The 55888-nt window shown below is 37.0% G+C and overlaps 4 protein-coding genes and 1 long non-coding RNA gene across 9 annotated transcripts; 1 reads left to right on the plus strand and 4 right to left on the minus strand.

Moving 5' to 3' along the window:
• Window positions 1-6353: 6353 nt before the first annotated feature.
• On the minus strand, window positions 6354-15741 carry LOC126715216 (F-box/LRR-repeat protein At4g14103-like). Of its 5 annotated transcripts, none has more exons than XM_050415725.1 (4): window positions 15315-15741; window positions 7822-7884; window positions 7053-7593; window positions 6354-6935 (listed from the first exon to the last, which is right to left on the minus strand). In XM_050415725.1, exons 1-4 carry the CDS (start codon window positions 15629-15631, stop codon window positions 6444-6446), a joined length of 1413 nt encoding a protein of 470 aa, XP_050271682.1. In that variant the 5' UTR covers window positions 15632-15741; the 3' UTR covers window positions 6354-6443. The 5 variants fall into 5 exon arrangements, with proteins under 5 accessions (XP_050271682.1, XP_050271680.1, XP_050271678.1 ...); XM_050415723.1 differs by lacking the exon at window positions 15315-15741 and adding an exon at window positions 8703-8909 and having other exon boundaries at window positions 7822-8268; XM_050415721.1 differs by having other exon boundaries at window positions 7053-7884.
• Window positions 10278-14648, minus strand: LOC126715220 (uncharacterized). Its single transcript, XR_007651826.1, has 2 exons — window positions 14469-14648; window positions 10278-14338 (listed from the first exon to the last, which is right to left on the minus strand). It is a non-coding gene; the product is annotated as an uncharacterized LOC126715220 (long non-coding RNA).
• A 623-nt stretch (window positions 15742-16364) lies between the features above and the next one.
• On the plus strand, window positions 16365-17206 carry LOC126703943 (uncharacterized). The gene is made up of 2 exons (XM_050402997.1): window positions 16365-16497; window positions 16575-17206. Exons 1-2 carry the CDS (start codon window positions 16365-16367, stop codon window positions 17204-17206), a joined length of 765 nt encoding a protein of 254 aa, XP_050258954.1.
• Window positions 17207-33979: 16773 nt separating this feature from the next.
• Window positions 33980-40902, minus strand: LOC126715221 (protein IMPAIRED IN BABA-INDUCED STERILITY 1-like). The gene is made up of 9 exons (XM_050415729.1): window positions 39940-40902; window positions 38003-38287; window positions 37541-37855; window positions 36815-37042; window positions 36458-36555; window positions 35859-35967; window positions 35292-35765; window positions 34944-35067; window positions 33980-34450 (listed from the first exon to the last, which is right to left on the minus strand). Exons 1-9 carry the CDS (start codon window positions 40318-40320, stop codon window positions 34446-34448), a joined length of 2019 nt encoding a protein of 672 aa, XP_050271686.1. The 5' UTR covers window positions 40321-40902; the 3' UTR covers window positions 33980-34445.
• Window positions 40903-47047: 6145 nt separating this feature from the next.
• Window positions 47048-53204, minus strand: LOC126715222 (probable WRKY transcription factor 3). The gene is made up of 4 exons (XM_050415730.1): window positions 52652-53204; window positions 50180-50898; window positions 49928-50086; window positions 47048-47799 (listed from the first exon to the last, which is right to left on the minus strand). Exons 1-4 carry the CDS (start codon window positions 53033-53035, stop codon window positions 47529-47531), a joined length of 1533 nt encoding a protein of 510 aa, XP_050271687.1. The 5' UTR covers window positions 53036-53204; the 3' UTR covers window positions 47048-47528.
• Between the last annotated feature and the right edge of the window lie 2684 nt (window positions 53205-55888).

The following is a 55888-nucleotide window of genomic DNA, read 5'->3' on the forward strand; positions in this document are numbered from 1 at the left end:
TTCCGAAACTTAAGATGGCTCGGTCAGGGCATGGTTGGCAAAGACTCAAGATACCTCTCACCCCCCTTAAGCCAAAATCCGAAGCAGGTGCTCGTCGCATCAAGCTTTTGGTGTGACTGAGCTGGGGTTACCCATTATCAGTACCAGCCGCTCTCTTATGAGCATAGCTAATATGGCACCAGCGTGTTAGGAGTCAGGGCTGGGGCAGGGACTAAGTATCCCTGCTTCCTCCTCTCTTCCTTCACTGGTGCCTTCTTTTGCTTCCCCTTCTTCTTCTTTCCCATCACCAGATCCATCCTGGTGCTTTTACTTCTTCCTCTTCTTCTCCTCTTCCATCAAAGGGGGTCCTCCTCTCAATATGGTTGCTACTGGAGCAGAGTTTAGAAAGACTTCTTGTTGTTGTTTTTTTTTTTTTAATTCTTGCTTTTGTAATTTATTTCCTGTATAGGCTTGTTTAAGCCCTTCATTGTATGCTGTACTACTTCTTTATATTAATAAAAGTCAACATTGCTTTATTTTGTGTATTCTATCTTTTCTGTAATTGTTATGTTGTGAATGGACGTACTACCATATGACTTCTTTTTATATTTTTATATTCTGAACAATGCTTAGGGCCGAAATCCCTGTTAATAAGAAGACCTTACTCTGCGCTTATTGAAAATATCCGGCACAATAATGTCGACTTGAACAAATGATATTTAGAGTAGAAACCCTTATCGAGAGAAAGATGTTATTCTGTATTTATCGAACTATTCGGCTCATTAATGCCTACCTGAAAAAACAATACTTAGGGCCGAAACCCTTGCTAACAAAAAGATATTATTATGAACTTATTAGAGCTATCTGGCACAATAATGCCAACCTGAAAAAACGATACTTGGGGTCGAAACCCTTGCTCAGAAAAAGATATTATTATGAACTTATTAGAGCTGTCCGACACAATAATGCCGACCTGAAAAAGTGGTACATACCCCAAACTAGCCGAGATGACATCTGAATACTCATTACGGTGTAGGAGGTAATCATCTAAGGATGGGTGACTTAAAAATGGACCGTCCATGCAGGCCACCAAGCGCTAGAGTGTTTCGCCGCCTTCTTGATGACTTTCATAGCCTTAGTCCTTTCTTGGTATCCAGTTCGAGGACCGAGGTACAATCATGCCGAACTCAAACGCTCGTTTGCATCAGTTCCCTTAAAGCTGAGGATCTGAGGACAGGTCGGAATCTTCATTATGTCTAGGACTTAATCCGACTTTTAGTAAATAATCTTCCCGTAGGTCTGAGTAACCTAGAATTCCTCTTAAGTAGTTGATTTCCCTATACGTTTGAGTCCGAGGACCATGCAATACCTTGGTTCTGTCCAAAACTTAGATTTTTTAAGTAGTTGGTTTCCTCATAGGTTTGAGTCCGAGGACCATGCAATACCTTGGTTCTGTCCAAAACTTAACTTTTTTAAGTAGTTGGTTTCCCTATAAGTTTGAGTCTGAGGACCATGCAATACTTTGGTTCTGTTCAAAACTTAGATTTTTTAAGTAGTTAGTTTTCCCATAGATTTGAGTCCGAGAACCATGCAATACCTTGTTTCTGTCCAAAACTTAGATTTTTTAAGTAGTTGGTTTTCCCATAGGTTTGAGTCCGAGGACCATGCAATACCTTGGTTCTGTCCAAAACTTAGATTTTTTAAGTAGTTGGTTTCTCCATAGGTTTGAGTCCGAGGACCATGCAATACCTTGGTTCTATCCAAAACTTAGCTTTTTTAAATAGTTGGTTTCCCCATAGGTTTGAGTCCGAGGACCATGCAATACCTTGGTTCTGTCCAAAACTTAGATTTTTTAAGTAGTTGGTTTCCCCACAGGTTTGAGTCCGAGGACCTTGCAATACCTTGTTTCTGTCTAAAACTTAGATTTTTTAAGTAGTTGGTTTTCCTATAGGTTTGAGTCCGAGGACCATGCAATACCTTGGTTCTGTCCAAAACTTAGCTTTTTTAAGTAGTTGGTTTCCCCATAAGTTTGAGTCTGAGGACCATGCAATACCTTGGTTCTGTCCAAAACTTAGCTTTTTGAAGTAGTTGGTTTCCCCATAGGTTTGAGTTCGAGGACCATGCAATACCTTGGTTCTGTCCAAAACTTAGCTCTTCTAAGTAGTTGGTTTCCCCATAGGTTTGAGTCTGAGGACCATGCAATACCTTGGTTCTGTCCAAAACTTAGATTTTTTAAGTAGTTGGTTTCCCCATAGGTTTGAGTCCGAGAACCATGCAATACCTTGGTTCTGTCCAAAACTTAGATTTTTTAAGTAGTTGGTTTCCCCATAGGTTTGAGTCCGAGGACCATGCAATACCTTGGTTCTGTCCAAAACTTAGCTTTTTTAAGTAGTTGGTTTCCCCATAGGTTTGAGTCCGAGGACCATGCAATACCTTGGTTCGGTCCAAAACTTAGATTTTTTAAGTAGTTGGTTTCCCCATAGGTTTGAGTCCGAGGACCATGCAATACCTTGGTTCTGTCCAAAACTTAGATTTTTTAAGTAGTTGGTTTCCTCATAGGTTTGAGTCCGAGGACCATGCAATACCTTGGTTCTGTCCAAAACTTAGATTTTTTAAGTAGTTGGTTTCCCCATAGGTTTAAGTCCGAGGACCATGCATACCTTGGTTCTGTCCAAAATTTAGCTTTTTTAAGTAGTTGGTTTCCCCATAGGTTTGAGTCCGAGGACCATGCAATACCTTGGTTCTGTCCAAAACTTAGCTTTTCTAAGTAGTTGGTTTCCCCATAGGTTTGAGTCCGAGGACCATGCAATACCTTGGTTCTGTCCAAAATTTAGATTTTTTAAGTAGTTGGTTTCCCTATAGGTTTGAGTCCGAGAACCATGCAATACCTTGGTTCTGTCCAAAACTTAGATTTTTTAAGTAGTTGGGAGAATTAACCCCTCGGATATGGCGTGGGACATTGGTTTTGGGGGATTAGCTCCTCGGCCAAGCCCCTAGAACCATCCGCGCTACTGACGCTTCGAAGCGTCAGTAGCGCGGATGGTTCTAGAGGCTTGTGTGTTGGCACGGGCGGTGGGTTGAGAAAGTCCCCCCCATCATTTCCAACAGCCGGTTGTAGTGTCTTAGCATAAAGTTCCACTAGGGGCTACGTTTGTAGGGACTCAATCCTTGACGACCCTAAGATGATATTGGGCTCGTACATAAAAAGGGCCTAAACAATATCATTTGTAGAGCGTGGGTTTGAAAGGCTAGGCTATGATCACCGGACGGTGGTTTGGGATGGCTCCTATCAGTATATTTCGTCTGAGGAGTCTCAGGAGCTTAGTGCTCTTGTTCTCCTCCTTTTTTCTTAGACACCATGGTTTGGGAGACTAGTTGTCCCCCCTTCTCTTATACTGCCTCTCTTAACCTTTTATACTGGCATTTACCCTCTCGCCAGCATCCACGTGTAAGCTCAATTTTCTAGGGTTTAAGACTTGTCCTGTCAGCCCATACCTAGAGTGGTTGGGGGGTGGTTGCAAAAGCTGAAGAGTATGGTCCTGTCAGGTGCAGAATGCTTTATTGCAGCACTGGCAGCCTTTTATTTGGGTTGTTTCTGCACTGTGCTCACTCTTCCTTTTAGGGGCATTATGGGATGCCGAGCACAAGTTCGTTCTCGGCCATTTCCATAGGTCGTCTTGGACTTCCATGGTACGTCCTCGGCATTATCTATCCTTAGCACAGGCCTTGGGCCTTAACATGAAATGGGCCGGGGTCGTAAATTCTCTGACCCCACAGCCATTATTACACATACTTGGATTCAAAGATAATCAAACTTTGCAAGTTTTGAAGGCTGAAATGGTCATTCAAGACTGTAATTTTTGAGTTTGATTGAACCTTGTATCATGTCCTAGTAAGCCTTCTGTAACTTAACAAAGAACATATTAATGAAATATGTCTCAGTAATTCAAGGATTCCTTTAATATTATTTTGCACCTCTTTGTTGATCTTGTTTTTTTTTTCGAATTTACCTTGTTTGTTTTGTCTCTCCATACGAATATCCTTGCTTGTCATTTTATATGTATTGTAGGAAGCATCCCCTGTGCATCACTTGACTCTTAAACGGCTTGTTAGCTGTAGTGAGTCAAGGTCTGGTTCACCAAATCTCTTATTAGGCCCAGGATCCTTGGGCCTGAGTGTCACAAAAAAAAGGCACTCTCACAGCGCCAATTGTGCGCGCCTGAAATGAGATTGTTGGGCTCGAACTCACTTGGGCTCACAATTTATTTATAGAGTGGGCTTCAGGATTTCCTACTTTGGGTCGTTTTCAACACAGAGACTCAAAGTAATGTTCCTCCTCCCTTCCTTAATGACTGTTTTTTCTCTCCTTTTTTCTGAACCCTTTCATCTTCCCCAACTTCTTCTATTTATAGTTTAGGTTAGTGGGGAGGTCATGATTACTGCCATCGCTAGTGCAATTGAAGGTCCAATATTATCTGTTTTAAGTGGGTGTTTAGGTGAGAGTGGGATGTAACAATTATGGCCTTGGAACTTAGTTCCAGCTCAGACGAATTTGCTCGGTAATGATGTTCCCCGAGCATCCCATGATTTGCCCGGACAGGGTTTATCTGATTGTTCGGGAAGTTTTATACCGAGCACAGTTCAGGATCCGAGGCCCAAAACTCATTCTTTATGAAGGCAGTTTCAAGAAGGGCTTAGGACGATGGGGCCGTACCATTGGGCCTGAGCCCAGGGCCCATATGGGTCTTGGGATCTTAGTGCTGTACAGATACAATAAAATTATATCAATCGGATATTCTGGCAAAAAAAAGGAATAAAGAAGAAGCTTAGGGAGAACAAGTAATCAGCAAATTTATGCTATATTAAGAGCATTTCTAGCAGCTTCTCTATATTTTTATACTGTTTGGACAATAAACAGTGACATTTACCTTTTACCTACATACTTTTTCAAATACATATTCTAACAGGTTCTCTATCATTTCTCTATCTCATTTAAATTTATTTTTTCATTCATTTTTTAACACACGTATCCCCTACCCCCATCCCCACTCCTCTCTTTGCTAATTTTTTATTCTTTTGCTAATGAATAGTAGCACATTAGGTTTGGAGAGTAACAGTTCATTAGCAAAAAACTTTTTAAGTCCTAAAGAAGCTATTGGAGGACTATTTTATGGTTAGAATCTCTAAAATAAAGATGATTTTGTTTTTGCCGATGCTATTAGAGATGCTCTATGGTGGTTAGGGGGGGGGGGGGGGGGTGGAATCCCAAATTGAAAACATGCTTATCAAAAACTAGCATATTTGAAGGATGCCTCTATAGAATGGGGATAAACTCCAACATGGCAAAGACAAAAAATGAATTATATAAACATGGACCTTATTATATATGCATATAGCCACACCAAAAGACATTAAGGTTGCAGGGGGTGGAATCCCAAATTGAAAACATGCTTATCAAAAACTAGCATATTTGAAGGATGCCTCTATAGAATGGGGATAAACTCCAACATGGCAAAGACAAAAAATGAATTATATAAACATGGACCTTATTATATATGCATATAGCCACACCAAAAGACATTAAGGTTGCATTTGACATTGGTTGAAATAGACAGTTTTTTTACTATTTAATTTATTTTTCCTACTATTTATGAGTCTCATTTCACTTTTTGGTACTATTATGAGTCACATTGTACTATTTCAGCTAGCTTTTAGCTTTATCTACAGTATTTACAGCAAAAAGTTTTTAATTTCAACTAAATAAGCTGTTCTCAAATGAACTCTAAATCAAAGCAGGTGATGTGCAATATTTATGAGGAGCATACTAAATGCCACATCATTTGAATTGTATAATTAAGAATCACAAAATGATTCGTGAAGAAGTTTCCCATATCATTGAAGAAAACATAATCTACAACAAAGATTGTAGTGATAAAACGTATAGAGAAGTGTGAGCACCAAGTCCCAAGATACAAGTGAAGTGAGACACGAATAAGGAAAAGCTATAAACAAGATAACAAGAGAAGAATCCTCAGAAGCCCACAAAATTTGCTCCACCTTTAACACCACTTTTACAATCAAAGAGAAGCATAAGCCATGGGCTAAGTAGCTATTTTTCCCCAATCAAATCATTCAAACTGAAACCAATTAAAGAAATAAAGATTGAAATATTAACAAAAGAAGCCCCCTCTTCCACCTTCAACAACCATCAGAGCAAAATTGAGCCCGCATCATGACAACTTGACTCACTTCAGCATCAACAAAGTATAGAATTATGTGCTTCATGGGGCATCCATATTATAAACATGTTAGTGGATATAGCAAGCAATATCTATTCTATGCTTCTCCTTTTTTTCAAAAGAAAAACAAGTAGAGAGAGAAAGGAAATTTCACCATTAAACAAATATTCTAATCTTGAATCCAATAAAGTTTCAAATGAAAGCCGCAAAAAATAAAGGGCATTCTCATAAAACTAATACTGCATGAGGATACAAATCAAGATGTCCTTCGTCAAATTCAATTTGACAAGTACGAGAGCTCCTTCGAAAATTCATTAATTTCTTGTGAATACGATGCTTCGCCTTTGAACCTAGATTACTTTCAATAGTGATTTTCATTGTCTTTAATACTTTTGCTTCCTTCAAGACATATCTAACAAGTTCCATCTCAATCCCATGCCCTGAAAAGCCTTTATAGTAAAAGGTTGTAAGGTGTGATGACAGACATTCAGGAACATAAAATTCCTCCTTCAAGTGGTAGTGACGTTTGAAATCAGAACGGTAAGATTGATCCTCGAGTGTCAATTTAAAGGCAAGTATTTGTAGCTTTGGAGCCTGACAAAGCATGAGTAGTACTACATCCCATGCAAACCAATCAGGATGAAGTTCACCATAAAACATCAAGGAAGACAAATTATGAAACATGGGAATACCATCCTCATAAGGATTGCAGAAGATCTGCACAGCAACATAACAATCACAAGTTTTCACAAAGTCACAACAATATTACCAAGTATCTAGCAATTTAATTAATGATAGAGGTTTAGAACATGTTAAATTGTAACGTGCCATTACCTCTGCGTCTTCTATACTCAATTTCAAGGATTGAACGTTAAGGAGTGGTCTTGAGAAGTCCAAAACCCTCTTTGCATAATCTACAGAATTTAAATCATCATCTTCAAGTTCAATGACTGCTTCAACTAGGTTGGGGAGGTTTTCCAACACAACATCCTCACCCAAACCACCTACGAAACGAAACCACTCAAGAGCCGGGGTGTTTATCTGGAGTTTGTAAAGCCAACAGTCATCAGCAGACCATTGTACATACAATGTTTTCAGCGTGGGTATCAGTACAATGACATTGACCTTGCCTGCACACTCGCCCAAACCACTAAAATTGCTAGTAGACACTATGAGGCTCAAATCTTGGAGGACAGGGCAGGCGGCAAGGAGTGTGGAGATAGAGTTATGCTTTGCATATTGAACACCTCCAATTACAAGAATCCTTAGACTTGGGAAAGTTGAAGCAGAAGCAGAAGCAGGAGGATTGAGAAGAATCGCACCTGTCAATATGAGGGAGACTAATGTTGAACAAAAGAAGAGAGTGGTAGGCATCTCCAAAGGTGGATTAGGACCAGTAGATATGTAGAGATCGAGCTCTTGCAGGCCGCCACGTAGAAGGGTATCTTGGACCCATGTATCGACAAGAAATGAGTCACAATTGGAAGTCCAATGAAGGCGCAACTTGCTTAAGGGAATGGCATTGCGAAGAGCCCAGATGTTGGACACTGCATCCAGGAAGCTGAAATTTGAGTTGGTCCTCGTTGGGCCTGGGTAATCTGTGTCTAATCGAGTAAAAAGCAAGCGCTGGTCCAAGTCGAGAACTGGGACGAGTTTCCAAAGAGACCTCCACCTGCTCGATAAAATGCTTGTGGCGACTGAGGCTCGGGTTGGGAGAAAGGAGAAGATATGGATGAGGAGACAGTCCGGTAGACTGCTAATTATGTCTTTGTAGTCATCAGTAGAAGAAGAGAGGGATGAACTCCCACCGCAACCGCAAGGTCTCGCTCTCAGAACATCTCTCCTTTCTGCCCTCTCTGCTCTCTCTCTTCTCTGCCTCTCTGATTTCCTCTCCTCTTCTTTTTCTTCCTCCATGGACTCCCTCCTCTGACCCTTCATGGTAGTAGCTCGAATCAGCTTCCGATTCACTGTGCCTGTGAGTGAGAATGAGAATGAGAAGGGTTTGTTTAAATTTTGGGGGTTTTGGCAGCTAAAGGGATAATCCTGGATTCTGAAATGAGACAGATGAACATTTATTATTAGGCAAATGAAATGGCATATAAGAAACGACGTCGTTAGTGCGTATTATATAATAATATTATCTGTTATTTTCAAACTATTATAATATTGTTTTTTTTTTAAAAAAAATTATGTAATTTTTATTTTAATTATTTTATATTAAACTCAATTGAATTTATAAAAGTTTCTTGATTAGTTATTGATTAGTTATTTATAGAAGTTTCTTTTGACTGCATTTTAAGTTTCTTTGGAGTTGTGCTTGAACCAAGAATCAATAGTTTTTAATTTAACTATTTTGAAAAGAAAAAGAAAGGATAAACTACAATTTAAACCTATCTTTTATTTTAAGGAGATAGCAAATTAAACTTTATAGTTTTTAAAGTAATAAATTCAACCATGAAAGTTTCAAAAAACAACAAATTATACCTTATAGTTGTAAAAATTGGATACATCTTTTAACATCCACCTCTGAATAACACTAGAACATTCTTCATGCCATACATAAGGATCACTATTATGCTGAGCGTGTCTGACCAGACAATGAGCAACTTGATTGCTCTCTCACCTGACGTGACTAATTGAGTAGGATCTCAAAGTTTGGAGCAAGTATCTCAGCATCATGGATCAATGAACAATGGCGTAAATACACTTTTAGTCCTTACATTTTGACCTTTTTCCATTTTAATCCCTACATTTTATTTTTTCCACTTTTAGTCCCTAAAACCAATTTACGCTTTCCGTTTTAGTCCTTGAAGCACTATTCCGTCACCAAACTAACGGAAAAACTGGACGTGGCTGACGTGAGCATTAAAATATTATTAAAAAAATTATTTAACATTTTTTAAATGCCAAAATTATAAATAATTAATTAATTACTCAATTTTAATTAAAATTAAAAAAAAAAACAAAATTATTTTCTTTCCAACAAAAAAATTTACTTTCTTTTAATTAAAAAGAATGCTCAAACGCATCTTCAACAACCCTCCACCACTACCCATCTTCAGACCCATTCTTCTGGATCTTTGCCTAGAATAAAAACACATGTTCTACAAGCTTGCATTGTGCCTAATGACTCAGCCCTTTCGCACTTCAGGTTCTCCCTCGACCAACGAAGAGCAGAGCAAGGGGCAGATCTTCAAGGTTTTAATAATGGATTCCATGGATTCTTGATCCAGAGAAAACGATGGGAGATATTTGAGTTTTTGGATTTGATGATGGGTGGCAACGGTAAAGGGAGAGCCGGTGATGGGTGGGTTTGTTCTCTCTTTTCTCTGTCTCGAACCATCTCTCTCAGATCGGCATGGAGGGTGTGGGTTTGTGGGGATCGGCGTGATGGAGGGTGTTTGTTTGTGGAGATCAGCATCTGTGGTGGAGATCGGCATTTGTGGTCGAGGTTGAGGTGTGGGTCACGATGGTTGCTGGGCTGTGGAATCGATGAATTGGTGGTTGGGTTATGGAAATCGGTGACTGGGTTGTGGGAATCGGTGTTTGGGTTGTGGGATTCGGTGAGTGGATTGTGTGGGTTTCGATTTTGGTGGGTTTGGGTTTGCTCAGATCGGCGTGGGTTTCGGGTTTGCTCAGATCGGCGTGGGTTTGCTCAGATCGGCGTGGATTTTGGGTTTGGGTTGTGGGATCTGGTGAGTGGGTTGTGTGGGTTTCGGTTTTGGTGGGTTTGGGTTTGTGGGTATGGATTTGGCAGTGGTGGCGGTGGTGGTGTTGTTGGATTTTAGGTGGTGGTGGCTGCTGTGTTGTGGGTTTGATGTTGTTGCTGGGTTTGATGTTGTTGCTGAAGATTGATTATAGGGAAGAACACAAAGAACATGAACATGTTCTTCATGTTCTTCCCAAAAAAAAGAGAAACAAAATTAATTGAAAATCTTTTTTTTCTTTTTAAATTTTATTATTATTTTATTCATCCATCAGTGTTCCCGTTAGATTAGTGCCGGAATAGTGCTTCAAGGACTAAAACGGAAAGCGTAAATTGGTTTTAGGGACTAAAAGTGGAAAAAATAAAATGTAGGGACTAAAATGGAAAAAAGGTCAAAATGTAGGGACTAAAAGTGCATTTACGCCATGAACAATTGCTCCAACAAGTTTTTACAATCACCCTTCATTTTATGTGCAAACCGAAGGGCCTATAATGCTGCAATAAGTTCAACTTCCTCTAGATCACGTAGGCTTACCCCGCAACAACACAAGGCCTTTTTCAACAGAGCACCAAACCAAATCCTGACCATTGGGGTATCTATAAACAGAGCTCCTTCAGAATTGATTTTGTAGATTACCTGTTGCTATGTACTCCATTGTGCTATCCGGGAGAATCTAACCACCTTTGACCGTTCGTGAACTCTTTTGAACTCCTGCAGCAGTGCCTTTGCATTTGAAAATTGGACTCTCGGAGCATCTTCAAACTTAAAACACATTCCTAGAACAACAGATTGACCAAGCCACCATTAGAAATAGCTCAAACTCCTGCCCACTGCCATAGTCCAAGCATTAGATCGTTGAAAAGAGAAAAGTTAATGGGGACTTCTCTAACATACTGAAGCAACTGTGGAAAATTGTTCTAAACCTCCTTGCATCATTCATAGCTTGGATCATTCTCTAACCACAAAGTGCGTAGAACCCTTTCCAAATTCTCATTGCATCATTCATAGTTTGGATCGACCTGAACACGTCTTCTTGCTAAAATTCTTTCCAGCAATCTCTCCTCCCGAAATCCGTTACATTGTTAGGAATTTTTGTTCAGCAAAAACAATTCTAGAAACTTTGTCATCATTGATTATCTGAGTTTTCTCCTTCACTTTGGCTCTTCCATGAATGAATTAAACCCAATAGGCACTCCTTACTGTAAACCTACCAGTTTTAGTGCTTGCTCAAATGAGTTTATGCTCTGTTCTTGTAGTACTCAAGCGATTTTCCTTAATGGTTTGCAAGTCAACCAGCCACAAAAATCTTCCAACTGGCTTCATGGTTCCATTCATGGTGGAGGGTATCAATAAGGTTCCTACTCCTTATTACAAGATAAGTGCGTGCAAGTAGTAAGCTCTTTGCACCTATGATTACTATTGACTAGCTATTGTTTGAAAACAAAGTATAAAGATTTATATACACAGCTAGAGTTTTTTCTTCTTTAAAAAAAAATCAAATACATAAAAGTCAAGCAGCTTATGAGAAGCATAGCAAATGAAAATTTATAACCTATATTCACATTCGTCATCTTAGCAAGGATACAATAAAATTTTATCAATCGGATATTCTGGCAGAAAAAAGGAATAAAGAAGAAGCTTAGGGAGAACCAGTAATCAGCAAATTTATGCTATATTAAGGGGGGAAAATCCCAAATTGAAAACATGCTTATCAAAAACTAGCATATTTGAAGGACGCCTCTGTAGCATAGGGATAAACTCCAACATGGCAAAGACAAAAAATGAATCACATAAACATGGACCTTATTATATATGCATATAGCCACACCAAAAGATATTAAGGTTGCACTAGAACTGTTGTGATTCATTAGTTCACTCGTGTCTAGAGACTTGGTCCCTAATCTCATCTTAGCAAGAATACAAAAAGATTTTATCGATCAAATATTTGGGGAGGAAAGAAGAAGAAGAAGAAGCTCCAGGAGAACAAGAAATCAGCAAGCACATTCTATATCACGAGAAAAAAATAATAAAATGAAAACATGCTAACTAAAAACTAGCAAAATTGAAGGAGATGGTAGATACAAATTAAATCTTAAAGCATTTTGCCCCTAAAGCATAGGAATCAACTCCAAAATAGCAAAGACAGAAAATGAGATGCACAAACATGGACCTAATTACATATGCATATGGCCTCACCACAAGATATTAAATCAAAGCAGGTGACATGCAATATTCAAGAGGAATGAAGTAATTGCCACATCATTTGAATCGTATAATTGAGAATGTTGAATGATTCGTAAAGAAGTTCCCCGTATCATTTGAAGAAACATAATCTTCAACAAAGATTGTAGGTATAAAATGTATAGAGAAGCCAGAGCACCAAGTCTCCATTCATAAGTGAACTAAGACATGAATAAGGTAAAAACTGTAAAAAAGATAACAATAGAAGCCATCAGTAAAAGCATTCCACCTTTGAAAGCTAATTTTTCCCACCAAATCACTCAAACTGAAACCATTTAAGGAAATAAAGATTGAAATATTAACAAAAGAATCCCCCTTTTTACCACCTTCAACAACCCTCAGAGCAAAATTGATTCTGCACCATGACAATACAAGCAAGAAATTTCGTTATGGTGGATTAGCTTTTGTAACTCTGCCAGTTTTTCATTACTTAAAACCCAGTCTTCTGAACAAGTACATTCAGTTACAATTTTACTTAATTCTGGATTGCAAAGCTGATCCGCCTTCTTGGTGTCACCCCATAGGCTTTATTTTGAAATTTCTCAGGCCACAACTGCCATAATTGTAAAGTAAAGATGAATGACATGAGCAAATTTTATAATTCTGTAGACACCAACTGAATAGCCACACCTTTTTTATTTTTTTGTGCAGAATCATTAAACTTTATTTCATTGTGATCAAAGAAAGTGGAAAAAAAATACTATAAGCTATCAACATATTTACCTTAAAAAATGCACTAAATAGCAATACCATTTAATATGTGATCATTGACCACCCACTACACAGAGATTAGCCATACAATCCCTCTTTAGGAATTCTGGTATTGGTTCTAGCTAAACTATTTTTGTTTTCTAAGTGCCTTTCTTTTTAGATTTATCTTTTTCATCAGCAGGTTCAAGATAATTCTTCCGAATTTTCAAGTTCATCACTAGCAAGAACAAGGCTTTTCATTGGTTTAACAAGTAAATCTGCAAAGGCATTAGGCAAAACAATATTTTCTAATACTCTCATACCATCATTTTCTAAAAATCTGCTGTACCATAATCCAATACATCACTAAGCTGGAAAATATGAAATGATTCATGAAGGTCTCCATACCACTCAAAGAAACATAATCTGCAACAAAGATTGGAGTGATAGAATTTATAGAGAAGCCAGGGACCAAGTCTCTAGACACAAGTGAACTAATGCAAGAATGGGGTAAAAACTGTAAACAAGATAACAATAGAAGTCATTAGTAGAAGCATCTTCAAAAGCCCACAAAATTTGCTCCACCTTTGACACCACTTTTACAAACAAAGAGAAGCATATGCGATGGGCTTAGGAAGCTAATTTTTCCCACCAAATCGCTCAAGCAGAAACCAACTAAAGAAATAAAGATTGATATCTTAACAAAACAAGCTCCCTCTACCACCTTTAACAACCCTCAGAGCAAAATTGAGTCTGCACCATGACGGCTGCTCTCACTTCTATAAGCTGCATGGGGCCTCCATGTAATGAAACATGTTTGTAACTTTGTGGATATAGCAAGCACAATATATTCTATGCTTTTTTTTTTTTTTCCTTTTTGAAAGAAAAATACAAGTACAGAGAATTTAAACATTAAACAAATATTCTAATCTTGAATCCACTGAAGTTTCAAATGAAAGATGCAAAGAGTAATGGGCATTCCCACAAAGCTATTGCTTCTCACAAATTAAGAAAGAGAACTTAAAAATCGAATTGTCCTTAGTTAAATTCAATTTCACAAGTAGGATACCTCCTTTGAAGCTTTCTTAATTTCTTGCAAGCATGAAGCTTTATCTCTGAGTCTAGACGACTTTCAAAAGTGATATTCATTGTCTTTAATATATAAGCTTCCTTCAAGACTTGTCAAACAAGTTCCATCTCAACCTCATGCCCTGAAAATCCTTTATAATAACAGGTTGTAAGATGTGATGACAGACATTCAGGAACATAATGCGTCTTCTCCAAGTGATGGTCAGGTGGGCAACCATTGTGGCCACCTAGGAATGTCAATTCAAAGCCAAGTGTTTGTAGCTTTGGAGCCTGACAAAGCAAGAGATGTACTGCAGGCCACATATAATAGGAAGGCCAGATATTACCCTCAAATGTCAAGGAAGTCAAATTATCAAACATGGGAAGACCATCCATAGGACCATAGCAGAGGATCTGCACGACCACGTAACAATCACAGTTCCACAAAAGTCACAACCCACTCAGAACAATATTATTAAGTAGTATTGAGCCATTTAATTAATGATAAGAGAGTTAGAGCATGAAAAACGTAACATGTCCTTACCTTGGCGGTTTCTAGGTTGAATTTCATGGATACAACGTTATAGAGTGAATCCATGAAGTCCCATATCTTATTTGTATAATCTACAGTATTTGAATCATTATCTTCAAGTTCAATGATTGTTTCAACTAGGTTGGGGAGGTTTTCCAACACAACATACTCACCCAGACCACCAAAAAAATGAAACCTCTCAAGAGCCGGGGTGTTTATCTGCAGTTTGTAAAGCCAACAGTCATCAGCAGGCCATTGTATATACAATGTTTTCAGTGTAGGTACTAGTACAATGACATTGACCTTGCCTGCACTCTTCCCAAACCACGAAAATTGTAACTATCCACTGAGAGGCTAAAATCTTGGAGGACAGGGCAGGTGGCGAGGAGTGTGGAGATAGAGTCATGCTTTGCATGTCTAACATTTCCAAGTGTAAGAGTCCGGAGACTTGGGAAAGTTGAAGCAGAAGCAGAAGCAGGAGGAGGATTGAGAAGAATGGCACCTGTCAATTTGAGGGAGACTAATGAAGAACTAAAGAAGAGAGTGGTAGGCATCTCCAGAGGTGGATTAGGACCATTTAATATGTAGAGATTGAGCTCTTGCAGACAGCCATGCAGGAGGGTATGTTGGACCCATGTGCTGACAAGGAATGTGTCACAATTGGAGGTCCAATGAAGGAGCAACTTGCGTAAGGGTAAGGGCAAGGGAATGGCATTGCGAAGAGCCCAGATGTTGGATACTGCATCCAGGAAGCTGAAATTTGAGTTGGTCCTCGTTGGGCCTGGGTAATCTGTGTCTGATCGAGTAAAAAGCAAGCGCTGGTCCAAGTCGAGAACTGGGATGAGTTTCCAAAGAGACCTCCACCTGTTCGATAAAATGCTTGTGGCGACTGAGGCTCGGGTTGGGAGAAAGGAGAGGATATGGGTGAGGAGACAGTCCGGTAGACTGCTAATTATGTCTTTGTAGTAATCAGCAGAAGAAGAAGAGAGGGAATTGGATGAACTCCCACCGCAACCGCAAGGCCTCGCTCTAACATTTATCAGAAGAAGATCTCTCCTTTCAGCTCTCACGTCTCTCCTTTCTGCCCTCTCTGCTCTCTCTATTCTCTGCTTCTCTGATCTCCTCTCCTCTTCTTCTTCTTCTTCCTCCATGGACTCTCTCGTCTGACCCTTCATGCTAGTAGCTCCAATCAGCTTCCGATTCAGTGTGTCTGTGAGTGAGAATGAGAAGGGTTTGTTTCAATTTTGGGGATTTTGGCAGCTAAAGGGTTAATCTTATTCTGAAATGAGGCAGACGAACATTTATTAGGGGAATGAAATTGCATACAAGAAACGACGTCGTTAGTGCATATTATATAATATTATCTGTTATTTTCAAACTATAATATTGTTTTTAAAAAAATTATGTAATTTTTTATATATTTAAACTCAATTGAATTTATAAAAGTTTCTTTATTAGTTATCTTTTTTTTTTATTTTTTATTACTGAATAAATACTTTATTGATACAAAGAAACAAAAGCTATATAATCTAGGGAGGGCCTGTGACCATCTCTATCTAAAGCCTTAAACTAACATTGGCAACAAGTTATAGATGGGAACTGGCCCACTCCAATTCAAAAGAGCAACTCATAGGGTTAGTCAAAACTTGACTATTTAAGAAATTCCTCAACAAAGGAATGGATAGCTCTCGTTCTCTCATGCTCTTAGCGGAAGAGCAAGACGAACTCTCACGTAGCAACAAAAAAGTGAAAAAAGTTGGACATGTAGGATTCAAAGAAGGGCTGGATATACCCTCCTCGTCAACGGGGCAAAGCAATGGTTATTGGAATCAGACCGGGACCTTTAAGGATAGACTGGTGGGTGAGGTTCTTGGTGCCTACACCTAGGCTTTCAGTTTTGAGGACTTCATGGAGGCTGACATTGAATCAGATGATGAGGTGGAAAATCTCCGAGAAGGGCTGGTCGCAGTGAAATTTTCTAAGGACCTAAAACAGGAGATTCGCACCCCGTGGACACGAGCTCTCATTGTGAAGGTCTATGGTAGGTCTGTGGGTTTTAATTTATCCAAAACAAGCTCCTTGCTATGTGGAAACCTGCTGGAAGATTAGACTGTGTAGGTTTAGGACATGGGTTCTTCCTTACTCGGCTATCACTCAAGGAGGACTGCGAAAACATTCTCAGGAAGGGACCATGGTTCATTGGAGAGCATTTTCTATCCATCCGACCGTGGGAGCCAGATTTCCATCCGGCAACGGCCAATGTCTCATTAGTGGCGGTCTGGATTAGACTGAATGCGTTGCCCATTGAGTATTACAATGTGAAAGCCTTGCATCAGATTGGCAAGTCGATTGGTAATGTTCTCCGAGTAGACATGCATACAGCCACTAAAACCAGAGGAAAGTTCGCCAGACTTTGTGTGCAGATCGACGTCAATAAACCCCTGATCACGGCCATTCTGATAGGAAAGTTCGAACAACCCGTGTGCTATGAAGGTATTTCAAAACTTTGCTTTGAGTGTGGCAGAGTGGGGCACTACAAAGACTGCTACCCGCACATTATCCGGCAAGACCCACTCGTTGAAAGAGCGGAGACGACAACGGAAGGGAGCGTGCCTTCCTCCTCATGCGAAATGCATGCATCTGACACGGCTAATAAAAGACAAAGCAGCAAGGAGAGTGTGAGTGGGAGTGCGAATGAGGAGGCATCAGCAAGTACGTACGGGCCTTGGATCGTGGTGTCGCAAGCGTAATGGGACAAGGAATCAGGTGAATGGTGGGACCTCCATGGCGCAGATGCATGGCCAACCAGCGTGGTCCAGAGACGTATGGGAGTGTGATTTCTAATAGCAAGGGATATGCTCAACCCAGCCAAAGCAATGGGCCTGGGAAGGAAATCAAGCGTAAGCTTTCGCCCATTAGAGAAGTGAATAGGCCATTGTTAGCTAACTCCTTGCAACGGCTAGTGAAGACACCAAGCAACTGGGCTCTAAAGGAAGATGAAGGACGGTCTAATAATGTTGGAGTGGATAAGGTTGTAGGCCGGGCTGGGCTTGGAAAAGAGAAAAAAGGAGTTAAGCCCAGCCAAAGTGATTCGGTCAAAGGCAAGAAAAAGCTTGCACATGCTAGGGCTCTCCAAGTTTATTCCCCTGGCGCCGCTGGAGTTGAAAGAGGAAATTCTGCTTCTTCTTCGATCCACATCACTCAAAATCGTTTTGCCCAAAAACACGATGGTGACCAAATATCAGGGGTGCCACCGGGTTTTCAGTTCACCGCAGCTTACTGCCCAGAAACGGACCGGAAGGTGGAAGGGAATGATCAACAAGAATTTAGGAAGGAGTCGGAGCTGTATATCGCTGACAAAGATTCTGCTCCGAGTGACGGTTGTGCCGGCAACGAAGGTGGAGCAACGCTTACTATCGCTGAGCCTAACTTTCTTTGTTCTACACAAGAAGAGTTGAATGGAGTGTCGACCCGAACTGATCAAGCTCCGTGGCCTGGCGCTATGCAAGAGGAGCTGAGCGGAACTAGTATCCGAGTTGTTCAATCTTCATGTGCACTTGAAGAAGGTGAAGATGGGGATGCGGATATGGTTCTTGAAAGAGGAGGCGAAGCTGATTCCAACCGCTGATGTATGCCTTTCCTCAATCCTTTTTGTATTTATAATGAATTCTATCATTTGGAATTGTAGAGGTGCGGGTAAGCCCTCCTTTCAAAAATATATGGGTGAGTTGGTTCGGAGTTATAATCCAACAATTCTAGTAATTATGGAGACTCGTGTTGGGGGTGATAGGGCAAAAGGAATCATTGACAGATTGCCTTTTGATGGATCAACTCATACGGACTCTATTGGGTTTGCGGGTGGTATTTGGATGTTGTGGGATTCAGAGAGGGTGGATGTCTCACCGCTAGCTAGTACTGAATAGGAAATACATGCTTCAGTTAAGGTACGTAATACTAACTCTAGCTGGCTTTTTACCGCTGTGTATGCTAGTCCTAGGACTGCTGAAAGACTTATTTTATGGAATAACCTCATAAAAACTGCTGAGTTACATAATATGCCGTGGATTTTGGCGGGTGATTTTAATGAGCCACTGTCGGCGGAAGATAAATTCGGAGGTAGAGTAGTGAGTGTCAATAGATCCCTGTTTTTCAAAGAGTGTCTAGATAAATGTGATATGATTGATATCGGTTTCTCGGGGCCCCGATTCACTTGGTCTAATAGAAGAGAAGTCCAAGCTTTAATCCAAGAAAGAATAGATAGGGTTTTTGTTAATCCCAGCTGGTGTTTATTATATCCGGAAGCTCAGGTGGTTCATCTTACTAGATGCCATTCCGACCATTGCCCTATACTATTGGAGATGCAACCGAGAATTAATTTGGGGAGAAAGCGGCCTTTTAGATTTCAAACCTGTTGGCTGTCTGAACCATCTTTTCCATCTATTGTGTCTCGAGCGTGGAGTGATTCTTCCGCTCTTGGAGATGCAGTTAGCAGATTCACTCAGGCAGCAATTAGGTGGAATGCTTCCCATTTTGGTAATATCTTTACCAGGAAAAAGAACATAATGGCTAGGATTAATGGGATTCAACAGGCCTTGTCTGTGAGACCTTTTGCATTCCTTGTCAATCTGGAAAATGAGCTTCTCAAAGATCTAGATAAAGTGTTGAGTCAAGAAGAAGAATTGTGGGCTTTAAAATCCCGAGTTAATTGGATGATACAAGGTGACCGTAACACTACCTTCTATCATGTTTCCACCCTTGTTAGAAGAAAAAGGAATCAGATTTTAGCTATCAAGGACTCTATGGGGGAATGGGTTCTTGAGGAGAGTGATGTAAAGGCGGTTGTTAGAAGCGGGTTCAATGGTATTTATACTTCTTCTTTTGTCTCAGCCTCTCGGGCTGCTCCTGTTATATCCCAGTGGCAAGTTAGCTTATCTAATGAAGAAAGGGAGAGTATTGGTGGGGCTGCTTCTGTGGAAGAGATAAAATCAGCCTTGTGGTCTTTAAAAGCCTTCAAAGCCCCTGGGCCGGATGGATTGCATGCAGGATTCTTTCACAGATTTTGGTTGATTGTTGGTGATTCAGTGATTGATGTTGTGAAGAAGGTTTTTGCGGAGAGGGCTGTCCCGGAATACTTAAATAGAACTCTCATTGCCTTGATTCCGAAGATTCAAAGTCCTGAAACTTTGAATAACTATAGGCCAATTAGTCTATGCAACACGGTGTATAAGATTATTACTAAGATTATTGTTGCTAGACTTAGACCTTACTTGGACAAGCTTATCTCTCCTCTTCAAACAACTTTTGTCCCGGGAAGGAAAGGCATTGATAATGTGATTATAGTGCAGGAAATCATTCATACTCTCAGTAGAAAGAAAGGGAATGTGGGGTACATGGCTATTAAGATCGATCTTGAAAAGGCGTATGATAAACTTGAGTGGAGCTTCATAAGGGACATGCTCATTAGGGCAAATATTCCAGCTGACCTAATTGACATTATTATGAGTTGCATATCCACGGTATCGACTTCTATTTTGTTTAATGGGGAAGCTCTGGATCCGATCTATCCTACGAGAGGCATAAGGCAGGGAGATCCCCTATCTCCGTACTTATTCATTCTATGTATGGAGTTCCTTGGGCATCTCATTGAAGAGAAATGTGCTGCTAAGATTTGGCAGCCCGTAAAGGCCTCGTGTGGTGGGCCAGCTTTCTCTCATTTATTTTTTGCAGACGATTTAGTGCTTTTTGCCAAAGCTGATCACATTAATTGCTCGGCTGTGAGGGACGTCATTGATGAGTTTTGTAGTGCTTCGAGTCAATCAATGAGTGCCGCTAAGTCTAGAGTCTATTTCTCGCCTAATGTGGATAGGGATTCTAGGGAGTCTTTTTGTGATATTCTTGGTTTTGCCTCAACTCCTGCTCTTGGCAAGTATCTTGGAATTCCTATTAAGCACCCCGGATCTTCCCCTCAAGATTTTAACTTCATTCTTGATAGGGTTAAAAATAAGTTAGCGGGTTGGAAAGCTAACTTGCTATCTTTGGCTGGGAGGGCAGTCCTTATTCAAGCTTCTTTGGCGGCTATCCCTGCATATGTCATACAATGTACACACATTCCGAACAAAATATTAGAGGGAGTTGATAGGGTGAATAGAAATTTTCTTTGGGGGTCTTCTGAGTCATCAAAGAAAATTCATTGGGTGGGTGGCATAAGGTTACGAAACCAAAGGAGAAGGGGGGTCTTGGCTTGCAATCTGCTAAGGGCAGAAACACTGCTTTGCTAGCCAAGCTTAACTGGAGGCTGCATGTTGAAAAAGAAGCATTATGGGCCCAAGTTCTAAGGAAAAAGTACTGCAACCAGAGGAGGACCAGCTCTGCTAATGCAGATAGACTGCCTTGTTCGCAAATTTGGAAAGCTGTTAAGATAGGGAGGGGTACTTTCAATGAGGGTAGCATGTGGACGATTGGAAGGGATAGCAATCTCAGCTTTTGGTGGGACAATTGGACGGGTAAGGGACCCCTCCACTGTATGATACAAGGTCCTCTAATCCAAGGAGCTAATCAATGGAAGGTATGTGATTTACTTTCAGATTTTAGTTGGGATTGGGGGCGGATTCCTTTTGATCTCCCTGTCAAGGTAAAGGCCATAATCCAAGCCACTCCCATTCCTATCACGAGTAGAGGTCAAGATAGGCTTGCTTGGTCAGGTAACCCAAGGGGCACTTTTGATCTTCGGAGTGCCTATTCAATTGCCATGGCTGATGTAGATACTCCTCTGTTCAGTTCTGGGTGGATTTGGAAGCTTGAAACGCTGCCTAAGATCAAAACTTTCCTTTGGATGTGCCAACATAATAGCATAGGTGTTAGGAGTTGCCTTGCTAAGAGAGGGGTGACAATTGAAGACTTATGTCCAATCTACCAAAGGGTTCCAGAATCAATTATTTATGCCACTAGAGATTGTGAGTGGGTTAAGGGAATCTGGATGTAGCTTGGTGTGAGTGCTTCTAACCGGGATTTTTGGATGAGTAATCTTCAAGATTGGATTAACCTTAATGGGAGAACCAATTGCAGCCGTGCCCAAGAGAAACCCCCTTGGAAAATTACTTTTTCTTTTGCTATGTGGTGCTTATGGAAAAACCGGAACATGGTTGTCTTTCATGGGAAAAGGGTGAACCAAAATCTGCCTAAGGAGATAATGGACCAAGTATTAGAGTTTATCTACTGTGTGCAGTCCCCCAAGAGTCCAAATCACAAAATCAGTAGAAATCTTCGCTGGGAAAGGCCTCCAACGGGCTGGAAGAAGCTTAATACAGATGGATCTTGCTTGGGAGGGTCGGATAGAGCTGGATGTGGTGGCCTAGTAAGGGATGAACATGGAGAATGGGTTGTGGGCTTTACAAGACACATTGGCTCTACGAGTAGCTTCATAACTGAATTATGGGGGCTGAGAGAGGGTCTTTTACTATGCTGTAATTTAAACATTGAATCCCTTATGGTTGAATTGGATGCTCAAGTTGTGGTGGATGTATTGAAGAACAATGCCTATGAAAATAATGTTGTTTCTCCCATTTTGGATGATTGTAGACTCTTGGCAGCTCGGTTTCATCAGATTCAGTTTAATCATTGTTATCGTCAAGTTAACCGTTGTGCGGATTTGCTTGCTAAAATGGGTGCTGCTCAGGAGCTTGATTTTATTTCCTTTGTAAGTCCTCCTGTGGACATTTGCAATGCCTTTGAGGATGACTTGAATGGTGTTTATTGTAATAGGATGTGTTCTGTTTCTGCTGTAAGTGTTTAGTTTTGTTTAATACAACGTCTATTTACCAAAAAAAAAAAGATGAGCGGTAACATTGCTGTCTTTATATATAAAAGAAAATTATACATTATCAAAATATTTATCTAGAAACAAAATATCCTCTAGAACTGCTTTAATTCTCCAGTGAGAGGCAATTGCTTTGTTCCTCAATGGCTCAATGACATTCAGTGCATCTCCTTCAAGGATAATTCTTTTGAATCCTTTGTCAGCTGCCTTTTTGATAGCTAACCAAGCTGCTTTGGCTTCTCCTAATAAAGGCTCTGACTGCTCCAACTGCTATGTCCATGCTCCAATTAGCTTTCCCCTTTGGTCTCTTGCCACCACTGCCACTGAAGCTTTATCTTCCCTAAGTGCAGCATCAAAATTCAGTTTTATCCAATTTAAAGGTGGGGGAGTCCAGGATGAGTTTTTTGGAGATTAGTTATCTTTCATTGATATTTGTTGTTTTATTATATATATGTATCTTCCATTGATATTTAATGTACTACGTACTACTTAGTACTTACCAATTCAAAGGAATATATTCATTTCGTAAATTAAAACTATTGTTTTTGCTTACACAAATTGTGAAAGCTGTTTCTGTACTATAATCAATGAGAAAAACTTAAATGGCAATTGGACACTCTAAAGTAGAAGAAAAAACATGCTCTACCAAATTGTTTAAGGCAGCAATTTCTGGATTTCTTTTTGCAAAGAATGGAAACACTATTCGCTTTCCAAAAAAAAGAAAGGAAACACTATTCAGTTACTCTATCATCTACGGCTGTTCTGTGTGAATTTTTCCCTTTTATTTTGTTATAATACAATGGATATCAGCACAAATGTTGGGCCTTAAAAACCTAAGGGAGGTAGTAGGCCCAAGGGAACCAGAAAACTTCAAGGAAGACAAATTATGAAACATAAGAACATCATTATAATTTGAAGCACTACTGAGGATCTACACAAAAACATAACAATTACAAGTTTTAGAAAGTCAAAACTCACTCACAACAATATTATTTAGCAATATTTAACCCGTGCGATGCACGGAATAGTTAACAAATGTTAAATAAATAAACATATATTCATTCTTTTCAATGCTACTATTAGTTAAAACCAAATGATAATCAAATCAATACTTGATAAAAGGAGGTAAAGAGATAATTTGAAATAAATACAAAGTTAGGTATTCAAAAATAAATTATAGTAAATAATAGCAAAAAGAAATACAATCAAAATTAAAGAATTAAAATAATACAAAAACCAACTGGACAAAGAGAGAGAGAGGACCTGTTAAACAAAATCAAATATCTATGGGTTGAAACTTTACTTGAGAATGCATAATCCAATCTATTACAAACCTATTGTGATTGAAATTTCAACAAATTTTTTTGTCTAATATGAATCACTTAAACAACCCAATTTCAAGGGCAAAGCTTGATCTAAAAATCGACTGAGAACATACAATTTAAAAGAAATCAATACTTATATTAATTAACCTAAAATTAGGGTACCATTAAATATCGTCAATAATTACTTATTGGGAATGCAGCAATTGCTGCATAATGGGTTATATGTCAACAACAAAAAAATGTGACCAAATGTCATGTGCAATGAATGTGATCAGGTGGATCCAATCTATTCCAAACCTATTGTGACTGAAATTTCAATTAAAAATTTTGTCAAATGTGAATCACATAAACAACCAAATTTCAAGGGCAAAGCTTGGTCCAAAAATTGGTTGAGTACATACAATTCAAAAGAAATCAACACTTATATTAATTGACCTAAAATTAGGGTACTATTAAATAACATCAATAATTATTTATTGGGAATGCAGCAATTATTGCATAATGGGTTATGTGTCAACAAAAAGAAAGCAACACATGTCCAGGGATCATGTGCAATGTACATAATCAGGTGGATCCTTAGATATTTGTCACTTTCGTTTGTTATCAGATAACCCATTATATGGCAATTGCTGCATACAAGTATGTAGCAGAACCTTTCCCTTATTTATTTTTTATTCTAAAAAAGTTAGTTATTTATTTTTCAAGATACAAACCTAAATTATGAAATTAGAGATAGAAATTTAAACAATGCAAAAGTTGCAATATAGTTTTTTTTTTTTTTTTTCTCATAAAGATGCAAATATGCAATACAGTCATACAATAGCATGCACTTAAGGGGGAAGAGAAAGAAATAGAGCTACCAAAATTACTTAATCAAACTTTCTCCAAGAAGGAGACTTCTCTAAATAAACCAAAAAAGGGGAAAAAGAAACTTACCGTAAGACTCACCTACAATAAACTGAAGACTCATTTATGAAAAACAATAAAGGAATGCCAAAGTTGTTGATTGTGTGTGGGGTTATAATTTAGGCAGGTGCGGCTCTACATGTATCTCAAGGTGGTCCTAATTTGCCAAAAAAATGTATATATATATATATACATGCAAAAAAATATGTATATACTAAACTAACCTATTTTGACCACCCTAATAAAAATATTGACCACCTTGATTTGAGAATTGCAAGAATTTTTATTCAATAAAAATAAGAATAATACTACATTCACAACATTTTTACAATAATTTCATAACAAATCATATGTGATAAGTGGAAATCGGTTACTATTTTTAATTTGGGTCCAATATTAACATCACTTTTTAAACTACAAATAACAAATTATTATATAAAATTTGTTTCTAAATGTATGTAGCATTACTCCAAAAATAATTCGGGCCCCTCAAGAAAAATATTGTAATCATGAGTTCTCCTTGATAGTGACAGCAGTTATGCTTTTTTTGGCTTTGCAGTGGCAATAATTTTTCTTTCCTTAGCAACTCAGCTCACAGTTGTAACAGACATCATCCGTTTTTCTTTCTATTCTCTATTATCATTTCAATTCTCTTACTTCATTACTCTGACCTCAGCATTCTCAATTCTCACTTTATCTCTTATAAATCTTTTTTTTCTTTGTTAGTAGAAAAAAATGGTAACACTTCATGTATTTTCGTGTTTTGTTTTTTGTGATATTGATATATTCAAGTTATTTTTTTAATTAAATTTTGTATAATTTAAGTTTCTTAATGACCACTCTAAAAATAATTCCTGGAGCCACCACTAAATTTAGGAGAAGTTTTACTATTTTAAAATTTTGAATTTGATCTAAGAAAAGATGGATGTAGAAGTAGAGAAGCAAAACCATGCTTAACAGAAAACAAAAACTGACAACAACAATAAATTTATTGATTATATTGAAAACAACCACACTCTCTGCTAGGATTCAATTGGCAGTGGGACTGAATAATTGGCATCATCATCATTCCTGCAACCCAAACTTTAGAAATAAGAGTTAGAGAAAATCCTAGAGAGAGAATTTCATGAGAAGCAAATCAATCAAACAGGAGAGAAAATGATAGAGGGGAGTCTTTTGTAGCGTGAGAGTAGTAATCTTTTGTAGCTGAACAGTTTCAAATTCTAACAGAGTTTATAAAAAAAATTTTAAAAAAAAATTAATGATGTGAAAAATTGTGGAGCTAGTAAAGCTAACGTGGCAATATATTATGAAGTCAACAGAAAGTCAGACGCTTCAGTTTTATAATATGTATAAATGATGGAGAATTAGAGAAAGATAAATAAATAATAAATAAATAACATAACATAACATAACGTGTTGGTACCTTTGCGGTTCCCAATGCTCAATTCCATGGATATAACATTACAAAGTTGTCTCATGAAGTCCCATACCATATTTGCATATTCTTCAGTAGTAAAAGAAAGATGACAATTCTCAACTTTAAGGAACAATTTAACCAAGTAGGGGATGTTTTCCAACACAACATCCTTGTCACCGAAAAACCTTCGAAATGAAAGTAATCAGAGAGCCGGGGTGTTTATTTGGGGTTGGTATGTGGAATACTTAGCATCGCAAATTAAATGTAATGTTTTTAGCGTAGGTATATGTACAATGATAGTGAACTTGCCTTTAATATTAAAGAAGGCTCCATAACATAGTAAGAGGGTGAAATCTTGGAGGAGCGGGCAGGCGGTGAGGAGTGTGGAAAGAGAGTCACAGTTTGCATATTTAACATTTCTAAGTTGTAGAATCCTGAGACCAAAAGGAAGATTGAGAAGAATGCCATCCTTCAATTTGAGAACCACTAATGTTGTGCAAAAGAAGAAGAAACTAATTTTTAGCAATAGCAATATATATGTGGAGATCAAGCTCTTGCACACCACAGGGAATGGTGGCTTAGACCAATATGTTGACATAGAATAAGTCACAATCAGGCCAGGCCCATTGGAGGCAAAACTTGCATAAAGGAATGGCGTTGCAAAGAGTCTAGATGTTGGACGCTGTATCGAAAAACCTAAATTTTGCATTCTTATTCCTAACAAGATTGAAGTAGTCCAAGTCAAGAGTTGGGATGAGAGTCCAAAGGGGCTTCCACCTGCTGGACAAAACGCTTGTGACGACGGCGTCTTGGGTAGGGAGAAAGGAGAGGATGTGGCAGAGGAGACAGTCAGGTAGGCTACTAATTATGTCTTCTATGAAGTTTATCAAAAAAAAAAAAAAAATTATGCCTTCTATGTATTTTTTGTTCTCAATCCTCTGTCTCTGTGCCTTCGTGCTCCAATCTGCTTCTCTTATTATTCTCTATGTTTTTTATTTTGGGTTAAAGGAAGAGTATTCCTTCAATTTTGAAGATTTGCAGGTTTCATTCAGAGTATATTATTAGCAGTAGAGTTTGGCTTACCTCTAGTATTTTTTTAGGGGAGGAAGAATGGAGATGGGAACTGGCCCCCTCCAGTTACACAAAGAGGCCCACTGGGCTAGTAAGTGAGTAGGAACATTATCGGCTCTATATACAAAAGAAAATGAAACATTCTTTTCTTTTCTTTTTTTTGAGAATCTAAAAAATGAAACATTCATAAAAGTATTACAGAGGCACAAAATATCATCTATAATAACTCTGATACTCTAGTGGGGGGCTACATCAGACTTGGATAGAGGCTTAATGACATTCCACGCGTTACCTTCAATTATTATGTTGAGTTGATGTAACCTTCAAGCACTGCTCTTTTAACAGCCCCAAGAGCATCTTTAGCTTCTCCAAGCAGAGGACTTTCAAAGACCAATTGGTCTACCCAAGCCAACAACATCTCTCTATTCTCATTTCTGGCAATAACAGCAATAGAGGTTTTGTTTTCTCTAATTGCTGCATCAAAATTGAGCTTGACCCAATCTTTTTTGTGGTGAGGATCAACCTTTACCCAACTTCTTTTTCTTTGACTGGCTTAGGGGTGGCAATTCGTGTTCCCGTATCAAGTTCATGTCATGTCAATTCATGAGTATCCGACTATATAGATCAACATTAACCCGACGTGTTTATTAAATGAGTCAAGATTCCTCGACCCTAACACGACCCATTTATTAATAAGGTTAGTCATGTCAACTTGTTTATCATATTTAATCAAAATGAAAAAAAAAAAATTATGAAAAAAACATATATATTTTTAATATAAAATTCAAAACTAACGAGTAATTGCATCACAAATAATCATTCAAAACTAAAACATATCCAAATATTACAAATAGTCAATCACAATATGTCAAAGAAAATAAACCACAACAACTAATAAGTTTAAATACTTAGAGTTTGAAAGGTATATTGGTAAAATGTCAATTAATTAAATGAGTCAAATGGGTTCTATGCGTTGAACACTAACCCAACCCGTTTATTAAACGGGTTAACTTTATCAATCCAAATATGACACGAACCCATTAAGCCTTAACCCATAACCTGCTAATTTCATATTATGTCGTGTCAAGTTCGCGGGTAGTGTTCAATTTTGCCACCTGACTATCCCAAGCTTTTTTATGATCCATATAAGTTAAGAACACCTGCTTCGATAGACAATACGAGGAAATAGTATGCTTCTAGTCTCTTCTTATTTCTAGTCATCCACATCATATCACAAAGAATTGCTACATAAAGCTGGAAGTTACCCACATCTTCATCCACAATCCCCAAAGAATCCTTAGGATTATGGATGAGTTTAACCCAATCCTGAATAGATAAATTTCTCATATTGTTTATATTCGGTGGCCAAGGAGCCAAGAGCCAAAGCTGCTGTTCCCACACACACTGAATAAATATGTGCTCCAAAATTTCTGGGGCACTTTTGCAAAGGCAACATTCAATTGAATGCAAGGTGAATCTTTACTTAAGGATTTGCCAAGCCATTTTCCAAGCCATTTTCCATAAGAGGTTCTTGAGTCTTGTGTGGACTTTCAGCTTCCACAAAACTTTCCAATCAGCTAAATTGAATTGAGGGTGATTGGGAAAGTTTGAGTCACTAATAGCGCTATACGTACGCTGATTTAACAGAAAATTCACCTGATGGAGGTAGACACCAAAAAACCTGGTCTTAAAGGCTTGTTGTGGCAGATGGATACTTATTATCTTGTTGATTGTCTCTGCTTTAAAACTTTCCTCAAGTCTGCCTCTGTCCCAACTCCGGATATCATGATTAATCAAGTCTGCCACAAGGTGAAATTCATTAGAGGCATCTTGCTTGGAGCTAGGAAAAAAATTTGGTTATGAAGGAATCCAAGGATCTTCAAAAATCCTAGTGTTCCACCCATTCCCTATTCTGTGGCAGAGCCCTTTTCTAATTACAACCCTGCACTCAAATATGCTCTGAGATGACCACGAGGCTACTTTTGGAGAAGGCATGGCCATGAAATTTCTATTTTTGATGTACTTCTTGAAAACTTGAACCCAGAGACTCCTTTGGATTAAAAACGAGTTTAGTTCCTACTATTTACACGTTGACAGTTTGACACTTACATGTGTATATATAAATAATGTCTTTTTATTGATTCTCAAAATAAAAATAAGTCTTTTTATTTTTTTTTTATTGAACTCAATTGAATTGATAAAAGCTCCTTTATTAATTATTATCTGCAAATATATATGTATATATATATATATATATATATATATACATATAGATATTTGAAGAACAATACTAAAATTTCATTAAGAAAAACTGACCATATTAGAAGAAAGTTGTGGAGGAACATCCTTCATCCACACGACACAATCTAAACAAGTTATAACAAACCTAGCCAGACTTGCAACTTATATTTGATGTACATGGTACTTACCAATCCAAAAGAAAAATATTTATTTTGTAAACTGATATATGTTGAAAGGTTTTACTTCCTCTTTCTTTTTCTTTTTTTCTTTTTTGTTTTGTCGAACCGAATATATTTAATAACAAGTAATATGGAGTATTATATTTACTTTATTTTGATCAAATTTTTTATCTATTGGGACTATGTTGTATTGCTTTTCAAATTTCTATGTTTTGTACTTGGAATCAAGAATCACTAGTTAACTTTTTTGGTCCATTTGGATCGAGAGAGAGAGAGAGAGAGAGGGGGAGTAGAGTAAACTTGGTTGGAAATTATGGTATTTCAAACCCTCCCAACCCCCTCCCCCCCCCCAAAAAAAAAGCAAAAAACTCATTTAATTTAGTTATATAAAAAAACATAAACTACATTTGAAGCTCTATATATTTTAAGGGGATAACAAATTAAACTGTTGTTGAGGTATAAATTTTCGGGCCCTAATTTCATTACCCTACTCACTAAAAAATACCCACACAAGCCCATAAACTATTTTGAACCCACATAAATATTTCCCACATATTACCCAAATATTCTCCATGTTATTGGGCTCCCACAAATATTTCCTATATAAGCCCCATAAATTACCTTGGGCCCTCTCACAAATATTACCCATCATATCCTACATATTATCCAATTTGGGTCTTCCACAAAAAATACTTATCACATTACTACCAAATTGGGCCACAAAATTACACTGTCTCCACAAAAAAGCCCAAAATCATTTAACTTGTGAGCAAAACCCGAAAAGCTCAATATTATTTTGGCACCTATTTTACATGTACTAAAGTTTCTAATTCATGGAAAATATAATTACTCATCACTCAAAAAATACTTCTCTTACAAAATTTATAAAAGCCCATGTATATCACCCATAGTAAAACTATGCATTTTTGTAGGGAAGACCAAGCCCAAAGAAGCTTAACTACAAAGTCCAGCTAAGTCGGCCTAGCTCACATACAAATCCCAGCAACTGAAACTCACGTGAGCTGTCCAATCAAGCTTCAGCACAACCTGACAGCTAGGGCCCATTGCCATCAGTAGGGTTGTCCACCAAAAACCAAAAACCGGCCCACTCGCCCAAATCGCCCGAGCTGACTCGAAAATCGATCGACCCAACACTGGTGACTGTCGGCGACGGGTCTTCGCCACAAAAAACCAATTTAGGCAGGTCAGATGGCGGGTTTTCTTCTCCAAAACTCGATGAACCTGATCCAACCGATGAAACCCATGAAAGAAGACTAGATCTACCTAGATCCGGTGAAGATTTGGTAATTTTTGGTTAGATCCGACGATGAGATGGAAGTTTTCGCTCAAATCTGGGCTTGAGGTGGTGTTTTTTGCTTCGATCCCATGGTTGTCACACAGATCTGAAGAAAAATCAACAGATCCGGCGAAGATTCCGCGATGAGATGGAAGTTCTCGTTCAAATCTGGGCTTGAGGTGGTCTTTCTTGCTTCGATCCCGTGGTTGTCGCACAAATCCAAAGAAAAATCAACAGATCAAGGGAAGATCCAGCGAAGATTCGGCGAAGATTTGGCAATTTCCAACGAAGATCTAGAGGTTGAAACTCACTCCGACTTTGACCGACCTGACCGTTGTCAATCGGAGCCCGATCCGACTTGACCCGTGGTTGTCGGCGGTCAGCGGCGGGCCGTTCAACCTCCCACCTAATGTGAGCGGGTCAGTTCTAACTTGTCCAATCAAATCAGAAAAGGACACGTATCCAGCAGGGGTTAAACCCTTCCTTGCCAACCTGAATTCCATTATTTCTCATGTGACACAAAGCTGGGATGACATGACATAAGGCTGGGAAGCTTTAGCCAGCTGTCTTTCCTTTCTTTTCCAACCCATTAGGTCAAAAACGTGTACTCTCTGATTCATGGACCAAGCACATGAACCCCAAATGGGAAACCTTAGGGAAATGTGGTTTAGAGGGCACCAAAGGGATCTCCAACAGAGTTCCCAGTAAAGGGTTCCAAGGTTGACACACCTGGCTTAGGGTGATGCTCCCTGCCCTAGGGAGTTCTGATTCTAGTAGTAGCAAAACCAAGATCATTAGCCTAATACATGCTTTAATCCCATCAACTAAGGCTAATCAACATTTAATGCTAGGTTAAAACTCCAGCTATCATTACCCAAAATAGCAAAGAACACTCTAAAGCTGAACTTACCACTCTTGAGCAAATCTTAGGAACGATTCTCCAAGGATTTTCTGAAGATTGAGGAAGATTTAGCAAAGATTATTTGCTAATTACCCCCTTAAACTCAACTATAAATAGAAACTCTCCACTAATCCTTCAAGGGGAGATCAAGATAGACCCGCATACACTAAGAGATACACTAAGAGAAAAGAGTTCTTCCTTAACTTCTTTGTTTAGCCTTCTCTAAGCTCTGGCAAAGTTCCGAGTCACTGAGTTATTAGCTTCAAGCTTAGAAACTAAGTTCTCCAGCTCCTAGCTCATAAATACCCCTCATACCTCTACCTATAAACACTCATCTATTCCCAACAGAAAGCTCCAGCAGCTTTACTAAACACTCTCTCTCACTACTCATATTACCCACAAATGGCCCTCACTACTTACTACTACATATACTATATCCATGAGCATGCCCAGACATCATAATGATCTTGTTGTGCTAGCTAGAATCTCTCTCTCTTCCTTCATCTCACACTAAGTTTCCTCATTACTTACTATAATGGAACCTATGATATTTGTTTATTCATTTACTATTGAAGGTTATGATGTAATTGTTATCATAGAGTTTTTCCCTCATATTATTGTATTAGAAGACTCTTCTCCAGAGCCCATGTAGATACTTTCCTTAATCTGTGAATAGCTAACAGCTGGAGGTTTATGCTGTTCTGTCTCATTTTAGCGCTAGAATATTTTACTGCTGGGTTATTTCTTTATTGCAGTATACTTTTTATTATGCTGACGTGTCTGTTGTAGGAAGTGTTTTTGGGCTATCTCATAACCCTTGTCAGTCCCATCTTAGGCCCAAGGTATAAAAAGAGGGTGAACTCTTCAAAAAATTCACCGATAGCTTTTGAGCCATGCTTCAAGCCCATTGTCGAGTTTTGATTTAGGCCCCCAACCCAACATAAATCTCATTTGTTGTAAGGAAAACTTTTCCACCCCCAACAACTATTTAGTTTCAAAAATAACAATTTCAACCATAAGGTTTCAAAAGGCAACATAATAAATCATATAATTTCAATAATAAATCCAATAATTAAAGGGTTTAATTTATTAGTTTTTAAATTTCAAAGTTTAATTTGTTACACCCTTAAACTACATGATTGAAAATGTAGTATATATTTCTAGAAGTTAAATTTCAAGAGTCTTGAGAAAGGTTGGGTTCTAATTAACTTAACTGGTAAAATTTCTGATGGTTGAATAAAAGATCTAGAGTTTAATTCTCATCTACACCAAAAATCAATTAGTGTCTTAGTCTGATGATAAAAAGCTATCATCAGGAGCGGACCTCATACATTGAAACTCTCTAAAAAAAATGAGTCTTGAGAAAGGGGTGGCTTGGTATTTCCATGAGAGAGGTTTCAAAATTTGTGGCATGCTATTTCTAATAATAGTGCGATAGGCGTATATTATTCAGAGGGATGTCGTGGCCGCTCTGCTACCCTAGTCTTTGCAATTTGAGCGAGAGGTTGTCCTGTCCCTACATTTCAATTTACCACCATTACATTTATTCTTTTCTTTACAGTGTTAGCTTTGAGGAGTCAAACAAAGCCCATTTTTCTCCCTTGAGGAGTCTTGAGAAAGGTTAGGTTCCAATTAACTCAACTGGTAAAGTCTCTGATGATTGAATAAGAGATCTAGAGTTTAATCCCCGCCTGTACCAAAAACCAATTGGTGTTTTGGTCTGATGATAAAAAACTATCATTAAAAGTAGACCTCATATATTGAAACTCTCTAAAAAAAAGAAGGGTTTAGGGTTTAAGGTTTATAAGAGATCTAGGGTTTAATCTAGGGTTTAATCTCCGCTTACACCAAAAACTAAATGGTGTCTTGGTCTGATGATAAATAAAGACTTATCATTAAGAGCAGACCCCATATATTGAAACTCTCTCAAAAAAGAGAGTCTTGAAATAGGGGTGGCCTGGTATTTCCACAAGAGAGGTTTCAAAATTTGTGGCACACTATTTCTAATAATAGTGCGACAGGCGTATATTATTCAAATAGACACCATGGCCGCTCTGCTACCCTAGTCTTTGCAGTTTGAGCGAGAGGTTGCCCCTACATTTCAATTTACCACCATTATTCTTTTCTTTACAACGTCAGCTTTGTGGAGTCAAACAAAGCCCATTTTTCTTCTTTGGCAAATAGTTCTCTCTTTTGATTTTATAACTATGAAACAAACCAGCACTTTCATTAGCTTTTCTAGCAAAATCTTGTAAGTTAGAATGTGTATAAATTGAAGAAATTCTATGCCCCTCGTCAGCTTAGTAGCTGCGGATATGCCCAATGTATTCTTCCATAATGATATTCATAAAGGGTATATTGGAAAAATTATCCAAATTATGTCAATCAATGAAAGACTATATTTTGACATATCCTAAAATCAAATAGAGGAGGATTGTCCAAATTGTGAAGGCAACAGCCTGTTTCTGTCAATGACAAAAAGTAAATGGCAATTAGACACTTGAAAGTAGTTCCTGATATTCTTTTTGCGAAGAATGAAAACACTCTTTAATTACTCTATCATCTACATGATCAACCATGATGTTGTCTACATTTGAGTGAATTTTGGCCCCTTTTTTATATAATACAATGGATATCCGCACAAAAAGTTGGGTCTAAAAAACCAAAGGGAGGTAGAAGAACCATTTGAACAAGATGGAGCTGTCTGAGCTTGGAAAAAGGTGTTGTTCAGAGCAGTGTCAGAAGGCCAATGAGTTGAGTCCAGGAGTTCTTACAATTATTATCCTCTGAAAGGGTGTGAAGGATTTCCCCACCCTAAAGAAGCCTTCCCTCATCAATCTGTAAAAAACAAGTTAAAATTTCAGTATTTATATGTGCTACTGAATTAACACCTTTATTATATCTGTTAGTTTAGAGCAATAATAAGGACAACTTTTTTCACTGTCTTTATATGTGCTACTGAATAAATATCTTTATTATATTGTTAGTTTTGCACAATAATACGGACACAACCTTTTTCATTATCTTTTCATAACTTGCTAAGATGAAAAGTTGTAAGTGGAGCAACATTACTTTCATATAGACCCACAACTTAATCACTTTATTATACACCAATCGCAACATGTCATTGTGAATATTTTTGTCACTTACTGATTAGTTCTACATGGACTCTTTAGCACAAGTTTGAATCTTTTTTATTCTTAGAAGCTTAATGTGTAATGAGTATAGCAATGTATCTCAAAGAATATAGTAAAGTTGAAAAGAAGATAAGATTGCATACTTCGAGCTGGATTCACTGATAGTATAAAAAAGAAGGTGAATTTTCAAATACCTCTTTCAAACCTTGATCTACGACCTGCTCGACGAATTTGACTTTCATTCTTTTGTAGAAGTTCATCAATTTTATTTGGTAATGGTCCTGAGAATTCAACACGCTCGCTTCTGCTTTTGGTACTCTAAATGATGGAAGAAAGAGCAATCGTTTCAACTCAACACATGTAGAAAATAACATAGCATGAATGACTTTTACACAGTTGAATGGCGTCTTATTTTTTGTAAACAATTTACCAAATTAAAAATAGATTTCCAGCTTTTGGCCAGCTAATAGAACACATGCTAGTTAAGTTTTATTACATTATTTGGTTTTAGGTTTTACTTAACGATGAGATTGTACACTTACCTTATTAGTTCTTGAAGCATCTGGTTCTTCCTTTTCACTAAATGCCATTGACATATCATTAGAATGGTATAGTTCAGATGTATCAAAAGAATCTGTATGGCGTTGCTGCTTCTGTATTGCATGCTTGGTTAGAACCTTGGATAAAAGATCTTCATTCCCCTTTTTCGTTGAGTAAGATGTTTTGGCAAATGATGGATCTAATGCACTAATTTTGCTTTTTGATCCATCTGATATTGTGGATGCAGCAAAAACCTCTTTTCGCCTTTTTGCCCATGTAAAGCCGCTTGGTGCTGCAACTTCTGATGGGCCTGAATATGTACTGTCCCCTTGAGATGTATTCATCACTTGGGAAGTCTCTGACATTGTATCAAATGATGGCTTTAGTGGCTCTCCACGCATAGAAGTACCTTTTCCTTTGGGAATATGTGAACGGTCACTGTTTCTATGATCAAGTTGAAAATATTCTTGTTTTTCCTGCACAACAAAGGATACATAAATAAATAAAACCTAGGTTTCTTCCTCTAACTACACAACAAACACTGTGCATGCATGCACACACACATATACCTCTTTTGATGCTAGTTTACTCTGAGAATTTGTTTCTTGCAAATTTTTACGGACTCTTCTAGGCTTCTTTGATGCTGCAGGCTCTCGCATTTTAGCACCAGTCTTTTTCCTGGAAATACATTGACTATTTAGCAGATAATTATTTATATTATTAAAACCAAAACAGAGAAGGAAGCCATTAGGAGTGGATGCTCCCATCTAGGTTTTCATATCAGCATGACTCATAGATTCAAACCCTAACTTAATCTAGCAATTTAGACTCTGACTTTAAAATCATGCAATAACAATAAATTCACCCAATTATGGAGAAAAGATATTTGCTTATTTTATTTTATTTTTTCTCATCAGGAAGGACCCAGATCGCTAGTTTCACTAACATAGCATGCAACTGAACATTCTACAGATTAATGGTTGTAATATATGTGAGTGTGAACAAACAACAGACAGAGAAGGACCCCCATAAATGAGTGCAAAGGAGATATAATATAGATTTAGATTGATTGTCAGGCAGCTTCACGAATTTGATTCAGAAGAGTGAAAACATGTCTACCCAAACCTGCATGAGCAGTTTATAAAATGAAGAGTAAAAAATATTTCACCTTTGTCCATCCTCACGACTTTTAGCATCAATTTCCTTGCTAGGGGGATACTTTGGAAAGCTTGATGGGTCACATGCAAAAGGCTTTGTGTTGAAATACTGAAAAACAAAAGCATGACGCAGACATCAAATCAGACAGCCAAAGGCTCAAAACTACAAAATGGTACGGGTTTTTATCATTAAAAAAATATAAGCATGCACCACAATATGATAATATGAAAAATTCTGGAAAATATCTAAATTATAAGTGTAGTAAGGGAAATCTAATAAATAGCCATGCCCTAAAATGTGGTAAAATTGGAAATAACTTTACTTTGAAAAAGAAATTTAAACAAACTAAACTTTTGGTAGAAGTTACCTCAGACATTAGGGCAGAGGATGCAGTCCCACGCTTTTGAGGATCTATGGAAAGTAAAATTTCTATCAGGTTCACAGCAGTTTTTGGAAACTCTTTACACTTCTCCCTAAGAGAACTTTCATAATTATGCAGGGGTTTAAACATAGCTGCTTGAGGAAGTTTAGACTTTTTCCAGAACTCATCAGGTGGTGAACCACAAAGCTTGAAAATTTTGTGTAATTGCTCAACCTGAAGATTGGAGTAGAATACTCATCAAACTCAAGTGCTATGTAAGAAATACTTTAACACAAGCCAATCAATAAGTGAACAAATTCCATTCTCATGGATAATAGTTAAGAATTAAAGTGTTAGGAGGATGTCTCCAAGTCAAGAATTCTTTGGAAATTTTCACTGCAATATCAACAAAGTAAAATTTAGATTAGAAAATTACCATATCCTAAATGTATCTAATAGTAGGTACTGAGAATTTCTGAATTTTTAAATACTATAGTGTTTAAGAGAATTTCCAGCACTAAAATGAGTTTTTGTTTACTTAATAATATTATGTAGATATGTGTATAAAGAATTTTGTATAAGAATTTGTACAAAGCATAAATACAGAACACACTACATCTTTTGTACTCTTCATCAAACTCCCATTTGTCTCTGTCCATTAGCTATCAGGTAATATAAAACAGGTAAGAATCATGGGATAAAGAAATAAGTGCACTTCATTAGTGTTATCACCTCAGTTCTTCCTTTAAGGATAGGCTTCCCCATAAGAATTTCTGCAAATACACAGCCCACACTCCAGAGATCCACTGATACTCTGTAATTTGTAGCCCCCATCAAAAGTTCGGGAGGACGATACCATAAAGTAACCACACGACTTGTTAGAGGTTGCCTCTTTGGGCTAGCAATATTTGCCAATCCAAAATCCCCTAATTTCAGAATCCCTTCATTGTTTACCAAAATATTTGATGCTTTAATGTCTCGATGCATTATACCTCGTAAATGGCAGTGCTCAACTCCACATAATAGCTGTGTCATATAACACTTGACCTACAGAGAAGTCAACCAAAAACTTTTAAATACCAAAGGAGAAGTGAAACAGAAACAGATCAATGATATAGCCTTCACATCATACAATAATCTAATGTCTTAGCAATGATCTTATTTTGCCAATCTATATATAAAGTATTAACAAACCTGTGCCTCACTAAATTTGATGTCGGGGTTGGACACCAGTCCAGCAAGATCGTGTTCCATGTACTCAAATACAAGGTATATACTATTTGATAACCGAGAAGTAATAAGCCCCTCCAATTTGATGATGTTTGGATGGTCCAGCCTGCGGAGGATCATTATTTCTCGTGCCATAAATCTTATGCTCTCTGGCTGAAAATTGTCTACTCGCACCTTTTTCAAGGCAACCATCTTCCCAGTTTCAATTTGACGTGCTCGAAACACACTGCTGTATGTACCTTGCCCAATCTACATGCATGGAAGGAATTAAATAAAGATAATTTTAAGAAATAAATATTAAGAAAAATTATCAACATACGGCCAAGGAACCAGCTATTGCAGCATAAGCAAAATGTTAGTGTAAAACAACCAACATCATGATTATCAGATGCATGTCAAATATCAAATACAAGTCATTTGGCTGAAATTAAATTTTTTCAGGTAATTATTTGGCTGATTTTATTCTGAATCACATTTGCACAGAAAACTCCTTTCAAGATTTAAGCATATATGTAGTTATTAGATGTCCGCATATTATATCCACTACTTTCACAAGGCAAACAGGGCTTATGGCTCAAGGTTCACTTTCAGGTAATACACTACGTTGAGGTTTTTATTGTCTGAAAACAAGAGTCCTATAACACCTGCTCTTTGAGGCTCATCCCAAGGTAATGATGCTTGGGAAAATTCATCAAATGCTTAACTTGAATGGCTGAAGAAGGGAGTTGCCTTGAAGCCTATTATAAGCCAAGGAAACAGCCAAATATACATTCATTAGAACTGTACTTTTTACACTTTAGATCTATCTTGACATTCTCTTTCAACACTTTTCAAATAGATTACATGATCCATCAACCAGTTGGGTCATCCCAACCTGCCTGCTCTGCATTTTCAGCTTAATAGATCTAATGCTTTTGTTCAAGCATGACTTCATCTCTCCAAGCCAACCACACCCTGTTAGGCCTTAATGTCCCTTTCCAAACAACTTGTCATACCAGTCAATATCTTCTTCTTTTTTTATAGGTACCAGTCAATATCTTCTTAAAGGCCCTGTCAGGAGTCATTGTCCTTTGACTAAATAGAAGTCCAACGTACATGATTGAAAAATTCTCGCGCACTTCTTATCACTTCAATATGAGGTGAGAGTGCTCATCTACATATCTCTTTCTTTTCTTTCTCCTGAAACATCTATATATTATAGTACACCATATTGCAAGTACAACATAATTTTTTTCATTATATATCTGAAATGTCACATGAGGTATTAAGGTTACTAAGATAAACTGCAAAAAGTCCTTGCTAGGGAATTATATCCTCATTTTTAGAACTCCCACTTACTTGCCTTCATCTTCTAAATAATGCCACCTACTACTTTCCAATTTTCACTCCAAACCTGGATAGGTAACCTTCACAACCAAATCCCACTACAAGCAAATTATGCCAAATTATCCACTACCAACTACTCCTACATTTCAATTCAAACCAAAATTTTAGAAAGAGCAAACATTGAAATGGAAATTTAACATGAATAAAAAGTACAACAAAATCACATATATACATTAATGCAAGCTGTAACACAATTACACCCACATCCAAATCCTACAACATACATACATAAATACATACATACATATATATATATATATATATCATAAAAATTTCATATCTAGTGCACAAAGCTCCCCCTCCTACAGGGTCTGGTAGAGGTGATTAGTAGTCAGCCTTACGTATTCATCATATATTATGTACAATATATGACAAATCAAAATCTGATAATGACATATAAAACAAAACTAAATTCATTGTGCTCTAGTTATTGTTTAAAATATATAAATAAAAGCACGTGTCATTAAACAAACAAAATGGGAAAGTTTTTGAAGTTTAAAATGATTGAGGCCAACCTTCTCCAATTTCTCAAAAGAATCAGCTCTGAGAGGGACCCAACCATCGACAGCTTCTGAGGCAGCAGAGCTGAGCCAATGTGGCCACCCAGCTGCAGTTTGCTCCGCCTGCACGTACCGTTGAGAGAAGCCAAGCCGGAAGCTGAAAGAGCCTTTGGAATGAGAGGCTTCCTTCTTCGTCTTCCTGATCTCACGACTCCGACTCTCCACTGATCTCTCACCTTCCTTCTTTTTACTAGAGCTATAGTTTCTTTCCAAATTTAAAGGCCCAGATTGGATCTTCATTGACATGGCTGAATCATTGTGTTTATTGTTATCGTGGAGAACAGGGGATGAAGCCTTGACAGCCCGAACCGCTTCCTTGGAGCTAATGCAACCCATTCAACACCCCACCCAATTCCCTCCAGCATCGATTGGACCAGAATTCGGGTCGACCCAGATCGGTAAATGAGGCAAAGTTTGTGTCTTTTGGGGGGTATTTGCCCTGTTTAGGCTTCCCCTGTTTTTTTCACATTCGGTTTTGAATGGGATTGCATTGCATTCTCTCTCTCTCTCCCTATCTCTCACTCTCTCTCTCTCTCTCTCTCTCTCTCTCTCTCTGTGAGAGAGAAGAAATGTGAATTCGCTAAAACCCAACAAAAACCTCCTGAGAGAGGAGGAAGAAAAGGAGGAGGAGGAGGAGAAGCAGGGAGAGGAAGAGCCAGAAAAAGCAAAAAACAGAGGCAGACAGAGAGAGAGAGAGATAGGGATAAACAAGAAAGAGAATATTTTTAGTTTTATTCGGTTGGACTCGTTGTTTTTTCTCTTCTGGGTGGTCTCTGCGAGATCTACGGAGGTATTAGAGGATGGGAGTGTGGTTTTTGTTTTTCTGGGACAAACGGTCCGAAAGGAAAGGAAGTGAGAGAAAGAGAGAGACAGAAGGATTCGTGGGTCCGAAGAATTGGTTTCATTGCTTTTGATGCGTGTATGTGTGCGTACACTGTTTTATACTGTGTGTGTTTCCTTGGTTTTGCAAAAAAGGAAGAAAAAGGTAAAATGTAACCGTTTGGGAAGCTCATTATTATTCTCCGTTTGTTGCTTTGGTTTGGTTGGAGAGGAAGCGGGTGAGGTGTGGTGGTTGCTATGGCTAACTGCCCAACAGCTCCACTGCAACTCATTATCCATTATGGCTTGGAAAACTATTAGATTAGATTAGATTGGAAGGTTCGGAACTTTGTGTTCTTTCTTTTGGATCTTTTATTTAATGGCCTCTTTTTTAATTGAATTTTTAATTGCACTTGGGACTTTTTTTTTTTTTTTTTTTTTTGGGGAAACAAATTTGGGATTTGAAAGTATGGAACAATGATCACTTGTTAAATGCCAACAAAATGTTTACAGATATAATAATAACAAAAGTTTGTGCTCGGCGCTTATTTAATTATTGTGAGGAATGCGTTTGGATTAGACCCAGTATGGGATTGGGTTTAAGCCCAACAAGTCCAAACAATGAATTTATAGAGTGTGGATGAAAGAATTAGTTCTACTTTAAAAGATGAACCATAAAGTTGCTGAATTAAGTTTATTAAACATCAGTAAAGTAAGAAATTCTCTCCTCGACGCAGCCTAAGAAACTTATTTTATAATGTCTTAATGATGAACACAGTTACCAGAACCCAAAATGTTATTGTCTAGATTTTATGATTTTTTTTTTTCCGATCCCCTTTTTAGGCCACCTTCTCGCGTTATATATTACAATCTTAGTGTTATCCCTACCATACACATGTAGGTTAGATTCTAGGAGCTCCTTCTTGTCTCATCCAACACCTCCCAGAACCATCAAATAGTAGCTGTAAGGCTACTTGGTCACTGTTCAAATATCACCTCCACATTAATACGGTCAGAGAGTTAGTTGGGAGGCATTTAATGTGGAGGTAGCAGCTTTTTGAAGATATTTGTTACCCCCCTTTTCTTACCCATAGTCCAACATCTAACTCCTAGTTGTGATGTAACTTTGAAGAAAGTCTAGGGTGATATGACACTCTTACTGACCTCGAACCCTTGTTCCCGATATGACTTTTCTCCTCAGACGTTCGTTTAGACTTATCTCGTACTATCTTTACTTTTCTCTTTATACCATTCCCCTTATAACCTCATTTGGCCATCCTCGGATTAGCTAAAGTCCTCGGATTGGGTCATAGGCCCAATTCGTACAGCTTTAATAGTACCTCCTGACTAACTGCCCCCCACAATTATTTATAAACCGATTTAGGAGTTGAGTCACAAAGTTACTAATTCAACCAATGGGTCATCGGTTGAATTTATAAGGGCTGCATATATATATATATATATATATATATATAAAAAAAAGGGCTTTGTCTAAATTATTAATTAAAATTAAGTCTAAAAAACTAGCCACCTAATGCAATTCAAAATTGAGATTTCACAAGTAATAGTGCTAGAAAACATAAAATAAAAGGATGTCATACAATTGTAGCCAAGTCTTTGCTAAATAAATTATCAAAAAAAAGTCTTTGCTAAATAAAACCTACTAAATGACTTAAAATTCTAGAAACAAAAGCATACCTCAAACTCCTAAGTCACATTCTATGCATATTGCATGTCCCATACTCTCATTAGCTGCTCCAATCCTATGGATTATGATTTGAGCTAAAATTTGAAAACTCTATCTTCATTGAAAAGTCTAGCATCGAGTTCATAATAAAATCATCTATTTTCATTAAACTTCTCATTCAAAAAACAATACCACAATGGGCCAATAAAGATAATTTTGTTTAAAACTATAAAACTGAATGGATGAAAACAACTTGTTCGTTTTACAGGTGTTACAAAAAACTTGTTGGGTTTATATTAAGTCATTTTCATAAGTGGTCCAATTAAACAAGCAAACCAACTTAGGTATCGTTCATTAGGTTATGGGTCCAACCGGTCGGGTCGGTTCAAGTTTAATAACTTTGTTTATTATCATTGGGAGGAAGAAAATCTAATTTCGGTTAGCTCCTAACTAATCCTTCCCGGGTGAATATAATCCCCTTAATTAGGATACCTGAACACGTGACCTTATAGATTACATGAAGCTTTGAAAACTATTAGACTAACCTATTTAGTTTCATGCTTTCATGTATTTGGAAAAACAAAGAAAATAAAATTTTATAAGAGAGAATTTTGCACAAAGTTTAAGGCAAACATAATCGTGAAAACCGAAAAAACATGATTTCAATTAACACCTAACTAATACTTCTGGTTGAATGTAATCCCTAGGAAACTTGATCCCATGACCTCATGCATCACATAAAGTTTGAAAACAATTAGACCAATCCATGTAGGTTCATGCTTTCATGCATTTGGTGAAACAAAAGAATAGAAATTTTTAGCACCCATTGAGGTTCCTGCTTTTGCCTATTTGGCAAAAATAAAGAAAATAAATATTTTTGATCCATAAGAGAGTTTTATTTTATTTTATTTTTTTTTTTTTTTGAGAATCTTATAAGAGATAAGTATGCACAAAGTTTGAGGCAAAAATAGAATTCAAGATTAGATTTTTCAAAGTTAATTTCTTTTTTTGAGAATGTTCAAAGTTAATTTCTTGTAGTATATGATACGTAGGAATATCAGTGCACCACTACAAATGTAATTGGCAGGCTTAAATACATGGACTCACACGCCTTTTTCTTTCTTTTGACAAAGTCTACAGCGTACAACATGGGTTCACTTTTGGAGCCTTCAAAGTATGGCACTCACGCCATATCACAACAAATTAATGATTCTTCATTCTGATTCTAGGTGGAGCTTCTTGCTCTCCGAATCAAAAAATTGACAAGCATGTGACAATTTATTTGTTTCTTATTATGATTGAATCCAAACTCCAAAGTGAGGAATTTCCAAATCACATGGAATAATACTTTTCCACTTAGGGGTAGAGATAATTGAAAAGTAAGGCTGCGTACCACATAAGGTTATTGTGGAGTAAAACTATTAACAATATTAAAGAAAAATGGTTAGCCATGTGTGCTTTTTGTTAAGAAATAGCTTTCAACTTAATCGAGTGGAGTGAATAGGAAACCTTTGTTAAATGCTTCCAATACTTAAATAAGTTCTTTTTAGGTCAACAATTTGTGAAAGAATGTTCTAATAATACATGGAAAGATTTATCTTTCAGACTAAACTAATGTAAAAAGAAACAAAACAAAAACAAAAGCAAAAGCAAAAGTAAAAGTGAGAACCCCTCATATGGAGTCGTGCATGATGAGAATTTATGTTCACTACAACTTTCTCAAGATCCAAATGTAACCAATGTCCTGGTCAACACAATATTGTAGCCAACATCTAACTTTACAATTCAATGATTTGTACAAAAGCAAACTAGCATGTTAAGCTTGCCTCGAAAATTACCAAACTCGATGGAGAAAGATCTTCACATGCGTGCAAATACATCAATATTACTGTTAAAGATAACAAACCAGTCTTAATCAAGCCCTAACTCTAATCCTACTTGGTGGATAAGCAATACTCGAGTACAAGTTTTGTAACCATGGTTTAGTGTATAGTTAGTTTAGGGTTTAACCTCTTATAAATATTAAATACCACACATTAGGTTCAATTGCAAACTACAACTTAATAGGGAAGAAGTAGTTGCTAAGGGTTTTTTATGTGGATGTAGTCCATTAGGCTAAATCACGTATTACATGTGTTCTCTCTCTATACTCTCTTTATTCTAGGTTCTAATTTCAAAGAAAATATGCAATTGCAACAAGGACTTCAAGGGTTCACAATGATGAACCCTTGCAACCTAACGATTTCCTACTAAGAAAGAGAAACCTGAATTTGGCATTAACCAACTTGGAGGTCGGCTAGTGAGGCTTTGATGGTTGAGTCCATAAACCAGTGGTAGAAGAAGAGAAATGAAAATGGCAGAGTAATAGTGCCAAGGTTACATACCTAGTACAATAGATGAGGGGTATATTTAACTATTTATAGGTGTGTGAGTGGTCGGTTTTGGTAGTACTTCCCTTCCCTTCCAAGTTAGTCATCCCCTTAGTTCGACTTAGAGGATGTGTGTCAGGATAGCAACTCCCGATCTATAAACGGATGTGAAATATTCTCGCGAAAGAGGAGAAGTGGGATCACTTCCCATCCCCCAAAATCAAGGGGAACCGGGTTATTATAGTTACAAGTACCATTAAAAGAAACTTGATGGTAGTTAGGATGCATCAAATACAACATTGAGGAGAGTGGTTGAAGCAGCAATAGGAATCCCCATAGTCTAGACTATGTGAGGCTCATGTTGTTCTATTTCGTGGCTATCGGTTTTAGGTTAAGTTCTAATAGGCCTATCTATGCTATAAGGCTTCCCAGTAGCTGCTCAGCAATACCTCTCAAGTGGGCGAGGACCCTCGTAATTGGCAAGGCTCCCTTTGTAATATGCTTATAAATCGACCTTGGGCCTACACAGTGAGCAACAAATTGAGGAAAAGTGGATATCAGTGACCAAGATGACTATATAGCTCGGTCATCAGCTCAAAGCTTGATTGACCCTTTACTGACCCCCACAAAAATGCAAAAAAGGCAATATATAAGTATATATATATATATATATACTAGTCGCCAACCCGTGCGATGCACGGGAAAACTATTAAATATGAGACAAAGTTTAATTACAAAATTAGTTGTAACCTAATTTTGAATAACTTCATAAACAAAAATGATACAAACATATAAAGGCAAAGCAAATAATGATTTTTTTGAATTTAATTAAGAATAGTTGTATCAATAGGAGTCAAGGTTTTATGTTTCAGTTTGGATGTTTCTTTTCAGTTGTATCAAAATAATTACATACAATAAATGATATATCAATTTTTATTAATTGATAATAATAATAATATAATAGATGTACATGGCCTAACTCATAATTAAAAATTATAATAATCTACAATAAAATGCCCCAAACAATTTCACAATATTTCTAAATTAGTATATCAACTCAAATAAGAACAATATAATGCATTAGGACTTGGGCTAGAGCCATATCTGTAACATTTATTACTCTAAATTTTTTTGGGTAAAAAAAATTACATATGATACAATCATAAGTGAGACCAAAAATTAGAAGTATTTGATGAAGTAATTAAATTGAAATATTGCACTACCTTCCAAATAAGGATTCTGAGCATCTGTTGATCACCACCATAGTTGGAAATAGGGCTGAGGGATCCACTTGATCTTAGCCAAAAGCCTGAGCACAGCATATTGTAGCAACAGGTGTTATTATTTGGAGAAGTCTGCAGGCATTATAAAAAACTCATTTCAAAAATCAGTAAAAAGAAACAATAAATAGGCTGGTGCTAGCGGGGTAGTCAAAAACACTAAAATGGGTATAGCTATTATAAAAAAAAAAAAAACACTTAAATAGTTTAAAATCGTGGCATGCTTTTTCACCACACATTGAAAAGTGGTTGCAGCCTTTTTAGTTGGTCCTGTTCCCTCCTATGCTACTCAAATACTCTCTTGGTAAAGTGCCATTTGAGCAAGACACAAACTTGTTTGATTCAAATTCATTCACGCACAATACAGTGAGAGAGAGCTGGGTTGCGTGTGAAGAAGATAAACAGAGGAAAAGAAGAAGAAAATTCGAAGAAGAAGAAGAAGAAAAACTTACATCTATTATATCTCCTAGTGGATGATAAATCTGAGTTTTTCATACTAATGGAGTCATTGGTCTGCGTTTAAGGTGTAAAAAAAAGGGTTCACCTTGCCTTCAAGGTGGCACCGCCAATGCCTCAGCCGCATTGATGCCAATATTCAAAGCAAAGAGAATGAACTCTTTAGGGTTTTGAGTTTGTTGGTGTTATAAAATAGGAGTCGGATTTCACATTTTAGCTTGATGTTTCTTTTTCTTTTTTTATATAAAATTTGAAAATAAATTAGTGATGTGGAAAATATTTCTTTAGTATATATATAGAAATATAAAATCAAAATATTTGTTTTTTTTTAAATAATGCTGACATGGAAAATTGTGGTGCTAGCAAAAGCTTCGGTTTTATATATATATATATATAGATGACAACACTAATTATGCAATACTAAATTGCAAAACAAACTGCTGTGAAGCCAATAACAAACAAATTTAAAAAAAATTAATAAAAAAAAAAAACTTTATACAAGGTTTTGCCAGCCAACATACATCACAATCTCAATTTTGGCATGGTGGCTGCTATGCATTTATCACTATGGTTCTTTGCCTTGAGCTCACATTGCCAATTACAAAACAGCCCCTATAAGGAGAATCAAACAGGAAAAAAGAACAGCCAAGGAACTTAAGCTAAATCAAAATGTCAGTTACAGTCATCTACGATTTAAGTGTAAACAGTATCATATATATGTGTGGTACCAAATCTCAATATCAAAGTGCAGAAGGAGCTGTATGCAGGAAGTTTCATCAACCAATTACACATGCAGTAACCATCTCCAGACAATGCTAATAAACCTTTCATGTAATTTCTATATTCTGCATTGCTTCATTTTGCGCCTTGTTAGTCCACTAGAATTAACCACTGAACTGATGATGGCATCATAAGAGATTTCAGCAGGGAACTTTATACTGTAATTTGCTCTTCTTTAAGTTGTAGAAGTACTGGTCTCTGGTCATTACTTCCAAAATTCATCTCCTTAAGCAATGGATGTTTCTCAGTCACCACCTTCTGTGGTGCAATTCTATTGGCTGTGTTGTGGCTGCTGTTTCTAGCTGCTGGGACATCATGATTGTGCTTTCCCTCATATGTTGTTATGACAGCTTTAGGGTCTGTTGAAGCTCTCTCAACATGTTTACGGACATTGCATCCCACACTAGTGCATTTGTAATAGCTCCTGTTAACAGATAGTGAGATATAAAAATGATTCTAACAGAGAATAAACATCATTAACGGTTTGAGTGCCAAAAAATTGAAGAAGAAAAAAAACTCAGGAGAGGATACCAAGATAAAATTATAAAAAAAGCTAGGCATAACATAAGAAAAAACTAGCTTTGGAAAGCATGCCAGGATCAAATTGTTAGCTCCAAAGGCAAACACATTCGGAGAAGTTCTTTTGGTTAACTGACGTGGGTGACAAAATAAATTCATTAGTCACGAAATGAGAATTTAATCTCAGCTTATCATAATAATCTCATCAAGAAACTGGGGATAAACCAATTATACAGCACTCAAACTATTGGTATATGAGCTTAAAAGAAGCAAATTCACATGAACAAGAAATAAAAAAATTCACACAAGACATCAATTGTTGGGGAGATAACACCTTGGGAAGCCTCCAATTGAGTAGTTAATATTTCACATAGTTTAGCCAACTAGTCAACTACATGCTTACATCCAAGGTCGATGATAATCAAAATCTATTGTCAGCAATATGGACTACAAATACATGACTAACTCTCACAAATAAAACTCACAGACTCTCACAAACAATACTCACAACCTTCACAAACTCAAACACTCTCAAAACCTCTCACAAACATGACTGACCCAAATCCCAAAACGCCAAAAATAAACTCTCAATATGAAACTCACAAACAAGACACTCACAATCCCAAAGTCCCAATAGTGTTTGTTTAAACAATAACAAACTCTTAACTCACAAATGCAGGTATCATTCAACCTCAAAAGAACTACCAACTCTTGAAAAACCCATGCTATGTTCTTCTATGAGTCTTTTCCTTGCCCTATACAGGAGCCCTCATAGGCTAAAGCCACCAAACCCTTTGTAACACTGTCTATGAATCAGACTTCAACATTTACTCCTTGATGGACTAGCAATACCTTCCCTAGTGGACAACGGATACTATTGCTTCTTGAACAAAGAGTAGACTTTCCTTCAACTCAAAGAAAACCCAAACCAATTCAAAATAGGAATATGAGGCAATTTCTAACACAAATACTTAGACACGATATCTCATATGTGAGGGCCTAATAACTTGAGAGACCAATTGATGCAACAAGGAAAAAGTAATTAGATTCTATATTGAATGATATAAACATTATCAAGTTTTGCATTTAGTGTTTAGAATATAAAACAGAGAAATTTAAAATTTTATTCTTGATAATGTAAAGGATTATGTCTCATAAGTAACACTCACAGATGCTTCTGTCTCATGGCCAAAATTTTGGAAGGGATAAAATTTCTTATCTTTGAATATTAAGATATAATAAACAGTGGATCGGATTCTTGGTCTCATATATAGAACATCTGGTAAATGTGCTAGTCATCAAGTGCAGAAGGAAGAAAGAAAACATTCAAAGAAATAAAAGTATAGAAAAAAGCTTGTAGGACCCACAAAATAACTGTTTGCATGAACTAATGATGGTCAAGTGAAGCAGAAGAACAAGAGACTTGAGGAGACTTTTTTTTTATTTTTTTTGTGGAGGTGGGAGAAAGGGGGGGGTGGGGGGGTTTAAGGAAAGAGACATTTTTTTAACTGTCTTTCATTTTCAATCTTCTAATAAAACTTTAAGTCCACAGCGAGCTACTTGAGTTAGACTCTTATAAATCAAAGGAAGATAAGGGTGGCCTAAATCAACATTCTTGTAGCCCAGGTTCTAGCATGGTGATCTTTTTAAATGGATACAAAAATTGTAAACCATACGTAAACTCTTAACTTTAAGAGGCAGCCTTACTGACATATTTACTCATATTTTTGGATTGTAAGCTTCAGTTTATGGCCACTTTAATATATATGAAATTTCAAATTTTTTGGAAATATCATTTTTAAAAGTTGAATCCAAATCAGATCAGACAATTGAAATTAAAAGCTCATGACACTTCAAATCAGATCAGACAAGAAGCCGTTTAACTGGGGCCAAAGTTGATGCAACTCTTTCACTCAATATATTTGATTTTTAAATGTCAGGTCAGAAAGATACTGAAATATTCTTAGAATCCTCTTGCACCATGCAATCATTGGAACAGAACACAAACAAATAGAAACAGATGAGGTTACCACCTTGGATGAGGATTGCCTTTGACCACCTTTTGTCCATACTTCCGCCACCTATAGCCATCATCTAAAAGATCAACTTCACTTCTTGTTTGCACAATGATTTTTGGTTCTGTCACAGTCTTGTGCGACAAAGGTACCTCAGATATCCCAGCATCTGTCATCCTGCACTCCAAGGTAAAAAAAAAATTTCAAAAATCACAAAAAGCAAAAAGGGGTAAAAGAATGAATATGTACAATAATAGGTTGGGAACATGCCTTCTCTTTGGATTTGGCTCATCACCACCCCCCTCTTCTCTTGTTTCTGCATCACCTTCCTCCTCACTGTCACTTGATCCAGTTAACTGAGTGGGTGCTGTTTGAGTAGATTCTTGATCCCTCTCAGGAACTGAATAAGCTGGTACCACTTGACTCGACTTGTTCCAATTTCCAGCCTGATTTTGCAAACCCAGATCTGACTTAGCTTGAGAATTTGTATTTCCACTTAGATCACTACCTTCTTTTGCACGCTTATTGGGTTGAGGCAGTTCATGATTATGCTGTCCTTTGTAGATAATTTCAGTTATTTGTCCTTCAAGAGAACGCTCAACCTTTTTTTTGACAGGACAATTCAGATGTGTACATTTGTAGTAGCTTCGTGGAAATTCACTGCCCTTAACCTGTTTCTGCCCATATTTACGCCAGCTGTAGCCATCATTGGTAGGCTTATCAACAGCAATGGTAGGCTGGTATTTCCTATCAGAATGTGAGGCCTCTGATTGTTCCATCATGGAACTTCTGGGGTCTGATGTTGAGGGTACCATCTGCTGTCGTGAAGCTTCACTTATAGTAAAGGATGGATTATGTGTCAATGACTCTGTAGAAGCTGCTAGTGTAGAAGGTTGAAATTCAGCTTGCATGTTCATGTGAGATTGGACTAGTGCAGCTTGAGCTGTAACCTGTGCCAAGGCCTGCTGGTGGGACATTCCAAAGGGGCTCTGCATGGATTTTGCAGAACAAAAATAAGCCACAAGAAAATTAGATGGTAGTGTAATAATCCATGAAGTTCTCACTCCTCATCATAATATCCAACTTGTCTTATAAGGAATTACAGACCAAACCAAACTTTCATTTTTCAAAAATCCAACGATGCATGAATAGCTTAGTATAATTACACTATCAGCCATCCATCCTTAACTATTGGCTCATTTGTGATGTCTATATTAAACTTCAAACTCTTGCATTCCACAACAGATTCAAGATTAACTTGCAAAGTCGTTTCTCACCAAAAAAAAACTTGCAAAGTCCACCACACCATTCAAAATTAGTGTCAAAATTAATAAATTAGTGGACCCGTTGAATGGTGGAATGCACCAATATGTCAAAATTAATATTACTTCCCATTAATTTACAATATCCACCCTAATCAACCCAATAGTTTGTTAATTTAACACTGATTTTGGATAATGGACAGACATTACACATTAATCTTCAATCAAAGAATAGATTGCAAGATCTTATAGTTTAGGGTGAAAATTGCAAATAACAAAGTTTAGGGTGGAGAGCTACAATTAAACCTCAATAAAATCACGATTAATTCATATCATTAATAGTTCCTAAGTTATAATTTATCATTTCACTTTTTCATAAAATTCACTATTATTATTATTCAAAATTCCATAATTTTTCCAAAAATACATTTTCACCAAGTCCAACCCCTCAAAATTTCAAGTAAAAAAAAGTTCTCCCCATGCTTGACACAGCGAGGAAATGCCTCCTCAATAAATAGTTGTAGCCACCACAAGCTGAATCAAACGTTAATTAGAGAAAGGAACTGAAAGAAATTGATCCAGCACATGGGAAACAGGTATACTTCTTTGCTTACAGGAACAATTGCATGAATCTTACACAATATCCACAAATGAGATAATCTAAGTGCCTCTTGCTTGTCCCATGGAATTTGAATTGCTTCGATGTGATTTACATTGTTGGAAAGCAAGATTTGAAAACCTTATCCCTTTACAACCAAAGCATCAAACTTAAACACCCTCTAGTTTCAAAAATGAATCTATTCCAGTTATAGTTCAAACCCCTCACCATATATGCATATTATTCACAATCTTAAAATCTCAATAAAAGTGGCTCTTTCTTCAAAACAAGCATTATGCAAACTCCATAATTTCACTTTTCCTAGAATCAGAAACCATCAAATTAATACAGAATCAACAAAAACATGTTACTCACAATCTTAAGTATAAAATTCTTAATAAACTACCTTAACACAATGCCAATTCATGAGCTAACAAACGCCAATGCTCCCTCAATGGCAACTTCAACTGCCACCCATACCTTATTCCTTATCTCTCAACCTCAACACTCTAAAACAGGCATTATGCAAACTCCATAGCTACATTTCTCTACTCTCAAAGCCAACAAAGAACCAACCCTTACTCCCAAAAATTTGGGGTCAGCTATGAATCCTCAATAGAAAAGTCAAGGTTCGGCCACGTGTATTCTTTTCTATTATTCTAATCTATCATACGTCCTTACTTGACATGTCATTTCTAAAGAACCGTCAGATTCATATCTTATCCTTATCTTTTTCTCATCCCCAACGCAATCACTCTAAAACAAGCATTACGCAAAGTTCATAACTCTTCTCTCCTACTCTCAGAAGCTATGAAATTAACACAGAATTAATCAAAAACAAAGCAAGCCCGTTACAAAAACACCATAATCGGATTGAATTACCTGAGGAGAAAAGAATCCAGGGGAGTTGAGAAAGCCAGAGGGGCTCAAGCCAGGTGGAATAGTGAACAATGGTGAGGAAGCAACAACCAAATTGGTTGGCCTACTTTGCTTAAACCCAGAAGTGTTGTCCTTCAAAGAATTGTCTTTGTGGGTGAAGAAGGTGGGAGTGGCTAGAGGAGAGGCCATGGCTCCAGCGAGTAGCTGAGAGAAGGAACGGCAATCAGAGTCAGGGTAGTTGTCAGAGAAGAAGGAAGAGACAAGAGTCATGGGTCCAGGGCTTGCTCCAGGCCCACCTGTGAAAAGGGTCTCCATGGATGGTCGAGGTGGGAGTGTTATTGTTGGCCTTGGTGCTGTAACTCTCCCTGAATCTTCACTCTTTGCCATTCTCTCTCTCTTTCTTTTTGTATGTCTCTATGCAAAGCACTTTCTTGTAAAAGCTCTCTCTCTCTCTCTCTCTCTCTCTCTCTCTCAAATTTTCTATCTTTCTGTGTATAACTGTCTCTGTGTCTCTGCAATATTTCTCTCTCTCTCTCTCTCTCTCTATCTATCTGTGTGCGTAATTGCTTGCAACTACTTTCTTAATAATTTAATAACATATTTAAAAAAAATGTGTTTTTTTTTATAATTTATTTGTTTGCGCGTTAGTGTGAAGAAATGATGGTAGTTGATGTTGTTGTTGGTGTTTCGTGCTCTCTTCAAATTTATCTCTCAGTGGAAAGTCCACGGAGCCGAAACCGATAATGACTTTTTTTTTTTTTTATAAAAAGAAAAAAATATATATTACTTAGAATAAAAAAATATTGGACTCACATAATTTTTTTATATATATAAAAGAATGAATAAAAGTAAAGAATAAAAAAATAAGGGCTCAAAATTCAACCGAGGAAAGTGACAAAGAAGACATGGGGGCAATGGCATATATATCATGTGCCTTGACTTTTGTTGCCCACCAGGACCGCCATTCCCACAACGTTTACAAATGCAACAAATGCTTGTCCGCTTGTTTCCGTGTATAACAGGAGCATGATGCGTGTAATTTGCATCACTCCATCTCACAATCTGTGATTGTTTCCGAACTCTCTTTTTTCTTTGAGCAAGTCTAGTACTATATAACAATTTTCACAATTTTGTCACAACTTTATCACGTAGTAACTCATGAATGATAAAATCATGGACCTGTGAATGGTAGAAATTATTGTAGTGCTAGACTTACTCTTTTTCTTTTCTTTTCTTTTTTGTCTTTTCATTTCTTTTCTTTTTTAATTATAGACATAGCTTGTATCTAGTGCATTAGTGTATTAAATTTGTTGAAATACACGTGTCCAAATTAGACATGTGCCTGCGTTCTAACATGGTACAATAGACACAATCTCAACCCTTCAATTATTAAGGATTGCAGGTATCCTAAGACTCCGACACATGCTAATTTCCTAACGACTCATGTGTGACGCTTCATACCTACGCAAACAACGACAACTACAACAAAATTGAACCTCTTAGAAACATGTCAAGGACCTAACCAACTCAATTAACTCTTCATGAGTATGATTTTAACAATGGTTTAAACTTAATGAGAACGTACAAAATGTGCCGACTTGCCCCATAAGCAAGTTATGGGAAAATTTGTGATCTTAACATTTTCATTTTTCTTTGAATTTTTTCTTTTCAATTTCAAATTTTAAAAATGTTTTTTTTTAGTTAATTTTACATAGTACCATTTTACTATTCTCAGAAGATATTATTGTGGTCCTTTTCACCTTTTTCGGGGCCGTTTACAAATTGATTTGACATGACAATTTTTCTATGACTTGCCTTAATTTAAATATTAATATATATAAATATATATATATATATATGTATATTATTTATAACCAGTAAACATTAAGAATATAGTTCACTCGCAATCCATTCTGAGTCGCAACATGTGCCTTAGTTGTTGATTAGGCATTATGAGGAAAAGAAAAGTGTCAACTGTCAAATCAACCAAGTTTTTTCCTTGATGTAAAAGGGGAAAAAAATGGCCATTGATCCTCGTAGGATCAATTTGATACACAATGCATTTTTAATACGTTTGAGTGAAGTAAGTTTCAGTTAGTTCAACTGGTAAAATCTCTAATGGTTGAATAAGAGATTTATGATTTAATCCTCGCTTACATCAAAAATTGATTGGTGTCTTAATCTGATGATAAAAAACTATCATCACGCCATAAATTGAAATTCTCTCCAAAAAAAAAAAAAAAAAAACCTTTGAGTGTATTTTCATTAATGAAAATATGGTACGAATCATTTAATATTAAACAAATTAATACAGCAAGTCCTCGACTTTTTCTCTGTGTGTTATAAATAAATTCAACTATGTTAATTAAAAGTGAAGTTATAGTACCATCGGACCTTGTAGCCTAGTGGTATCTAGTTCTGTTAGCTCGGGGTTCTATCCCCTGCAATTACCCAACAAAATAAAAGAAGAGAAGTTATAGTTTATTCTTCTCCCCTTCCTTTTTCTTCTAGAACTGTAGTTTACTTTTTATTTTGGTGTTGTTATTGTATTCTATTTTGGAAATGAATAAGGACTTAGGGTGTCTAAAAGGCACGTATTGATGAAAATCATCTCAACTTTTGTTAAGTTGTTCTTTACCTAGCTATTTAAGAAATTTTGAGCTCCTAATCTCTGCATACATCATAGGTTACACCCTTCATTCATATATTAATAAGTATATATATATATATATATAAAGTAAAATTACTAATTACACCCTCTAAAATCCAATCTGTTTTCTATTCTATTTTGCAAGTTTCATTTTTTGATTTCAATATTTTTACTTTAATCAATTACTAAATTAGTTATTCCATCTAATTTTGTCTATTTGCACCATTAATTTTATTATTTTCTTTTTTTCCAAAAATAACGTCATTTTGATGGACTTAATAGTGTAGATTGAACAAAAAGAATACATTGAAAACAAATTAAAGTCAAAAGACAATAATAATAAAAAATGAATTGAAAAAATATTAAAATTATAGAGTATAATTTGTAATTTAATCTATTTTTATTTTATTGGTTAAATAATAAGAGTGAAAATCAAACCATACTAAGTATTAAAATGATCCACAACTTAATAGAATGGATAAGAAGATAATATTATAGAATGTCATGCATAATTATATTCTCAAGGATGGTGTCTTGTTACCAAGGCACAATTCCAAAATATATAAAAATTTAAATTTTAGTGTTTGGCT

This window comes from Quercus robur, chromosome 2, assembly GCF_932294415.1.
Source record: "Quercus robur chromosome 2, dhQueRobu3.1, whole genome shotgun sequence".
Taxonomy (NCBI): Eukaryota; Viridiplantae; Streptophyta; class Magnoliopsida; order Fagales; family Fagaceae; genus Quercus; species Quercus robur.

Excerpts from the sequence above, each read along its gene's own strand:
- LOC126715216 (XM_050415720.1), bottom strand. The coding sequence starts at position 8,728 with ATGTATCCAATTTTTACAACTATAAG. Across the intron at positions 8,269-8,702 it reads CCAATTTTTACAACTATAAG|AATCCAGGATTATCCCTTTA; the intron begins GTATAATTTGTT and ends GTCTCATTTCAG. Across the intron at positions 6,936-7,052 it reads TGAGTATAGAAGACGCAGAG|ATCTTCTGCAATCCTTATGA; the intron begins GTAATGGCACGT and ends GTTGCTGTGCAG.
- LOC126703943 (XM_050402997.1), top strand. The coding sequence starts at position 16,365 with ATGGAGGCTGACATTGAATCAGATGATGAGGTGGAAAATCTCCGAGAA. Across the intron at positions 16,498-16,574 it reads TCTCATTGTGAAGGTCTATG|GTTTAGGACATGGGTTCTTC; the intron begins GTAGGTCTGTGG and ends TAGACTGTGTAG.
- LOC126715221 (XM_050415729.1), bottom strand. The coding sequence starts at position 40,320 with ATGGGTTGCATTAGCTCCAAGGAAGCGGTTCGGGCTGTCAAGGCTTCA. Across the intron at positions 38,288-39,939 it reads CTTTTGAGAAATTGGAGAAG|ATTGGGCAAGGTACATACAG; the intron begins GTTGGCCTCAAT and ends CCATGCATGTAG. Across the intron at positions 37,856-38,002 it reads TCAAATTTAGTGAGGCACAG|GTCAAGTGTTATATGACACA; the intron begins GTTTGTTAATAC and ends ACTTCTCTGTAG.
- LOC126715222 (XM_050415730.1), bottom strand. The coding sequence starts at position 53,035 with ATGGCAAAGAGTGAAGATTCAGGGAGAGTTACAGCACCAAGGCCAACA. Across the intron at positions 50,899-52,651 it reads CTGGATTCTTTTCTCCTCAG|AGCCCCTTTGGAATGTCCCA; the intron begins GTAATTCAATCC and ends AAATCCATGCAG. Across the intron at positions 47,800-49,927 it reads AAAGGCAATCCTCATCCAAG|GAGCTATTACAAATGCACTA; the intron begins GTGGTAACCTCA and ends ATCTGTTAACAG.